This window comes from Cornus florida, unplaced genomic scaffold (assembly GCF_030987335.1).
Source record: "Cornus florida cultivar Cherokee Brave unplaced genomic scaffold, ASM3098733v1 CherokeeBrave_3.0.0_Hap2_Chr02, whole genome shotgun sequence".
NCBI classification, from domain to species: domain Eukaryota; kingdom Viridiplantae; phylum Streptophyta; class Magnoliopsida; order Cornales; family Cornaceae; genus Cornus; species Cornus florida.
This window is the reverse complement of record NW_026775572.1, coordinates 93,925,078-93,997,166: the sequence shown is the minus strand read 5'-3', so window position 1 is coordinate 93,997,166 and position 72,089 is coordinate 93,925,078. Positions and strand designations below refer to the sequence as shown.

At 37.5% G+C, this 72,089-nt stretch overlaps 2 protein-coding genes and 1 non-coding gene across 5 annotated transcripts; 1 reads left to right on the top strand and 2 right to left on the bottom strand.

The window, feature by feature from the left end:
• The first annotated feature begins 17,405 nt into the window (after positions 1 to 17,405).
• Positions 17,406 to 20,963, top strand: LOC132295481 (D-galacturonate reductase-like). The gene is made up of 4 exons (XM_059793769.1): positions 17,406 to 17,816; positions 18,966 to 19,209; positions 19,658 to 19,837; positions 20,619 to 20,963. The coding sequence occupies exons 1-4, from the start codon at positions 17,500 to 17,502 to the stop codon at positions 20,829 to 20,831; spliced, it is 954 nt and encodes a 317-aa protein (XP_059649752.1). The 5' UTR covers positions 17,406 to 17,499; the 3' UTR covers positions 20,832 to 20,963.
• Positions 20,964 to 23,107: 2,144 nt separating this feature from the next.
• LOC132295480 (transmembrane 9 superfamily member 2-like) lies at positions 23,108 to 56,724 on the bottom strand. 3 transcript variants are annotated; one of them, XM_059793768.1, is made up of 8 exons: positions 56,542 to 56,724; positions 36,427 to 36,600; positions 35,644 to 35,684; positions 34,950 to 35,535; positions 34,711 to 34,848; positions 34,448 to 34,604; positions 33,869 to 34,353; positions 23,108 to 23,860 (listed from the first exon to the last, which is right to left on the bottom strand). In XM_059793768.1, the coding sequence occupies exons 2-8, from the start codon at positions 36,570 to 36,572 to the stop codon at positions 23,641 to 23,643; spliced, it is 1,773 nt and encodes a 590-aa protein (XP_059649751.1). In that variant the 5' UTR covers positions 36,573 to 36,600; positions 56,542 to 56,724; the 3' UTR covers positions 23,108 to 23,640. The 3 variants fall into 3 exon arrangements, with proteins under 3 accessions (XP_059649751.1, XP_059649749.1, XP_059649750.1); XM_059793766.1 differs by having other exon boundaries at positions 36,427 to 36,581; positions 56,542 to 56,682; XM_059793767.1 differs by having other exon boundaries at positions 35,079 to 35,535; positions 36,427 to 36,581; positions 56,542 to 56,682.
• Positions 56,725 to 61,638: 4,914 nt separating this feature from the next.
• LOC132297762 (small nucleolar RNA R71) lies at positions 61,639 to 61,745 on the bottom strand. Its single transcript, XR_009479399.1, has one exon. It is a non-coding gene; the product is annotated as a small nucleolar RNA R71 (small nucleolar RNA).
• Between the last annotated feature and the right edge of the window lie 10,344 nt (positions 61,746 to 72,089).

The following is a 72,089-nucleotide window of genomic DNA, read 5'->3' as shown; positions in this document are numbered from 1 at the left end:
GCAAAAAGTTGTGAACAAACCCCCCCCCCCCCCCCCTCCCCCAAAAAAAAAATCATGTTTTCTACATGACCATGTCAAGAGAAGATTTTATTTTATAAGTGAAATACCCGAAATGCCCCTTAGATCAGCACTTTTTCCGAAAAAACCTGAAACGACCAGATTTTCCAGATCTGCGAGTTTGTTTCGGCATCAAGATGATTTTTTTTTGTAAAAACACAAAGAAGAAACCCCCCCTAAAATCACGTTTTCTACCCAAAATGTGGACGAAACTGAAAATGAAACACTATGAAGTACCCAGAATACCCCTAGATCAGGAAAGGGCAAGAAGTTGAAAAAAAGCTGTTATAGCATAGCAGAAAAACCGAATTTTACACGGGATTTCCGGTACTAAGACGACATTTTCTGGAAAAACACGAAGAAAAAACCCCCCCCTAAAATCACATTTTCTAAGTGACTATGTTAAGAACGAAATTTATTTCCTGAAGGAAAATCCCAAAGTGCCCTAAAATTAGATTATACAACAAACTTTAAAATGAGTCCATAGGAAGCTCAAAACACAAACGATAAGGTTTTGCCCAGAAACGACCATGCACGCAAACGTAACTTACCTATTTAGACGTGCTACAATGATTCACGACTTAAAAATACCTCCGATACAAAATCCAACCCCCCAACGGGCAAAAAGGCAAAAATGGAACTTGGAATGAAAACTCAGAATCCAAAAATACAAAATATGATTTATAAGACCCTATGAAAGAATGAAAACGGAATTCCCACACCCGATGCAACCATAGTGAGACAATGACTTGGCATTTTTCAATATTTTCCTAATATTTCAAGAAGTTAGAAGTTACAAAAAAATTCAATATACTTGTCAATGGCCTCCAGCCTCATCTTATACATGTTGAATACATTGAAAGGAGTGCACTTAAGTATACATTACATACATGGAATCAAATTTACATATTTTGACATATAAAGCTATAAATGGCATTTCAAGCCAACATTTACATGAAATGAGAACTTCAAGTCTACAAATCATCCAAGCATGATGTGAATCCCAAATCTTGATCCCGGTACCTGAAAAATGTTCCCACTACGTAGGTGAGTAACATAAAGCTACTCGTAGGAGATGAGCATGCATCGACCTAGCATTTTACAATTATATCACCTTAAGGTGAAACATGTCAAAGGGGCACATGCCACCTATGTCTATATCAAAATGAGACTCAGGGAGCATCCTAAGCTACTCATGCAATTTAATATGAACAACGGCATACAAGTATACATGCTCAAGTATACTAAACAATGTTAAACACGTTATACAACATACAAGCATACATTTTCAAGTATACTAAACCACATTAAGACAAGTCATGCAATGTCTAAACATATTTACATAAGTATGCATTTTATATGAAAATCTCGTAAATCAAGTATACGAACACAAGTATACTGAGCTAAAAGAGATACGCCTAAAACAAGTATACACGGCACAAGCATACTAAATGAAATCTAAACTCACAGAGCAAGCATACAAGTTAGAGTACACTATATGAGATCTAAATGCACAAAACAAGTATACAGTTTCAAGTATACTAAGTAAGATTCAAATATCCAAAGCAAGCATTAATTCTCAAGCTATAAGTAATCCATGATTAACAACTTGAAATTGAATGTGAAATCAAAGTAGAAAAACTAGGACATGTGGTCACTAGACCAAGCAAGTGTTTCCGAGTAATTACGACCCACAAGGCACTACCTAGTGCGCACATGCATAAGTTATTCCGGGCAATTACGACCCACAAGGTACTACCTAGTGCGTACTTATGACTTAGAAGACTCTTGTCTCCGTACTAGAGCCAAACCCTAGCCATCGTGTAAAATATGTCCTTACAAGCTTTCCAAAATTAATAAGTTCAAAACTTATACAAAAATCAATAAGTTAGACCAAACTTATACCAAATCCACTAATGCATAAAGCCATCTTCCATACACAAATAAGGTTGAATCCATACAAACCATGTCCTAAAATTCCAGTCTAGATAGCATATGACATGTCAAGCCTCCAATATGCAATTTATATAACAAAACAAGAATATTTTACAACAATTGATCTACATTACCACACTAAGCCACAAGTACTAAATAAGTCCAAATTTTGGAACTAGCTTCCAAGGTAAACAATTGTAATATTCTAACAAGCTATGCAAGTCAATGATATTCTATATCATGCTAAGTCCAATTACCATTTCAAGATGCCTCAAGTACTAATTCTACATCAAATTTGTAATATGCTCACAAGGTGATTAAACGGACTACGTTTCAAGGGATTAATAACCTATTACCTCCGATATCAATTTAAGTGACCAACACACTTAAAATAAAATTAATTAAGCTCATTAATTAATTTTTCTCTAGATTTTCAAACATATCCAAATGTCCTCAATTTAATATATGTTAAAGAACTCACCAAGGCCTACTTTAATATCACATTACAAGTTGATTCCATGGTTGATACAACTTGGTAAATTAAACTTTCACAAAAGATAAATATTAAATAAAATTTGCAATTCTTATTCAAATAACCTCAATTTAATATATATCAACCACCATACCAAGGCCTAAATTTCTAGCATGCCACAATTTAATTCTAAGTTGCCTAGCATCATGAGAATTAAATCTTAAACAAAGAAAATAATTAAATTAAATTCTATAACTTGAACAAGGCATGCTCACAAGTTGTATATACTCATATAACAATCAATACAATATTAATATAACCCTAAAACATCCCCTATCTCAATTTGAGATGAAAATCCCAAATCCCCACCGAATTGAAACGGCTCCGAATCTGACGAAACTCCAAGGTTTTGTTAGGGACAACACGATCTATATGAATCCCCAAGAAGCCCCATGAAAATCCAAACTTGACCTCAATCCTGAACTCAAAATTTGGTCAGAAATGGTTTCTAATAAGGGGTAATGGTGCGCGTAGTCAACACGAACACAAAACGTAAAGGTACTTCAACTTTTTAACAAAGGAATGAAGTTCAAAGAGGAAAGAGGTGGTGGCAGCCTCCGTTGGGCTGCCATGGGAGCTCTGGTCGTGCAAGGTGAGTGAGGAAGATGAAAAATGAAATATTTCACCCCCCTTTTAAAGAAATCTCATAAAGTGCCCCGAACGAACCCCGCCAGGTCCGGAAAAGTAGAATTTGAGAAAACGAGCTCAAATGGCAAAACTCCATGAACAAAAAAGATTCAAAATGAGAAAATATGAACAACGGAATAAACGGCGCCAAAAACTGAGTTCCGAGCAGAGAGATATGCCCCGAACAAGTTCGGCAGCAACTAAGGCCAGAAACCCTAAAACTAAAGAAAAACGACCAGAAGGGAATTCCAAGAATTTACGAGTCGACGAAAAGTGAAAATGAATCCCGTATGAGGATCCAGGCTCCAAACGAAGTATTTTACAATAACTTTCATTAATTGCAAAATGGCCCCTCCAAAAAGGGTTAATTGTACTAATGCCCCAGAATGAAAATATCTTCCAAAAATATTTTCTTAAAAACTCCTGAAATAAAATATCTTCAAAAGATATTTACAAAAAGAAAATAAAATAATTCGAAAGAACTTTGCATCCATGTCCCTATGGACACCGGGAGCAATCAGAGTACTTTCTTGCAAAAGTAAAGATACGTATTTCGTGGAAACCACTTAGAATGAAGATACGTGAAGTCAAAAACCAACTCCTAACACAAATAGTGTGGTTACGCCAACAAAGTGACAAATGGGGAAAAGACAAAATAGGGAAAAAGACAAAACAGGGAAAAGGACGAAAAGTGAATAGTGTCGAAAAACAAATAATATGGAAATAACTCGGTCCTCAAAGGAAGTTGTCAATCCAAAGGAAAGAGTCTCAAAAACCATTTCCGATCACTCGAGACAACACTAAGCGACGAGAAACCGAACTTAGAAAAGGAATTTCAACGAAAAAAATTCATCCGTAAAATTCTAAGGAAAAAGGAAATGAAGGAAATGACCGGGTCATTACTGTTAGTCTCTGCAATTAAGCTAAATTGACATCATGAAATTTAAATCGCTTAATTGTATGTTGTCCATGGAAGTGAAGGATTTAACTGTAGGTTACTGTTCTAGCAAGTATTACGGGTTGGTATGATTATACTCTAAATGTAATTTAGTATAATATGCTCTGTTAGGTATCGGATTTGTAATATATCAGTCCCTGGATTGTTAGTTATTTAATCGCATACTGTAACCGGATAGGGAATATTTAACTGCTTGTTGTGAGTCTAGCAAGTTAAAGGATTGGTATGATTGTACGCAAATATAATTGAATGTAATATGCGTGGTTGGTTTTCTAGTTTAAATTATATCATTCTCGAATTTATAAATTGACACTTTACTATTGATAATGTTGTCAACTGCTGGACTGTATTAGGGGTTAGTTGAACTTTAAGTTAGATAAATTAAAGTATCAATGACATGGATGGATTCTGGATTTCAACTTAATGAAACATTAAACTTTGTCTCGTTAATTACATGAACGGATTCTGGATTTTAACTTGACGAATTAGTAAACTTTGTCTTGTTTAATTACATGGATGGATTCTGGATTTTTAGTTGATGACTTGTTTAAATTTTGTGTTTATCAACTATATGGATACTGTGGACTTTATTTGATGTACTACTTATAATGTTGCATCATTAACGAATCATTTGTATGTATGCACCGGTATAGGACGGTGTCATACGGAGGGATGAATTAGGTCACAACGCTAATTCCTACCCATTCATACATATGGAATGGATTAACTAAAACAGTTAAATCCTACATGGTTTCATGTCCTGTCAACTAAAATAGTTGAACGACATACTGAATGGTTGTTTATATTTTCTGTTAATAGGAAGGGTAGGGATTTAATTAAAACACTTCAATCTTAATTTTATGTCGTGTCATGGCAACGAACTGTTGAGCAGCACTACATTGGTTTGGATGGGAATTTATATATATAAATTATGGTACCGCGATCTAAGCTTGAGTCTCATAGTCGACGGTTAGGGTGCGTATATGCAGTAGGATGCGTAGCTAGCTATGTTGGTTGAGATATACCCTGTTAGGCTTAGGTAGTCATGCCCACTCAGGTGCGTATTGCATGTTGCCTTCTATTCAGGTTGAAACCCTCAGCATAGTTTAGTGAGAATCCTGTAGTGTGGATATATATTTATCTATTTCGGACTATATAGATATGGTTAAGACATTTAGGATGTATCTGCGTATCGGGTCTCTATTTGGATTGTAATTAGGATAGAACTTGTTCGTGGGCCTAACCCACTATTATTTTTCAGGTAACAGACGGTTCCAGGTCTTAGATCTTGTTCGTGCTGAGCAGAGACGGCTTCTCATTCTTCCGACGACGTAGGAGCTTCTTCATGATTTAGCAGTGGAGTTCTTCAGTTGATGATTTCAGTGTTGGAGTTTTTAGAGGTCCACCAGATGGATTCCCGAGTTGTATTAGAAATGGAGAATTTGGATGTATCAGAATAATTCTTTATTAATTTAATTTTATTCTGAGGTTTCAGTATTTGGATTATTATTCTAGTTTCTTTTTCGCAAATTTTTATTCATTCCTGTTTCCTTAATTGTATTCTGTGTTCGTTTATTGCTAATTGGTTTAATATCCTCTGGTAATCGGGCGTGGGCCTGGCCAACCCGCATCCGGAAATCCGGGGGGTATCACATTTTTAAATTGCCTAAATTGAAAATGCAATCTTAAAATACACCCACAAAACCCTCGGAAGTTTTGGATCAGTCGTCACGCTTTTTAAGAAAAAGTCGATGAATAGTACCAAGTACACTTTATTAAAATTCAACAAAAACCTGGCAGCAATGATTTTTCGGAAAAAAAAAAAAAAAAATTTGGGTTTTTGAGGGCAAAGATGACGTTTTCTGGAAAAATACAAAGAAGAAACCCCCTCCGAAATCGAGTTTTCTAACCGATCACATGAGCGAAAATGAAAAAAAACACATTACGAAATACCCAAAATGCCCCTGGAACAAAATAGGGTAAAAACTCAAAAAAATGCAACCTTAAGTTTTTGTTTCATCAAGAAGGGTATTGTGTGCCAAAGTGAACATGCAAGCATATGTAATATAATAAAGTAGACGTAATACAATAGCCTACGGCCTCATGGCATATTGTATGTGAAATATGACCCTTCAATGCATGAAATCTCCTAACTTCCATAAATAACAATGAAGTTAAAAATTTGCATACATATCACATAAAGTGTCTTTGGCCCTTGGCCTCATTACATACAAGTCAAATACATTGCATAGAGTGTACTTATGTACACATTACATAAATGAAATTAAATATACACATTTTAACCTAAAAGACTACAAGTGGCATTTCAAGCCAACCTTTATAAGAATTAAAACCTTCAAGTCTACAATCATCCAAGCAATTATGAACATCACAAACCAAGTCTTCGTACCTGTACAAACCCCCCAGTAACTTCGTAGAGAATAAGCATGCATAGACTCGATTTCTTTAGAAATTTTTACATTAACTTGAAACAATTCAAAAGGGTCATGCCACCTAACATCTATGTCAAGGTGAGACTCAGGGAGCATCCTAAGCTACTCATGCATTTGAAATGAATTACGGCATATAAGTATACATGCTCAAATATACTAAACAATATCAAAACATGTTATGTGACATTCAAGCATACATTTTCAAGTATACTAAACCATATTAAAACAAGTTATGCAACGTCCAAGCATATCTACTTAAGCATACTTTTAATATAGAAAACTCGTAAATCAAGTACACGAACACAAGTATACTAAACTAAAAGGATTGCACATGTAACAAGTATACATAGCACAAGTATACTAAATAAAATTTAAACTCATGGAGCAAGTATACAAGTTCAAGTATACTAGATAGGATTCAAATACCCAAAGTAAGCATCGATTCTCAAGACATAAGTAATCCATGATTAACAACTTGAAATTAAATGCGAAAACAAATAGCGGAAAGACTAGGACATGCGGTCGCTAGACCAAATAAGTATTTTCGAGTAATTACGACCCACAAGGTACCACCTAGTGCGCACTTATGACTTAGAAGACTTTTGTCTCCGTACTAGAGCCAAACCCTAGCCATCAAATAAATTATGTCCTCACATGTTTTCCAAAATCAGTAAGTTCAAAACTTATACAAACTCAAATGCAAGTTACCACATTCTATGCACAAGTAAGGTTATATCCATACAAACCATGTCCTAGAATTCAAGTCTAAATAGCATATGACATGTCATGTCCTCAATATGCAATTTATACATAAAGCAAAAATATCTTATAACAATTGAGCCACACTACCATCCTAAGCCACAAGTACTAAATAAGTTACAATTTAGTAACTAGCTTTCAAGGTAAGCAATTGTAATATTCTAACAAGCTCTATACCTACACAAGATATATATTTAAACAAGCTTAACAAGTCAATGATATTTTATATCATGCTAAGTCCAATTACCATTTTAAGGAGCCACAAGTACTAATTCTACATCAAGTTAGTAGCATACTCACAAGGAAATAAAACATACTACATTTTAAGAGATTTTCAACCTAATCATGGAAAGTCTCTAGATTTCAAATCAATTCCAAATAACCTCAAATTAATATATGTTAAACAATATAGCATACTCATTACATATATCAAATCAAAAGAGCAAAATGAGCAAGACTCCATCATGTAGATTTTAATTAATTTAAATTAATTAAATCTCTAATTTTTCAAAAATTGTTCAAATGATCACAAATAAATATATAACAAGGATTAAGTCATGGTCATGCCATATATCAAGTCAAAAATGGAAAACAATCAATGTACAATTAAATAGAATTTAAATCAAATTAAATTCATTTAAATCTCTAAATTTGAAAACTCATTCAAATGACTCCAATTAATTATATAACAAGAATCAAGTGAAGGCCATGCCACATTCCAAGTCAAAAGTGAATTATATACATGTTACAACAATCTTTAATTTCTCAAATTAACATTAAAACATGCATATCACTTGTATTCCATTACAAAAGCAATCAAAATGACTTGGAAAATAAACTATAACACCCCCTACCTCACAAGAGGATTGTTCCCCTTGAATCCAAGGCAAATCAACACAAAATGGCAAACCCTTCAAGGGTTATGTAGTGAAGGATGAGGGGAACAAAAAGTGTTCCAAGCTTCATGGTCAAAGGTGAGTGGAAGGGCCTCAAAAATCAAAGTCAAAGCTTAAATATCATGCTCCTCTAATGGTGGCTAGGGTTTTTGGTGAGGGAAGAAATGAAACAATGAGATGAAATGTGAGTGAAGGAATTAGAAATCTTCCACTCACTATGTGATCTTACACCATGGTCAACACAAACAAGTCTTGGTCAATTACACAAAAATCCCTCTTTAAAACCATAATCCCAAAGTGGCCCAAAAATAATTGCAAGACTTAATTTGGAGCATACACTTGTCACTCATCCAAGCATCCATTGTGGGCTTAATCCTAAGCCTACACTTGTCAACCATCCAAGCCAACAAGTGCACCTATCCTAGGTCAACAAGTGGTTCAATCTCCACCCTCCACATGTCATCATCTAAGGCATCAAAGTGTCCCCACACAAATGCCTACAAGTGGACCAATGAGAATGTGACACTTATTACACTTTTCAAAAATTGCAAAAAGATCATTTTTAAAAATATCTTCCAAATTAAATTACAAAATGGTCCCTAAGACGAAAAATAAATATTTTACGTAATTACACTAAAACCCCACAAGTTAAGACTATTACAAAAAAAGTTATGCATCCATACCTTTTACAAGAAAAATAAACACTTAGCATGCTTTTCTAAGAAAATAGAAATACATATTTCTAAGAAATCATATATCATGAGTGCATGCAAAAATGGAAGCAAAACCGAACACGAAAAGCAAGGTTGTGCCAACAAAGTGATAAACGAGAAAAGGACAAAAAGTGAATAGTGTCGAAAAATAAAAAATGTGAAAATGACTCAGTCCTTAAAGGAAGTTATCAATCCAAAGGAAAGAGACTCAGAAACCATTTTTTAGCACTCGAGATGACACTAAGTAACGAGAAACTGAACTCAGACAAGAAATTTCAACGAAAAAAAATTCATCCGTGAAATTTTGAGGAAAAAGAAAAGGAAGGAAATGACCGGGTCACTACAATTACAATTCATTAGCTATGATTAATTCCATCTAGTTATGATGGACACATTAAACTAAAGGGAATTGAGGGCAAAGTGTGGGGGCAAAAATCTCCCCTTCTAATTAAGACAAGCCACGTCAGCTAGCAAGGGTCCCGCCCAATACAACAGCTTTGGATTAAGCAAACCAGGGTCCTTCCAAGGCCTAGAAATGAAGCTCAGCTCAAAAGAACCTTCGTCGGTACCTCAGCCCATTATAAGACCGATCGAAGTTATCTCTCCAGCCCAACATAGTTTGATCAAGCCCAAAAGAGTCATCATCAGCCCATGACAAGATCAGCTTAATCTGTTATCGATCAAACATACAGCCTAGACAAACATTATCCATGATTTGGATCAGATCAATCACTACATCAAAAAAACCTTATATGGAAGAATATATATGAAGAAAGAGCCCTGTATAGAAGAAAAGCTTCACATGGAAGAATATATATGAAGAAAGAACCCCGTATACAAGAAAAGCTTTACATGGAACAAAATGTAGAAGGATAATGATGAACAAAATCGTAGAGAACAAGCAAGACGAGTCTTATCCTAATCTGAATATATTTGTATAAATAGGGGCAAGGTCCCCCAATATAAAAGATACGCTACATTTGCACAATTACTATTTTTTTTCCTTGAATCTGTTATTTTATTTGAGTGTGTTGCTTTTATGTGTTTACTTTTCAAAGTTGATGGATTTTTGTACCTACACACTCGAAAGCAAAAACAGTTGGGATACGGATATAAAAAGAGTCTTAAATGGCGACTGCGCAGTCTGCCCATATCAAAACATTTAAAATCATTTTCATATACCTAGGGGCGGAGCCAGGATTGTAAAGTAGGGAGGGCTAAAAATAATTAAACATGATTGCTTAGTGTGTCATCCATACTCTAAATACAGAATTCTCATGCGTCAGTCATTCAATTAAACCTAATAATCTACAACCTTCTAACACATTTACATTTCCAAACTCTAATGTATTTTCAAAGTCAAGAATCCACTGAAATATGTTTCATACAAGTATTAAAACAAACGTTTGCAAGAATGCAAGATATATATATATATGTTCCTTATCAATAAATTCATATTAGAAAGTAAGACCTATATGTTTCGCCCCTAACTAGTTATTAATCCATTATATAGTAAATTACCCAATTTAATAAGAAACCATCAAGTCATCAACAAAGCTTCTTTTTTTTTTTTTTAACAAAAACAAAAATCAATATTTCGCTAGATTAACAATAATAAAACATTGAGTGTAGGTCTTTTTTTATAGACTAACAATGTGTTTGGTTTGTTGGATTGGACCTGCTATGTTTTATAATGGTTTCTTTTGTGATTGGCCTATCCATTGTTCGTGGACTTGCTCATATTTAAGGTTCGACCTTTATAAATTTTATAACTCCTTTTATTTATAGAAATACTATGGATTGGGCGATAGTAAAAGGAAGAATAATACATGAGTTTATAAGAATAATAGTACTAAATTTTTTTTTTCAATTGGACCTGAGCTATAGCCTAAGTTAGCCCATTACTAGTTCCTCCCTTGATATACCATATCATTGAAACCAAAAAGGCAAACCAAAGTATTTTTAAAAACATACATATATGTATATATATATAGATATATAATTCGTAAATCATATGCAAATTTACTAACTAGATTAAGTTATATTAGGTTTCTTTATTATATATAATTCGTAAATCATATGTGAATTTACTAACCAGATTAAGTTATATTAGGTTTCTTTATTTTATATATATATATATTATTTACGCATCATAATTGGCTCCCAGAATGGAGAGAAAAAGTACCTTGTATTAGTGTGGCTTGGTGCTCTAATTTTTTGTCCCAAGAGAGTAAAACTATAAAGAGAAAGAGACCCCTAATATAAGGGGAAGAGTAGAGAAAACATGGGAGAGAAAATTCGAGGCAATTTACACGTCAATTATAATGGATGCTTTTTATCTAATATTAACTCACTCACTTAAATTAGTTAATCAAATAATTTAATTTTAGTTAGCAAAGTTGAAAATGAATTTAGATATAAGTTATCAAATGAGCAAATCTACTTTCAACATTTTTTTTTCTTTTAGCTTCTTGTCGCAATAGCACCGTTTCAAACTCAAAAAGACCGACAGTTTCACATCCAACTGGGCTCATTGTGGCAGTGGTACGAGAGCTGACTTGGGGGGTATTAAAATGTTTGTTGGGAGTCCCAAACAGAGTTGTGAATTTTCTTCTTCTTTCTTTCTTTTCTTTTTTTTTTCTTTTTTTCCTAAATCATAGTTGTGAATTTTCATTGCGATGGCTGTTAAGAAAAAAAATTAGGATAATGTCCAATAAAACCCTTTCACCTATCTCCAACTAGTATAAAACCCTCTCAAATTTTAAAGTAGCAAGAAACTCCTTAAATTTGGTTTCAACTTACTCATTCCTGCAACGGCCGGTCACATGACAACCTAATTTTAATTAAATAACCATATAATTCTTGAAAGTTTAGAGACCATAATGCCCTTTTTATTACTGTAAACCCAAACCCAGCCAAACTTTGCCCTATTTTTCTTTCTCAAAAATTGGTCTCCCTTTCATACATTGTCGCTTGAGATCTGGACTCAACTTACATGATTCTCTCTCAATCGTTTCTCTCTCTCTCTCCCTCTATATATATATATATATATTGTATCGTTCAGTCCTTCAATTTTTGCGAAAGGTGTGCCGCATCTGACTGTCAATTGGTTTCCGAAAGAGGTGAAAAATTATGAAATTAGCAGGGGAGATGACGCACGCCGAAATTTGGTCGGAGATTGATTTCCCGTCAATTCCGGCACCAATCACTCCACCTTGTCACTGTGTTTTCACCAATTTTGATAACGGCCATGGTTGTAAGCGAAACTCAATGATATTTTTCGCATACACAAATTAAGATAATTATGAAATAAACCTTAATTAAATCATTGAGTATTGAAGATCTAGACTTTGATGTTCTCTCTCGGCACAGTAATTCATTGATTTTTGATTGACATTGCATGGGCTTATCCAACAGATGATAGTAAAGGAGGATTGATAAGGTGTCAGCGTGTCATCAATATAGAGGCTTTGCTAATTACACTGGGTACCACATTATTAATTTATTTCTTATTGTGATTGGGCACTGTCTTTTGAAAAAGGGTGAAATAGACTTTACCTATTTTAGATAACCTGAAAAACTTGACCAATTCCATAATTCAGGGGAAGTTAGTTGCACTTGGATATAGTTAAAGAGGGATTTTCGAGTATAATTGAAGGAGTTTATTGTACTTTATCTAAAAAGTTATTACTAATATATGCTCCGGAGTCTGGAATTATAGATTTGTGATTAGTGTGAATTTTCAATGCAAAGGCCTGAAAAAAATTATCATACGCTCCAGAATTATAGATTTGTGATTACTACATAAATACAAATAATAAATATGAATTAATTTCTTTTAGTTAGAGGAGCTTGTTACGGATGTAGATGCACTCTATTCCACATGAGTTGTTTATTGGGTATCTTGCATTGTTGTTGAAGACCAATCCATCCTTACATATATTTTAAGTGGATCCACATTAATTATTTAAAATATAAGAGATAAATATCATTTCACTGACCGTTTTAAGACGGCATTGTTAAGTAATGGATGAAAAAATATCCACAAGTGGACAATGATGTTTACCTACCGAATAAGCTTTCTTTAGGATATTTTCAATCGTGAGCAAAGGTACAGCCTGCAATAGGTCAGCCTTTTCTTCTTTGTCTAAAGGCAAGTGCAACATGTCAACCACAATGAATGAGAAAAGGAATTTTGTTTTGACCAAAATGCCATTCTTTAATCAAAAAATGACCAGAACACCACTATTTTTTTGATTTGAATTGGTGACAACTCTCTAATCGCCACTTGTAAATTGAATAGAATCTAATATTGAATGAAGTGGGTTCTCTTACGCCACTGAATTAGTCCATAGTCAAAATTTTGTAGCGTCATCTAGATGGTCTCAAATGCCTACCATCACATTCCCTGCCAAGCTCATCAAATTGAATGCGATGAGTTGAATTGGAAAATTGTGGTGTATACCAAAATATATATATATATATATATAAATCATAAAAGGGTAGACATTTACCCAACACATATTCAATCATGTATATTCATGTCTATATAGGGTTGAGTGCGAAAAATCTTTCCATAATATAAGTTTTGTGCATAAATAGTCATTTTTTAAAAATATATATATATATATATTTCAGTCCATAAAATTCAAAAAAATATATAAATAAATCACTCTGACCACTTTTTGGTCAAAATTGACATAAAATAAATTTTAAAATCTTAATTTGTCATTTTTTCTTTCTTTTTCTACCACTTTTTAAGGGACAGCTTCTCTCTTACGCCCCTCACCACAACCAATGGTGCATTTCAATCCATAAATTTTAAAACAAAATGTGCAAATAAACCCTCTGACCATTTTTTGGTCAAAATTGATATAAAGTAAATTTAAAAATCATAATTTGCCATTTTCTCTTCTTATTCTACCATTTTTTAAGACGACTTCTCTCCTACGCCCCTCACCACAACCAATGGTGCATTTCAGTCCATAAACTTCAAAAACAAAAAAATGTGCAAATAAGTTCCTTTAGCCACTTTTTGATCAAAATTGATATAAAGTAAATTTAAAAATCCTAATTTGCTCTTTTCTCTTCCTATTCTACCCTTTTCTAAGGGACGGCTTCTCTCCTACGCCCCTCACCACAACCAATGGTGTATCACAACCACCACCAAAATCAACGGTACCTGGCAACACCCATCTCTTAACAGTCACAATCATCGCCACCCCTCAACCACCAGCGGTGCCATAACCACCATCCCCAACCCCACCACCACCACCACCCTCCCCACAATAATCACCACCGCTATTATGTTTATTCGGGCCATTCAATTCAACCTCTTAATCAAAGTTCGGTTCCGATCTATTTAGTAAACTCAATGTGCCATCAAACAAAGATAATATTATAATTTACTTGACTCAAGACGGGGCTAGTCCATGCTAAGCTGATCTAATTGAATGTGATGGGTTGAATTGAAAAATTGTCCAAGTGTTATATATATATATATATCATAAAAAAGGTCGACATTTACACAACAAATATTCAATCATATATATTCATATTTATATATTATATTTTAGGTGACTCATGCATGACGGCTAAAGAATTAGTGGTACTCACAAGATGGGAAACTAATAATAATATTAATAATTGATGAGAATAAATTAATGCATTTCATTAAAGAATTGCACTATGAAGAATTAGGATTCTTTTGTTTATCATTTTTCTCTGTCATGATGAAAAAAAATATTCTGTCACTGCAATAATTTTAAATTGTAAATAGAATAATTTTAAATAAATAATGCAACTATTACATAAATATATTAAATTTTGATTTAATAATATTGTAATGTTGCAAACTTGCAATACGACGACTGTACAAGGCGAGTGCAAATATATATATATATATATATATATATATACACACACAAATTGAAAGCTTTTTATTTTTTTGGGCAAATTACTCGGACCACCCTTTAAGTTTAAACTAATCACTTCGAATGAAACTTGTTAGAAAAACGACCTGAGATGCGGACATTTATCCTCAAGTCTTTGTGTTTTTTTTTATTCTTTTAATAAATAAAATAGAAAGGAAAAAGACAAGTATACCCCTATTGAACTTTCTTATTTTCTCCTCCATACCCCACTTCTTCTCTCTCTGGAACTTGTTTATTGAACTCGCTTTCTTTCTGATACTCTCTCCGGCCTACAGCCTCACTTCACACCACCTCACACTCCCGCACTTGCATCCCTCTTCTGCCGTGACGCGAACACCACATGACTACCACCAAATCTCTCCCGCACATATCGTTGGCCTCGACGAGTTGGACGATTTTAAAACCAGTAAAACCCATGCGGTTTTGTTCTTAAAAGCAACATGTTTTGTGGATTCATAGATGTAAAGAGACATTAAGCCGTATAATTTACTGGCATTTTAATTAGAATGGACCACTAGCATGTTCCCCTTTGCTACTTCTCAGTTTTGCAATTACAGTCTTGAACAACAAGGATATATAAAGTAGGATATTAGTATCATGGGCAAATTACATTTAGGACCCGCATGGTTTACATATTGTGCACTTAAATAGAAGTATGGACAATATTACAATAAGGTCCAAATTGACTAATTGATTTTTGAATATGAAAGTAAATTTACATATATGACCTTAAGGCACTTAACCATTATTTAAAAAAAAAATTTGGACAGAAGTTGATGAGGTAACTTACGTTTTTATCTCTCTTCGTATGCAACTCAATTTGGCGGTAAACAATAGAGCAGTTTGGAAGATGAATGCTTGTTGACACAAGTACTTGAGAACTTATATGATGAATATTTATGACTTTTTTTATTTTTTTGAAAGATAATATTTATGACTTGTTAATTTGTATATGTTGGTGAATTAGTAAAGATAATATAATATATTCTACCACACTTCAAAAAATATCTAAAAATACCTTTGAATTATTTTCTATTCTTTTCTTGCTTGGTCTGATTTGGTTGTTTTCAAGAAACAACCAAATATATTGATAGAATATATTTTTTTGAACTGTGATAGAATATATTATATTATCCTTACTAATTCACCAACATGTACAAATTAACAAGTCATAAATATTATCTTTTTTTAAATAAAAAAAAAAAAGAAAAAAAAAGTCATAAATATTCATCATATAAATTCTCAAGTACCAGTGCCAACAAACATTCATGTTCCAAATTGCTCTATTGTTTACCGCCAAATTGAGTTGCATACGATGAGGGGTAAAAACATAAGTTATCTCATCAACTTCCTTTCAGATTTTTCTTTTAAATAATGGTCAAGTGTCTTAAGGCGTAAAAACGTAAGTTATCTCATCAACTTTCTTCCAGATTTTTCTTTTAAATAATGGTTGAGTACTTTAAGGTCATATATATAAATTTACTTTCATATTCAATTTGTACCTTATTGTAATATTGTTCATACTTCTATTTTAGTGCACAATATGTAAATCCCGTGGCTCCTAGATGTAATTTGTCCTAGTATCAAATATTGAGTAGGGATATATTTAAAATTTTAACAAAAGTTATAGATAATTTTGTATATATATATAAAGTTGGGGGCTGCCCCCACCATCAATGCGGAGCATTTAAATTTTCAGAGAAAAAAAAAAAAAAAAAATTGAAGATTGGTGGACTATAATATTATATAAAAGGTCAAATTAAATGTAATATTTTTATAATTATCTTTCTAACATTTTTAAAATCTTTCAACTTGAAGTTTTATATATTTAAAGTTTAAAGAATAACTTAATAATTTAAAAAGACGACAATTCTTCCAACTCGTTCTCTTAAATATGGGGGAGAAAGTATTTGACAGACCTAACAAAATGCCAGATATCGAAAAGCCAACAAAACCTCGGTGGTGGTGATATCAGAATTTTTTTAAATATTACATAATTCACCGTGTATACAACTCCTCATCAGAATTTTTTAAATATTACATAATTCACCATTAGATATATCATCATATGTGCAACTCCCCATTCCAAAAAAATTTGTCAAACTCTATTAATAATACAATAATAAGTTGAGATCGGCTACAAATTTCATGTTTTTATTTTGTTCTATTTAAAATTATAGTGTCAGTTAATTTAATCCAACCGCTATTTTTCTTCCTTTGGTCCTCCTCTTTTTTCTCCAAGGATAAGTATTTTTTTTCAGCACAAAAAAAGTTCAACGCAATATTTAGTGGTAGAAAATAAATTGATAAATGAGATCCATTAATAATATTGTAATTTTTGTATCGTACCTCTCCACGGAGGGAATCCATGTTCCTTCTCCAATCATATCACTTTTCCTAGTCCCAATCGTACATGTTTGAAAAGTCTTGGATAATCAATTTTGGTCATAATGACCAAGTCCAACTTTTGCTTACATTGAACCACGTAACCAATTACAATTCAACAACCCAAACCAATAGTCTATATAAAAACAACTACACATTAGATACTTGTTGAAGGGTGTCATCATCAAGACCAAAGAGTACGTTTCTCTACTAGTTTGATTCGAAGCTGCAAAAAAAAAAAAATCACATACATGGCAATGAAAATTCCAGAGGTGAGTTTGGGGTCTTGTGGAGTGAGCATGCCCGTGATAGGAATGGGCACATCCTCATACCCTCCTGTTGATCCTGAAACCACGAAAGCTGCAGTTATCGAAGCCATTAAGGCCGGCTATCGCCACTTCGACACTGCCTTCACTTACGGCTCCGAGAAGCCTTTGGGCGAAGCAGTAGCTGAAGCTCTGCGTCTTGGTCTCGTCAAGTCTCGCGACGAGCTCTTCATCACAACCAAGCTCTTTAGCACCTTTGCTGAACGTGACCTCGTCGTCCCCAACATCAAAATGAGCCTCCAGTAAGTCCTCTAAACACACACAGTACATATATCTGTATAAATTGAATGTATCCACTTGGATTTTCATATAACAAAATTACTCCTGCAAACTGGATGGATCTAGAAATTCATATGAGGGCGGAATTTATATAGAAGGGTTTTTTCATAATTTTAGTGGGAGTAACTTAAAAAATTTATAAATATAAATATAAAAAAGTTTAAATTTAAGGGTGTAAAGTGTAAGAACAAAAAATTTCAGTGAGAACAGATGTCTCCATTGAGCCTACAATGCATCCGTGCCTGCTTACAAAGTGGAGTGCAAGAGGGTTTTTTTTTTTTTTTTTAAATAAAAAATAAAAAATAAAAACAAAAACTGTGGAGTGTGATGTTATTCGAATGGGAGTGAAGTGTATCATTTTCTTCTGCCTGCGGCTGGGTGGGGGTAGAAAGGGAATTTTGAATGTTATCCATGGAGGGAGCTGAGAATTGTAGACCTGATAAAAACAAACATGAGGTTTTAGACAGGATAAATACTTAAAAGTTTTGGATTTTATTTCATTTTTTAACATTTGGGTGAATTTTTGACCTCATGTAATGTGCTAGTACATACTAAATACTTGATACTAACAAAACATTGATATAATTTTAGTTAATTTATAAACTTTGCAAATTAAATTTTAATGTAAGTAAAATAATGTATGCATCTATCTATAATTTTAAATCTTGTAAATTAAAATTGTTATGGCTTGAGGGCATTTTCAGCATACCATTGCGGGGTATATCAGACATTCAAATTACTTAATTTTGTAATTAAATTACACATTAGGGTCATATTGGTATTTCACTTTGAATATTTTAACGCCTTTAACGGCCCCTTGACAGTAAAGGGAAATTTTTTATTTTTGCCAAAAAGACAAAGAGAGGCCGTCCACATTTTTGTCCAAAAAAGTAAGGAATTTATGATTTTTGCCAAACTGCATAGGTTGATCACATTTTGCCCAAAATTTTATCGATGGGTAAAAAGTAAAAACTGCCGAGAGGTCAGAAACAAATAATTGTAAGATTAATAGGGTAGAAACACTACAAGTCTTATCCTTTATTATTCGGACAATACCAATATTTATTTTGGCATAGCTAATTTATTTATTTATATTTCCTTATCTTATGTAGGAACCTTCAGTTGGATTATGTTGATATGTATCTGATACATTGGCCAATTAAATTGAGCCAAAACATCAAACAAACCCCAGTTCCAAAAGAATGCATACAACCTTTGGATATCAAGTCAGTGTGGGAAGGCATGGAAGAATGTCAAAAATTGGGCCTCACCAAGGGCATTGGGGTCAGTAATTTCTGTGTCTGGAGGCTTGAGGAGCTTCTCTCAATTGCCAAAATCCCTCCTGCACTCAATCAAGTGAGTCACATCTCAAAAGCTTGTTCAAATTTTCACGAAAAATGATATAAATGTATATCACGATTTTGTATTGATAAACGTGAGAAATATTAAAAATATAATAGAGAGTTCATTCTTATCTTTTACTGACAAATAGTCATTCTATCACAACAAAAGCCGAATAACTTTATTTAGTGGAATCACAGCAAAACCCTGTTCGATCAGGGTATTGTATCGATTAATGTGACAAATACTTAAAAGATGAGAGAGAGTTTATTTTTATCTTTTACTGACAAAAAGTCACTCTATTTATTGAAATTGCAACAAAATTCAAGTAACTCTATTTGTTGAAGTCGCAACAAAATCCGATCGATTTTCATATCATTAGTCATTTCACATAGTGTATATGTGTGCACATTAAGTAATTGGTACATATATTTATGATGGGTTATTGGCTATATATGAATAGCTGGAGATGAACCCAGTTTGGCATCAAAAGCAAATCAGGGAGTTCTGTATCGCAAAGGGTATCCATGTCACTGCATACTCACCTTTGGGTGCAAATGGGACCAAGTGGGGAGACAACAGAGTTGTTGAGTGCAATGTCATAGAGGAGATCGCCAAGGCTAGAGGGAAGACCACTGCTCAGGTTTGTATAACTTTCTTAATTTGTTTCCTACCACATTGTATATACTATATAACATGAGCAATGTTGTATATAGTTCAAAATGTTTCTTTGATTAAATGAAAAAAAAAAAAAATGCATAGAAATAGATAACATAAGAAAGAAAAGAGATTTGGTCTGAGATAGCGAAATTATTAGATCGCCTTGTGCTCCCAGTTAATCACAAACTGTTACAGAGTATCTGGAACCGTGGGAGGAGAAAAACTTTATTGTGTGTGCAACGGGTGCACCTAACCGTTCATAGAAGGCGTGTGTAATAAACGCATGGACATATGCATTACACAAATGGTTCGGATATGTCCGTTACAAGCCCAATAAAGTATTTCTCCTGTGAGAGCTGTGTTTTTACCTAAAAGGGCAAAATGAAAAGTGACATTTTCATCAAGTTGTTTCAAAATCCATCTTTTATCATACCAATTTTTACTTTTACTTATTATAATGAATGTGTCATTACCATTATTAACAGAGATGCTTACACATTAGTTCATTCCTTGACATAATATTCAACTAGCTCACTCATAGGGTCATAGCTACAAATAGCTGCAACTAGAAGTCATGAATAAAACCAGAAGAACAAACAAAAAATAAAACATGTCCCAAGTGCCTTGGTACCTCCCCACTTGTATAACTTTTACACATATTTCTTGGAGGACTCCCATAGAAAATTACATATGTTGTCTTGAAATACAACTTGTGTGTGTGTGAACATGCAATGAAGCAACTGATCATTGCTTATACCTTGCAGGTTTCTTTGAGATGGGTGTATGAACAGGGGGTGAGTTTGGTAACAAAGAGCTTCAACAAGGAGAGGATGAGGCAAAACCTTGAAATTTTCGACTGGTCGTTAACCGAGGAAGAGTTGGAGAAGATCTCTCAGCTTCCTCAGATCAAAGGCTTTCACTTTGCCTCCATTTTTGGACCCCATGAGTTGTTGCTGGAGATTGATGCTGAGATATAAGCCTCTCATTCTTAGATCCTACTTTTCTTCCTATACACATGAGCCAACTCTTAAATATTGTATATTGTTTCAATATGTTGAAAAATTAGAATCATCTATTTTTGCTATAAAAATGAATACCCTCTTCTATCATATTCACACAATTCCCCTCTCTGCAACTGATTTCTCTTGGAGCAAGACTAATCCCTACGGTCGTCATACAAAGCCACCCCCAATCCCCATCATGGGTAAATCCATTTTGCAAGAGTCTCGTACCAATTATTTCATCTTCCCTTTACACATACCACACCGATTGACTAGTACCAAATGGGCAATAGCCCAGCTGGTACAAGCCCATCTCTCCAAAGGGAAGGTTCAAGCCTCAGTGGGACTAGTCAAAGCCTAAATCTGCGAAGTTGAAGGACTGAAGCAGGCCAGTCCATTATTAGGCTCGGATCTGCCCTTTCTGGGCGGGTTGTGGACCTCAGACCAAATGAAGAGTGCTAACCCTAACTGCAAGCACATTTTTGTCACCTTTAGATGGTTCGCCTAAGCCAGGTACCAACCATTTCCTCATTCATCTTAACACATACAACAACAATTGATTGTTGTCTCCCCTTCAGCCGGTTATAGATGGCCAAAATCTTCCCAGACACTGCCATCCACCCAAAGAAAGGCCACTGATGGCAGTCCTCCAACAGGAATACAATGCTAAAATTAACCCTACACAATTGGCAGAACCATTTTCATTTGGCCTTCAAAAACAAAATCCAATACAATGGCCACAAAGGCCCCTCACTACACATTTGAATTTGTGCCATTCTCAAGATGAACTATTGGCATGGAACCGTCACGCACGTTCTTCATGATCCCTCTCTGGTCATTCTTTCCCCCCCTCAAGTTCAAGTTAAAGCATGTCTAGCATTCACCATGTTAAATGGTACACACCACTTCCAATTTCAAACACACTTTGCATACCACCTACTCAGAATTCATATAGTCACACTCAACTCCATATCCAACAATGTAACATATAATTCATGAACGATACAATAATAGTATAACAAGTTTCATGTCCCCAACCCCCTCAAACAACTAGCAACCATAACATTTAAACCAGTAGCAACAATCATAGAATGAAATTGATATTATCTATTCATTACATCTCCACAAAAGGAAAAGAAAAAAAAAATTATCATTCTCTGCAAAAAAAAAAAAAAAAAAAAGAGCCGGGCAAAGGAAAAGTGCCAGTTAAATTCACAAAGTCTGTCTTTCAAACCAGATATGGCATACCCTCATATTAGAACTAATGGTTAGATAAACGATATAACTTAGAAGCTAAAAACATACAAACTTTCATCACTCCGTCATCAAGAAATGGAAATTCATATTGTAAATATAAGAAACTTCTGTGTTTTTGTGTGTGTGGAAAGGTTAAGTAGAAGGGTTCTCAACTCAATTTTCGTCGATCAAGGTCAAGTAGAAGGGTTCCTGACAATTTTCCTGGATCAATCAAATGTGGAATAGAGATTTATCATTAATTCAGTATATCCAACAAGAGATTGCATAGTGGATAACTTAAAGGTTGTGCCTTTTAAGAAATAAGTTTTTCTCCAGTAAATGAAGCTATATGTGACAATACAAGCTTCTTCTTGATCTAAATCCATAAGGCATAACCTTTAAGGAGGTTCAAAGCAGATCGCAATTCATATAGTCATAATTAAAGTTGAATTATTCTTCGGGGTCCATGTTTTCAATATAGAGTGGCTATAGTTCAATCGGTTATTCGTTCACCCGCTTGCTGCTTTTCAAGGAAAAAGAGAAACTTCCTTCGCCTCCCCTATTCCCAGACTAAGTTAGAAGAGAAGAAAATGACTTGTTAATTAGAATATGTAATTAGGGCATAGTTACGTCAAGGAAGAGAAGAGTGCGGCAAGGTGAACCACTTCTTTCTTCGTGGGTTTCCGGTAGGTCTGCTCCTTTACTTTAGGAAATGCTACAAGCCATTCTAGGGCTTCGATGGCATAACTATTATAGATCTGAGTCATACTCAACTCCATATCCAACAATGTAACATAATTCATGTACAATACAATACTAGTGTAACAAGTTTCATGTCCCCAACCCCCTTCAAACAAACTAAGAACCATAACATTTAGACCATTAGCAACAATCATAGAATGAAATTGCTATTATCTATTCATTGCATCTCCACATAAGGAAAAGAAAAGAAAAAATCTCATTCTCTGCAAAATAAAAAAATAATAATAATAATAATTTCAGAAGGAACAGAGTAATTTGACAATAAGAAAGGTTAAATAGAAGATTAAAAACCCAAACAGATGTGCAGATCATGTAGGAAAGTGAAAGCTTTTTTTCCTCCAGCATTTATGTGTTTGTAGAAATGTGTGAGCATATCATGTTTGCTCGGCCCTCTAAAATAATGCACGGAAGAAGTTAGAAAATTGTTCTTCTTTTTCTGGAAAAAGGGAGGACTTACTGCATTAAGACTAGTGACAAAATTTGCCAACTATAATTCACAAGAGTTCATTATGAGAGTGAAGATATGTTTAACTGTACAAGCTTTCCTCCCCCATAAAAATTCTCTCAGATTACAGATAGCACCCAAAATAAATTAAATAAACCTTGTAGTACAAGCAGCATAAAAAATCTTGAAAGACCCAATTTCCAGAAGGCATGTTTAGAACTTTGATTCTTTGGCTTTTGTAGTTTGGAGTACTCATAAAACTATCCTAACAATAAAATTGGTAGACCCATAGATGTCACGAACAAAAATAAGGGAAGAATATTCAGAAAAAGAACTAGTCGACTAGTCACACTTAATAGACCCATAGATCTGACGAACAAAGAGCAAAGCAGCATGGAAACCCACAGTCCCAAGCATGAGAAAGATGCCATAGCAGATGCAAGCCATGTAACCAAAGAAGAAGGAGATTTGCAAGAAACCATACATATGTGATACGGCATAGAAATAGTAGAACGAGTAGGCATAGATAAACAAGCCAGTTGATCCACCACAAAGAAAAGATCTGCATAAAATCAGACATTTAGATCAGTCTACACAATCTGGCACATCAAAACTCTCAAAGACGTTCATGTACAGTTTGTCCAACTTTAACAACAGGAAACACCCCTAAGAATCAAGTAATTAGAACATGTTACACTTAATATGGATAAAGAAACATCTCGGAACCTAGTTTGATGATATAATCACATCCCAAATCTAAACGGAGTTAACAAGTTTAACCATAAGAAAGTTAGCCTAATAAACAATCAAATATTTATGATGCACTAACAAGCTACTTAAAGGGGGTTCCTTGTGTTACGAAAATATTTTATGCATTGGCATATTCTCATCAAAACTATGATCAGTATGTCATTGTATTGTTTGAGTCACACAGAGCACTTTAGCAAAGACAAGGCAAACATGACATGTCAAGTATATCTGAGTATTGTAGAATCAAGAAAGAGATTTCAACAAAAAGACAAGGAGAGTATTGACAAATGTTTCAAGAGTATCTCAAGTTAAGTCAGAGATTACAACTATGACAAGACAGAGATGTTCTACATAGACAAATCAGACACAATGAGCAAAAAGGTGAAATCAACATATTCAATCAATTGAATAGGTTCCAAGTAATGACCTTAGGATTGATTATGGGCTGAGTGAGGAATCATTTTAAAGTTTTTCTAGACATGCATATAATGTTCCTAGAATCAAGTTTTAAGTTTTCTGTTCTAATTCATGAGAGAGAGAGAGAGAGAAAGAGTATTCTGTATCAATATATTGTGTATTACCCTTAAGCCAAATGAGGCTTATATAAAGGAAAAGAGTTATAACCTAATTACACAATGTTTCTTAATTACACAATAATCCTAACTACTATGGGTAATTACATAATGACCCAACATAAATATATATATATACATAAACATTCTAACACTCTCCCTCAAGCTGGAGAATATATATCAAATAACCCCAGCTTGGAAGAGATATTCCTTAACCAGTTATGACCCAGTGCTTTGGTTAACATATCAGCTAGTTGATCTTCAGACTTCACAAATGGAGTAAAAATGCTCCCACTTAATATTTTTTCTCGAATGAAGTGACAATCAACCTCAATATGCTTGATCCTCTCATGAAACATAGGATTTGATGCAATGTGAACAGCTACTTGATTATCACAGAACAATGGAGTAGAAGCTTCAACTGTCAACGCAAGTTCTTTTAGAAAATGTTGTATCCATGTCAACTCACTAGCGGTATGGGCCATTGCCCTGTACTCAGCTTCAGCACAAGATCGAGCTACCACCGTTTGTTTTTTACTTTTCCATGTAACAAGATTTCCTCCTATAAATGTATAGTAGCCTGTAATAGATCTCCTATCTGAAGGAGAACCAGCCCAGTCAGCATCTGTAAAACTTTCCACCCTGAGATGACCATTTGATTTGTATAGTAACCCAAAACCTGGAGCTTGCTTGAGATTTCGAATAATCCGAAGAATAGCAATCCAATGTGGCATTCTAGGAGCTCCCATAAACTGACTTACAACACTAACTGCATATGAAATATCAGGTCGAGTGATAGTGAGATAAATTAATTTCCCAACAAGGCGACGAAATCTACCCGGGTCATTAAATAGATCACCCTCATCAGACACAAGTTTTGTATTTGAATCCATAGAAGCATCAACCGGACGACCACCTAACATACCTGTTTCTTCTAGCAAGTCCAACACATATTTTCATTGAGATAAACTTATACCCTCCTTGGATCTAGCAACTTCAATACCCAAGAAGTACCTAAGTTTACCCAAGTCTTTAATGTGGAATCGATTTTGCAGAAACAATTTCAACTTAGCAATGCCTTCAGAATCATCACCTGTGATCACAATCATCTACATACACCACAAGAAAAATGAAGCCAACGTTAGGGCGCAGGTGAAATACTGAATGATCGGTCTGACATCTGTTAAGACCAAATTCTAATGCCGCCTCAGAGAATTTTCCAAACCAAGCCCGTGGAGATTGTTTCAATCCATACAGGGCCTTTTTAAGGAGACAAACAGTGTGACGATACTCCCCCTGAGCAACAAACCCAGGTGGTTGCTCCATATAAACTTCTTCAACCAAGTCACCATGTAAGAAGGCATTTTTGACATCCAATTGAAATAACAACCAGTTACAATTGGCAGCAATGGAAATAAGAACTCGAATAGAAGAAATCTTAGCAACAAGGGAAAAAGTGTCATCATAATCAACACCATAAGTCTGAGTGTACCCCTTTGCCACTAGACGAGCCTTCAACCACTCAATAGACCCATCGTGAAGGTATTTAACTGTGTAGACCCACTTACAACCAACTGTTTTAGAGCCCAGAGGTAAGGGAACAAGATCCCATGTTCGATTACGGTAAAGGGCATCCATTTCATCTATCATGGCTTGTCGCCAACCCGAATAAGAGAGAGTATCCAGCAAAGTCTTGGGAACAAAAGTAGCAGACACTTTGGATAAAAAACAAGATAAAGAGGATGAAATATGACGGTAGGAAACAAAGTTAGAAATGGGATGTGCAGTAACACACAACCGAATACCTTTACGGAGAGCAATAGGCAAATCATTACGTAAAGGCGTCGGATATGAAGACTCTGAAGGAGATGGAGGGAGCGAAGTAGGCAGTCGAGGTCATCGAGTATAAACCTGTAATGGGACACTAGAGTGAGGAGGTGCGAAAGCAGGAAATAGAGAGGGAACCGTTGGGATAGGTGGCTCAGAAGTAATATCGAGAGGAGTAGTAGAATCAGAAAAATATAAGAGAGACTCAGAAAATGAGACATCAGCACTAGTGAAATAGCGTTGAAAATGAGGATTGTAACAACGATAGCCCTTTTGAGGGCGAGAGTACCCAAGAAGAACACACTTAGTGGCACAAGGGTCGAGTTTATCAAGACTGGGTCCAAGGTTATGGACATAACACACACATCCACAAAAGTCACAAAATAACAAAATCCATTAATAGAAATATGTTTTATTGGTCCCTATACATCTGAATGAACTAACTGAAAAGGACTAGCAACACTATTAGCTCTCGGTTTGAAAGATACACGACAATGCTTACTAAGCTGACATGTTTCACAAGACATGGACTTAATACGACTAAGACCAGGGACTTGACGCTGCAAAACTGATAATGATGGGTGGCCGAGACGACAGTGCAACTGGAAAGACGACAAAGATGATTGAAGAGCCGTGGGAGATGGTGCAAGATCGAAGTAATACAAGCCACCTACTTCATGTCCTGTACCAATCCTCTTTTTCGTCTTGAGATCCTGAAAAAGACAACATGTGGGATAAAATGTAACGGAGCAGTTAAGAGATTTAGTAAGTTTACTAATGGACAACAAATTAAAAGGGAATTGAGGAACATATAACACAGAGGAAAGGGACATAGAAGAGGTAAGATGAATAGTTCCCAAACCCAAAACTTTAGTTGATGATCCATTAGCAAGAGTAACAGTTTGAGAGGAAGGAACAGACTGAAAATCAGATAAGAGATGAGAACTACCAGTCGTGATCGGATGCTCCAGAGTCAAGAATCCAAGGACTCTGACTAGAGGACAAAAGACATACAGGGGCACTACCTGATTGGGCAAAGGACCCCATGGAAGATGAGGTGGAAGGCCGTTGTTGAGACAGAAACTGAGCATACTCTTCACAGGGAATCGTGAGCATAGTAGTCTCAACAGCCACATGTGGAGCAGTGGGTGTGGCAAGAAGTCACTTGATGTGCATAGGAAGAAGGTGGTGGTTTCCCATGAAGATCCCAACAGTAATTGACAGTGTGATTAGTAAGACCGTAGTGAGTGCAAAGTTTTGAGTCTCTGCCTCTGCAACGACCACGACCACGAGTAAAACGACCACCACCGCCACGAGAAGACTGAAAGCCACCTTGGTTCACAACTAGGGCAGAACGTTCACTACAAGGAGGAGCAGTGACACCACTCGAAGCACCCCCTGAAACACCACTAGATAAAGTAGCACGCTAGAGTCTGGATAACATATCAGGAAGAGAGGGAAGTGCAGGGCTACCCAAAATCTGTGCTCGAACAGGTTTATACTCTTGTGACAATCCTGTGAGAACCCGAACAACATTAAAATCCTCACGTTGTTGTTACATGCTTTTCACATCAGAGGTGATGGGTTGATACAAGTTCATTTCTTCACAAAGTCCCATTGCCCGTGAGAGGTATTCTTCTAAACTGTGAGTCCCTTACTGGAGGTCAAAAAATTGTCTACACACCTCATAAATTCTGGTTATATTACCAGTACCTGAGTCTAATTGTTGGAGTCGGGTCCATATCTCCTTGGCAGCGTCCAGATATAACAAGTTGGAGCTAATATGGGGTTCAATACAATTCAGCATTAAGGAGATGATCTGAAATCAGCATCACTGGCTTTGGGTTTATCCTTGACCAAATGAGTGCCAAAGCCTTTGGCTTTCAGGAAAATGGCTACTGACTTGGCCCATAAAATGTAATTTTTGCCATTAAGCTTGACTGAAGTCATGGGAGGATTGAAGGAGGTAGAAGATAACAGGTCTGAACTGGCAGCCATAGAGAAGATAAAAAAAACGAACCTGAAAAAAAAAATTGCAGAATCTGTATCCGAGCCGGATCTGTAGTCTAGCCGAATCTACAGTCGGGGCGGATCTGTAGTCGGGTCGGATCTGGCAACCGGATCGAACCTGGGCGAACTGGTCTGGATCAAAACCAGGTCTCTGCTATCCTGGTTTTAGTAAACCAGGATTGGAATAGCATAACCACGTAGCCAAACATGGCTGTTCTTCTTCACAACCCCTTTTCCTATTCCACGCGTGTGAAAGATAAGTAAATTAGTCTCCCAACCAATCGCTGAAATTTTCCCACATCATCTAATGGGTCTCCATCTATATCATTAAGCTTATGGTTCTGCTCAATGGGAATATCAATCGGTCTAGCTCTAAGCTTGCCTGTTTCAGCCAACAAATCTAACACATACTTCCGTTGAGAAATGAACACCCCTTTCTTCGATCTACAAAACTTGATGCCAAGAAAGTATCTCAATGATCCGAGATCTTTAACCTCAAACTCTATCCCTAAGAATGACTTCATTCAACGAATCTCTTCTGGATCATTTCCAGTGATAACAATATCATCAACATATACAATAAGGGTAGTGGTGCAGCCCTGGTGCTTCTTGATGAAGAGAGTATGATCTGCCTGACTTTGTGTGTACCCTACTCTTTTCACAGCGGTGCTGAACCTCTCAAACCAAGCACGTGGCGACTGCTTTACCCCATACAAAGCGTTATTTATCTTGCACACTAAATTATGACCATTAGCAAGCTTAAACCTTGGTGGCATAGTCATATACACCTCTTCCTCCAAGTCACCATAAAGAAAAGCATTCTTTACATCCAGCTGATGTAAGGGCCAATTCAAAGTAGCTGCCAAAGAAAGAAGAACACGTATAGAGTTCATCTTGGCAACTGGAACAAATGTTTGCTGATAATCAATTCCATAGGTCTAAGTGAAGCCCTTTGCAACTAACCAAGCTTTATATCTCTCAATTGTTCCGTCTGCATGGTACTTTATTGTGTAGACCCATTTGCAGCCTACTGGTTTCTTACCCCTAGGTAATGGAACAGTATCCCAAGTACCATTCTTCTCAAGGGCTTTCATTTCTTCAAGCATAGCTTTCTTCCATGAAGTTTGACTAAGAGCATCTGAAACACTAGAAGGAACATATACAGAGGAGATACACGAAGTGAAAGCACAATATATTGGAGATAAGGCATCATAGGATACAAACTGAGATATAGAATGCTTTGTACAACTACGAACACCCTTACGATAGGCAATAGGGACATCAAGATCAACAGGAATGCTATTGGGAAAAGAATAAGGAATATCGATGTCAACTAAGGAATCACTTGGATCGAGGGAGACTTCTTAGTCCTTGGGTGAGTCAATAACTTGTTTTGCCCTCCTAGTGTAGACAATTGGCTGCTTTCCCTACTGCAAATCATTAGTGTTAGGAGGACTAGACATAGGCACCTCAGTAAGAAGCTCCCCCTAAATAGGAACAGGCAAAGGAAGGGGGCATTCCCTCTAAATGGACAACAGATTCTCTACCTGTATAGTAGTCTCCCCCTGTAGAGAATCCCGAGCGGTGAAAAAAAAAGGAACAGACTCAAAGAATGTAACATCAATGGAGGCAAAGCGAAGACGAGTGGTAGGGTTATAACACCGATGCCCTTTTTGAGTAGCGAAGTATCCAAGAAAGACACATCGGATTGCCTTAGGGTCCATTTTGTCCTTGCAACAATGAATGTGAACATAACAAACACAACCAAACACTTTCGGAGGGACAGTAAACAAGGCAGTGTCATGGTGTAAGACAGAGAAGGGGGCTTGATAACCAAGAACCATAGAAGTCATGCGATTAATAAGGTATGTAGCTGTTAAGGTTGCATCAGCCCAATAACTTTTAGGCACTCCCATCCCAATTAGAAGAGAACGGATTACCTCCGTAATATGACGGTGCTTTCTTTTAGCTACACCGTTCTGTTGTGGTGTATCGACACAAGAGGTTTGATGGACAATCCCGTTATCAGCAAAAAAGGAGGTAAGACCACCATACATAAACTCTCCTCCATAATCAAATCGAAGGATTTTGAGGGGACAACCAAACTGAGTACATACCATCCTATGAAAGGTTTTATAAATGAAATGAACTTCATCTTTGGTTTTCATAAGACAAAGCCAAGTATATCGACTAAAGTCATCAACAAATATAACAAAGTAACGAAAACCAAGTAATGAAGTAGTAAATTCAGGACCCCACACATCATATTGAACAAGCTGCAAAAGAGCTGTATTTTTATTAATACTAGTAGGATAAGAAACACGACATTGTTTGGCAAAACCACATGTTTCACAATTTAACTCAAAAGATTTAATAGAAGCAAATTGGGGAAGCACATGCTTCAAAACAGGAAGAGGTAAATGACCTAGTCTATTATGCCATCGCATTAACATATCTTTATTGACATTACTATTCCTAACATTAGATTGATTTACAACACAATAAGTTAGCCTTGCGTTCAGCAAATACAAGCCATTGTCCTCACTTCCACTTCCAATCGTCTTCCCCCGTGTCCAAGTCCTAAAACACACAGTGAGATGGAAAAAAGGTTACCCTACAATTCAAGCCTTTTGTAATGTGACTGACAGAAAGGAGGTTATTGGGAAACTTTGGGACATAAAGAAAAAAGGATAAGGTAAGATTAGGAGAGGCAGAAACAATGCCCTTCCCCGCAATGGAGGTGAAGGTGCCATCAGCCACTCTAACCTTATCCTTACCAGAACATAAACTATACGAAGAAAAATCAGATGCCATACCAGTCATGTGATCAGTGGCTCCTGAATCAATGATCCAGGGTGGTCCACCAGATAATGTGGAAACCTGATGTGCCGAATGAGAGGTACCTGTCTGAGCGAAGTTAGAGGTGGAAACAGCGGAATGTTTGGTAGTAGATGTCGGAGAGCATCAAGTTTAGCCCCTGACAAAGAACTCGGTGGCCCTGAGGAGGCATGACTAGTAGAAGCAGTCTCATGCTCTGCAGTATGTGCCGTAGAGAACCCCCTAAATGGACCAGGCCTTGGCCTAGCATTCGCATTAGCAAGAGCTGGAGTAGGGCGACCGTGTAGATTCCAGCATGTTTCCCTAGTGTGGCGCGTACACCCACAGTGATCACACCTCAACTTGCTTTTGTCATCCTGTTTCTCACCTTTTGGAGGATTGGGCTTGTTCCATTGTTGTGTGGAAAGAGTAGACCTCTCAAACAATAGTACTTCTAGATCAGGCTTAGTGTATGCAGGTTGAGACATAGCCTTCATTCTACTCTCCTCATCCTGGATATATGAAAACACATCTCTAACAGAAGTAAGGGCTGGATACCTGCCTAACACTTGTACCCTGGCATGCTTGTATCTCGGATGCAAACCACCCAAGAACTCATAGATTCGATTCCTTTCTACTATAGCATGAAATGCTTTAACATCAGCTGCACACACAGGTATGCGGTCTTGGTAGTGATCTAACTCTTCCCATTTACCACGTAGAGTGTGGTTATATGTAGCAAGAGCTTGGTCTTCCTGCTTGAATCTTGAAATTTGTTTTTAGAGTTCATACAGTTTTGCAAAATTACCAACTGAGGAATACGACTCTTCAACAGCCGTCCAAAGCTCTTTAGCTATTTTCACAAACAGAAACCCTTTGCTGATCTGTGGTTGCATGGACTGCAACAACCACGTCATAACTAGTGCATTATTTGCACTCCACTCTTTGAATGCAAGATCTCTTTTAGAGGGATACGTGACAGTCTCTTCGATATGGTCGATCATCCTATGACCAGTGATAAGCATACGAGCAGATTGAGCCCACTCCATATAGTTCGTCTCATCCAGCCTAACAGTCGTAATACAAAGGCCTGGATGGTGATCACTACTATCTCCCAATACTGGAGTCAGACTAGGAGAAGACCCAGCTTCTTTTGAAGTCACCTCTAGGCAGACATTTTATCAAACAATTTCTGGGTATACAATCCTCAGAAACAAAAACAACAACAAAATACGTAGAGAACCACCTCTCTAATACACAAACTTCAACTAAAAAGATTACCGTCTTCAGAGATGCATAAAAAAGCGACCACACAGTCACCACACAAACCTTAGAAAGCAAGAAAGTATAGAACGTACGAGAATCACGAACGACGAAGAAAAAGCTGTTGTTGCAGAACCCCGCGAACACAAAAAAAACACCGATCGAGACTGCAATCTCTAAAAAAACAAAAAAAAAACACCAATCGAGTTGGATCTGCGGTACGTGTGGATGTGATTAACACTACTTCTTTGCAAACAAATCCCATCTTGGAATCTCTTCAAAACCCTTCACACCCACTAGGGTTTACACAAACTTGCACTAGGGTTTCAACTACAAATCTAGAGCTTTACAAACCATGCTATGATACTATGTTGACTTTAAGATAAAATCAAATCAAAAGTAAGTGATAAGAAGAAGAAGAAGAAAAAGAGAAGAAAGCGAATGAGAGAAAAAGAGAAAGAGTTGGGGAAAGAGAGAAAGAATGAAAGAATACATTCATCCTTCTACCACATTCTATTTATAATAACAAGTTTCAAAAATTAAACATAAGCCCCAACATTATATAAGTAATAACAAATAAGCCCCTAACAACAAATATATCTTTCACACTGTGAATTTTGATCTAACTAGACTAGGGCTCTATTTGTTTTGGTGTAAAAAATTTACGGGGTAAAGCATTTTCCATGTAAAATGTTATTTTATTTTATTTTTTTTCATTGCATTTTCCTGTGTTTGGCATAGAGTGGATATTTCTTTGTTTTTTAGTTGGACATTTCATCTAATAGTGGATAGACAATTATGAAACAATCTGTTTCTAAGGCTTGAAAATTTACAGAACAAGCAGTATTAGATCACTCAGATCACAAAAATCATCAATCACTGGTTCTTAATTTTGATAGACAAAAGATATCCACTTGTATTATTTGACTCCCATGGTCAAAAATAAAATAGTTCCTAAAAAAGTATCTATTTCTATAAGTTAAACTTAAATCTTAAAAAAAAGAAAAGAAAAAAAAAAAAAGATAGTGTATTACAACAGAGCTGTCCTTATGTTTCTTGTTTTATAATGTGATTCCGTGAAGTTTATCTAATAACAGAATTAATGGAGCACAAGTGGATGAGTAATGTGTGCAGAATTGATCACCTTCTACTCATAACAAGCATCCAGCTAGTTAACCAAAAATTTTAAAATAATGGGCCTCCAGAAGAAACAATTTGCTAGAGTTGAAGCATATAATGTACCAGAGAAACTATAAATTAGATATAACATAAAAATGAACCAAAAAGTAAGCAACAATGAGCTAAAAAACACAAGAAAGAAACTACTGTACCTCCACCACCATTCATGATCTTCGGCAGCAAGCTGAAAGTACGTCAGAGAGATGGTCACAAAAGCAGTTACGATCAGAAGAACAATAAAGACAATCAACAGAATGACATATATGGTGAAAATCCTGTGACTCCATATGCTGGCAAATACATAGTAAAGCTCAATGTAGACGACACCAAAAGGCAGTATTCCCGCCATGGTCATCTGAGGAAGGATACCCCTGTACCAACAAGGTGGTGGAATCTCTCTGGGACACTTAGTAGTGCGGCAGGGAGCTTGGAATACAGACTTTCTATTTTTCCCAGCAATCCCACCCAACAAAAGCAATGGTGATGCTAGAAAGGCCCATATAAGGAATAATACCACAATTGTACCCATTGGTAGTGCTGTAGTTGCTCTGTATACGGTGGCAACAGTATGAAGGAAGCAGAATGTAAGGAACAGAGGCCCACAAAAAAGGCATCCCGTTAGCAAAAGATTCCTCATCTGTATAGCCAAGGAAAAAATAAATAAATTGATTATTCCACCCGGCTTATTTTAAGAAGCACCATATCCATAGCCAGAACCCATTAGCACATACCCAGTTGGTTCCTTCAAGCTTACAATAGAAAGAAACTGCTGTATATCCAGCAATTCCAGATGTAATTGCAAATATGACAAACAGTGCAGTGCACAAAGCCCCTCGGTTGTATGGATAAAATACTCCAACTAGCCCCAGTATCAAAATGGACAGTGTACTGCAAATGCAAGGAACAACAGAATTACAAATTAAGTATCAGATGATTTGCAACAGAATGAATTGGGCTTCACATTTAAGGACAACATTTCTGAAAAGATACTAACAGAATCAACAACTGGGTGCCAGAACCAAGGGCTGCAGCTAACAAGGACTTGTGTTTTGGGTACCGAAACACATCACCATGGATGTATTTCCATCCTGTCTCTTCTTGGCTATCAGCCAATTCCTGATCATGCACATACCTTTCAAGAATTTGAAAAAAAATAAATAACATATGAAGGCAAAATAAAATCAAAATATATTCAATGGATACTTTGGCCATATATTTACATGTTCTCCTTACTTAATAATATCCTTCCTCAGGACTCGCACATAAAATGTCACCAGACAACCAATTAGGATGAGAACCGTCGCACAAGAGTTCATAACCAAAAACCAATGGGTCTTTAAGTGATGTGGCAACGAAGAATACCGTAAGTACTTCTCCATTCTCTTCTCAAATGGACTGTTTGTTTCCCTCCATTTCACAGTATACATGAATTCGACATCAACTTCCTTGTCCTCTGTCAGGTCCACCATAAGCTGTGGTTCTGTTCGAACACTGATTTCAATCACATGGTCCTTATTGTAAAGTATCTCAAAAACAACATGCTTGTAAAGAAGATATCTGTAATTATTTGGTTCGGCTACACCATGCCGGTCAACTCTTCCAATGAAACCCCAAATTGGCAAGTCATCATAGTACATCTGAAAGTAGTACTCCTTTGCAACTGCAGTTCGGAACTGAGAAACTTCTTCCTTTGTCAGCTTCTTTCTACATACAACTTCAGAATCCTTCTCTACTCGGAAGTCAAGTTTGTATGGAGAAGAAACAAGACGATCTCCATTCAACACTTCACCTAAAGCTTCTTTCTTCTGTTTCACATGATCTATCAATAAATTGGTCCAACAATAATGAAAACAAGAAAGAAGAATTGAAGGAAAAACACATCAAGAGAAACCACTAAAATATTAAGAACATAAGTGAAGATGAAAACCTGGCGAACAGAAGGGAAGATCGGAATAAGCATATGTTTCACTGAAGTTAAAGAAAAAGAACAAAGGAACACGTGTTTAGCAATTTGATCCAAGAAGTCCAATCTATGCTAGTCATGAAATAAACTAAGATGCATGAAACACCCTAAGTCCTCGGCAACCAAATCCATTTAAAATTGAAACAAAAAGCAATTCAGTTCTTTGATTAAAATATAAAATTAAAAATTTTGCCACATGCCTCATGTTTTATCACTATAAAAATTTAACCACATCTGCAAATAAGACACAAATCATATTGTTAATGTGATTGCATTTAAATATAAATGCAAGCTCGAAACTTCCTTTATAACTCCCAGATCTTCTTCGTAGTGGCTCCATTCCATGCCTCATTTCATAGGGAACCTCAAAGTGACTATTTCATTATAGTCCATCTTCAATGGAATAGCCTCACATGGTATGTGAAGAAAAATGTCAATTTAATAAAAATTGATCCAAACATAATAAATTAAAATGTTGAATAATACAATATGCAACTCAGATAACAATTTAGATCCAAAATCAAAATCTGGAAACTAGAATAATTATAAAAATTAATATCCACAAAGTAGCAAATAAAGGCAAAAGTAACCAAAATCACGGTAACCCCAAAAACAGAAATCCTCCAAAAGAACGAAAGAACTCGTTCAAACAGATGCAAATGCATAACTAGTACTTCATATATGACAAAATTACTTAGAAAGGGAAGTAGCTAAAGCATCCATTAATGGAAAGATTTACAAATTTACCTAGGATTATGAAATGGGCCAACCTTGTTGGCATAGAGAGGGACTGGATCTCCAGCTTTATAGCGATGATCTGACACAGCTGATTGCACTTGACTTGCACAACACAAAAGAGCAGCAACCAGAAGAATTGCAAAAGATTCCACCATTTTCCGAAGCTTTTGACAAGAAAGAGAGCTTCAATCAAATCAAATACATGGGTTTAAAGAACTGATACAAAGACAATAATAGAGCAAATTGACTAATTTTTCAAGCATGATCTCATAGTGTGTGTGTGTGTGTGTGTGTGTGTGTGTGTGTGTATTTGATAATCTCACAAGGTTTACATATATATATATTATGATAAGTAAAATCTTTATAGAAAGGTGATCAAACGGGGAGCGGATCCCTTACAACTGCACAAAACCCAAAAGAACAGCTATAATTTCAAGCTATCAAAAAATACATGGGATCCTCCCCAGTTTTACAATGCCAACAATGAATCCAAAAGATTAAGGAACTAAGAATATAAAATTTGAGTGCCCAAATAGGAGTCTTGTAACGACCCGACCCCGGATGCTCCGAGTCGTTAACGGGTGATGAAAGCAAGTCCGGATCCTTATTCCCGAGGGCTCATTAAGGGTATTATAGTCATTTTACACAAGGAAGGGGATAATTTGACATTAACCAAGTCAAATGAGATCCATTCAATCTATTTTAATCATTTGGTAACATTCCAAGGGGTTCTAAGGAACTTAGACATGGTTTTCCACAATCGCCCACTCCCAGTTCAAAGGTTTTCCGACACTGTCTCACTAAAACGTAAAAATCTCCTAGTAGGATAGGAATCTGAAAATGGGATTGAAATCATTGAAAAGCTAACTCAAATCATTCAATTTGGGCTCAAGAATGACCCCATTTGGATTTAAAATGAATAAGTTATGACTGTTGCAAGTTCGGATGACAAAGCTGGCTAGTGCATGAATAGTAGCTGCGACCGATCGTAGGGGAAGGGGGACCAGTCGTCCAGAAGCCAACATTCTGCCCAAAAAATGAAATTAAGCCTCAACTTTCAATTCCCATGGGTCCGGTCAATCGTGGGATGTCCAAATACACCCAAATGATCCTGAAATGTCCCGTAATGGATGGTTTGGTTATTAGAAGTTACAAATGAGCTGGGGAGATCCTTCTAAGGTTCAACCTTGCACCAAAACCTTCCCAAAACATAAGTATATGGATGGATACAACATACATAAACATTTATATCATGGAAATACATATAATCAAGTATATTTCTTTACATTCCATGCACATAACATCTTTTACAACAAGAGTATAGCCAAGGTGTATACATTCCCCAAAGAATACGATTTCATTACAAAATAGATCTCCTAGCCTCATTGTCTCCCTATACACGGAGTACCACATAGATCAGCTTTACAAAATTACAATGGATGACCTATACAAAATGCTAAGCGCAACGAAACACGTTCCAAGAACCAAGTTCATCTTCCCTTAGCCATTTATGATAAATTCAACTCCACCACTCAGCTATCACCTGAAAAATGTTTATAATAATGGAGTGAGCACGATAGCTCAGTAGAGTATGCCTAAGGTATGGCTTCTAAAGTCAAGTGAGCAAGCACCCAATGAATGGGGAAATAGTTTGCACGGGGAAATAAAAAAGTTATCAACCAATAGCATCATTAACCATGAATCGGTGATACCATATATATATACACACCACAAGTCCAGCACAAATTATTCAATGCAAGCAATGTCCATGCTTATGCCAAAATGCCATGACCTCTCTTCTAGGAGTGCGGTTGCATCCATATCAATGCAAGCAATGCCCATGTTTATGCCAAAATGCCATGACCTCTCTTCTAACCAAGCCTATGACACCGATATGGATGCAACCGCACTCCTCCAACCAGTCTAACCCACCCACACATACGCACACCGAAAAACCTTTTCACAAACCTTGGAAATTCAACCTTGAATCTCACACCATTCTTTTCACCCCCACAACTAACCTCCATCTCCTCACATCAATACTATGCATGTGATGGATGAATATACCATGCCCCAATTCACAATGATAGTTATCAATTTACAACTCTAATCCATCATACATAGCCTTTATGACGTAGCGGAAGCAATAAGACGTACAAAAGGAACGGGAGTTATCTTGAATCCACAAGATAGAGAACCTTGAATCCACAAGGAAGAGAAAATTCATATAGAATTCTGAAATATTATTGATAAAATTGATTGATTTTCTGCTATTGCAGTACATGTTTTTATAATAAATAAAACCCTAAAACTATAAAGGAAACTAATGCTTAAGTAAACTAAGAATATAAAGAAACTAATGGTAGAAGGAAATTAAAAACCTAAAATTAAACTCCCTAAAAACTATAAAAAAAAATAAAAATAATATAAAATCTAATAAAATTTTCCTACATCAGTTTCCTTCACTTCAAAATAAGCTCATCCTCGAGTTTAGTCATACACAAGAATAAATAAAATTTTATTTTGAAACGTGTCGGACTCGTTGAAAACTACTCCCGCAAAGAGAGGATGATTGTAGTTGTCATGATGCCTTATTCTTGCTTGTGTAGATCCAACACTAAATCCAAGCTCTAGAAGATTACCTGCCATGTCACATGTCAGCAATGCAAGGTCATCCAAATATGTGGTTATAGAATTTCTCAAGATATCTTCAACAATATGAACTTGAAAGTCCACTGTCTCAAACAAAGGTACGGAAGACAATGGCTTATTAAGCTTAATAAATGAGAGCTTACACCCCATTGTAGTGGTGGATGATGAGAGTTGTTGTAGTATAGGAATGGAAGTAAAACAATTGATTTTGGGGTAAACCAAAAGACATGATTTGGAATTGCTGATGGGGACAATGGCAAGACTAGTAATAGCAGCACAAGAGTCAGTCAAACCAATCTTTGTCATGTTCTTAACATTTGTATTATTCCAACCTATCACTTCAATAACTTGCTGATGGTCTAACTCTTCTACTTGAATTGAATCTCCAACTCCCATCAAATTGTCAATGACACCTTCAAATCCTTCAGAGTGCTTATTGTTTAAAAATGGATCTATATCATTACTTTGGTTGCAACAGTGCCCAAACGTTAACGATTCATCGACCAACTCCTTGCCATCATCCGTTTCCTCTTGCTTTATATCTACTTCTCTCAAATCTATGGTTATGATATCAAAGTGGGTCTCAGTAGAAATATAAAAAGAAGAAAAGGAGAGAATTGTGTAAAGAATTGAATGAGATTTATAATATGTAAAGGCTTGAATGATTATTAATCACTCATTCACAGCTCTAGTATTTATAGATAAAATAAGAGCACATGCTCATATTACAAGAAAAGAAACTAAATCAAATCTAAATCAAATCTCTGCTAATATGGTAAGTCATTCTATAAATCATGGCTATCATATATGCTAACATATGCATAATCAAATCTCTGCTAATATGTTAAGTCATTCCATAAATCATAACTATCATATATGCTACCACTCCCTCTCAAGTTGGTGCGCGGATATCTGAAACTCCCAACTTGGACAACGCGTCTTCAAACACAGTCTTGCTAGCACCCTTCTTCAGAATCTACAAGTTGCAGAGTGCAAATTTGACTCGATTAAAAGTGTCGATTAACAAATCAAAAATGTCTCCTCAAACCATAAACAATTAATAATGTCTCAGTAGAAATTTATAAAAAGAAGATAATTGCGTAAAGGCTTGGATGAGATGAATTACCCATTCACAGCTCTAATATTTATAGATAAAATAAGCACATGCTCATATTACAAGAAAGGAAACTAAATCAAATCATTGCATATTCTATGCCTAGACATATGCGTAAATAAAGTCAAATACATGATTTGTGGCTATCATATCTCACAGATAATATGGTAAATCACATCCCATGATTTGGGCCTATCATATCTCGGCTATTATGGTAAGTTATACCATAAATCGTGGTATCATAAATGCTAACACTCCCCCTCAAGTTGGTGCGTGGATATCTGAAACGCCCAACTTGGACAATGCATTCTCAAACACAATCTTGCTGACGCCCTTTGTAAGAATGTCTGCAAGCTGCTGAGAGCTTATGACAAATGGAGTGCAAATTTGACCAGAAATGATCTTCTCTCGAATAAAGTGACGGTCCACCTCTATATGCTTAGTCCTGTCATGCTGCACGGGATTTGCTGCTATGCTAATGGCAAACTTGTTGTCGCAGTAGAGTGAGAATGGAAGCGACACTGGAAGGCACAAGTCTGCCATCAAGGTTTTCCACCAAAGCAACTCACCTACCCCAAGAGCCATAGCCCTATACCCTGCCTCTGCACTAGATCGAGAGACAACATCCTGCTTCTTACTGCGCTAAGTAACCAAGTTACCACCAACAGTGGTACAATAACCTGAAGTAGACCTCCTATCTGAAATTGATCATGCATAATCAGCATCTGTCCAAGCCTCAACACGTAAGTAACCATGATTAGCAAACAAAATACCACGGCCTGGACACCCTTTTAAGTAGCGAAGAATCCGAATAGCTGCATCAAGGTGTGGGGCACAAGGAGAGTGCATGAATTGACTCACGACACTCACGGCATAAGCAATGTCAGGTTGAGTTATGGATAAATAAATGAGCTTCCCCACAAGTCGTTGCTACTGACCAATATCTGACAACAACTCCCCCTCAGAATCAGCCAACCGATGATTCTGCTCAATCGGAATATCAGCAGGACGAGCGCCAAGTTGACCAGAAGCAGAAAGCAAGTCAAGAACATACTTGCGTTGAGAAATGAAAATGCCAGTCTTGGAGCAAGCCACCTCAATGCCCAAGAAGTACCGTAGGGGACCAAGATCCTTAATCTTAAACTGACGGCCAAGATAGCTCTTAACCTCATTAATTCCGGTAGTATCATCGACGGTAAGAATAATATCATCGACATACACAATGAGAGCAACTGTCTTATCGCCTGAATGACGTAAAAACAAGGTATGATCAGCTGCACTTTGATGGAAACCAAACTTGAGCATAGCAGTGCCAAAGCGATTAGACCAAGCTCGAGGAGACTGCTTGAGGCCATATAGAGAACGACGAAGACGACATACCATACCAGAATGAGCAGGAGAACGAAAGCCCGGAGGAGGAACCATGTACACCTCCTCCTGCAAATCACCATTAAGAAAGGCATTCTTGACATCTAACTGAAACAGAGGCCAAGATCGAATTGCAGCAATGGAAAATAATACACGGATGGTATTCATCTTGGCAACAGGGGCAAAAGTCTCATGATAATCTATGCCATAAGTCTGAGCATAACCCTTGGCAACCAATCGGGCCTCGTAACGAGCAACTGACCCATCTGGATTATGCTTGACTGTAAACACCCAACGAAAACCCACAACCTTTCGTCCAATAGGAAGCGGAACCATGTCCCAAGTCTGATTTTTCTCAAGTGCTTGTAGTTCTTCTGTCATAGCATCACGCCATTGAGGTTGTGCTAGCGCATCTGCAACACTGGAAGGAACAGGAACCGAGGCAACAGAAACAAGAAAACTCCGATAGGAGGGTGAGAGAGCATAATCAAAAACAAAATTAGAAATAGGGTAAGTACAAGAACATTTATCCTTTCGAAGAGCAATGGAGCGATCATCAAGCGAAACAATAGCTTGAGAAGGCGGAGCTGGTGCCGAAGGAACTGGGCAGTCGATCGTGGGAGCAGAAGCTTGAACCTGTTGTCTCCGATTATAAACCTGTGAAAAAGGAACAATTCCCCCTGCTCGAGGGGTATTACGAGGAAGAATTATAGAAGAAGAAACAGGTAATGGTAGAGGAGTTGTAGACGGAAGAAGGTGATCATCCATTATATTCAATGGGAACCATTCACTTTGAGAACCAACTGAACCACTATAGTATGGTGTATGCTCAAAGAAAGAAACATCCATGGATATAAACCGCCGACGACTGGGAGGATGGTAACACCTATAACCTTTTTGAGAGTGAGAATAGCCCAAAAACACACACTTCAAAGCCTTGGGGTCAAGCTTTGTACGAGTTTGCCCAACTGCTGAACAAAGCACACACACCCGAAGCCTCGTGGAGGAATCAAAAATAGAGATGAATTGGGATGTAAGATTGAGAGTGGGGCTGCAAAGTTAAGAATCCTAGAAGGAGTCCTATTAATGATGTAAACAGCGATAAGAACTGCATCTCCCCAAAATGACTGGGGAACATTCATGCCAATGCAGATTGTTCTGGCTAAGTCAAGGATGTGGCGATTCTTTCTCTCAGAACGACCATTCTGTTGAGGAGTTTTAACATTAGCCAGCTGATGCGCAATCCCAAATTTTGTACATAACCGTTGTACCTCCCCATAAGTGTACTCTGTACCCTGGTCAGATCGGAATTTTTTAATGGTACGACCAAATTGAGTCTGAACCATTGTCATAAAATTTTTAAAAATGGTGTATACCTCATTTTTTGTTTTCATAAAATAAACCCAAGTAACACGACTATGATCATCAATGAACAACACGAAATATCGAAATCCAAGACTAGAAGTAACTGGGCAAGGACCCCACACATCTGAATGAACAAGATCAAAAGGTGTTAAAGCAGATTTATTACTACTAGCAGGATAATTGGAACAAACATGTTTAGCCATATGACATGTTTCACAGGATAAATCTGACACTGCCACGTTACAAAATAAGGAAGGAAATAAATGTTTCAAATAACTTAAAGAAATATGTCCTAAACGCATGTGCCAACGCATAAGCTGGGCTTTATTAGATGAAACAATATTAGAAAATGAAGCTGAATGTGCTTGCGGTGACAAAGGAGCATCCAACAGGTATAAACCGTCCATTTCACGCCCACTGCCAATCGTCCGTTTCGACACCAGATCCTGAAAAATACAATGAGAGGGAAAGAACGTTACACTACAATTTAATTGTTTGGTAACGCTACTAACAGAAATCAAATTTGTAGTCAACTTTGGAACATGAAGTGTATTTGACAAAGTTAATGAAGGAGTAACTGATATGTGACCCTTCCCAGCAATGGAAGATGGAGAGCCATCTGCAAGGTGGACCTTGCGTTGGCCAGAGCAGATACTATAAGATTAAAAGAGTGAGGACATACCAGTCATATTGTCTGAAGCACCAGAATCAATGATCCATGGTGTTGAAGATGTAGATACGCTATGTGTAGACACAATAGTACCTGAGTGGGCATAAGTGGAGGTTGGTTGAGATGATGCCTCCATTTGGTTGAAGAATTGCTTGAACTTGTCCAAATCAGCTTGAGTCAAGGTAACTGTGGCAGAAGATGTAGAGGCAGGGTTGTCAGGAGTTGACAACGAGACTGGTTGTGTAACAGAATGTGCAAAGGATCGAGGCTGTTGTTTCTGTTGCGATGGACGTCCATGTAGAGCATAACAACAAGATTTGATGTGACCAATTTTTCCGCAATGGTCACACTGTCCACGTTGTTGTCCCAGAGGAGGACCGGTGGTAGTGCTCTGAACTGACTGGGATGGTGAAGTTCCTGAAAGGTTGGGAATCCGAACTGCCATAGCAGAACGATCAACAGAAGCAACACCTAATGGATGAGTCCGGCGGCTCTCATCTGACAACACATAGGAATATGCATCCTCAAGAGTAGGGAATGAAGATAAGCCCAATAAATGAACACGAGCATACTCAAACTCGTCGTTTAACCTGGCAAGAAACTGAAACACTCGATTTTTCTCCACAATTCCTGCATATAAAACTGCATCATCTGGATACTTCCAAGAGTGGAAGGAATCATAATATGACATCTCCTCCCAAATAGCACGAAGCTTGGCGATGTAACCTGAAACTGTCAAGTCACCCTGAGAAATCCTGGTGATATCTCGCCCCAGCTAGAAAATTCATGCATTATTCTGCCTCTGAGAATAAGTGCGTTGAACTGAATCCCAAATCTGCTTAGCAATCTTCATAAACATATAGCCAACAGCTATGTTTGGTTGCATCGAATTGACTAGCCAAGACATAACCATAGCGTTATCTGCAAACCACTGTGGATATGCCTTCTCTGACTCAGCTGGCTCTTTCTCAGAACCAGTAATATAGCCAATCTTGCCTTTGCCACCAATGAACATCTTGGCAGACTGTGCCCAAATCAAATAGTTGGAACCATCCAACTTCACTGTGGTGATTTGAAATCCTGGATTTTCTGATGAGTTGGTGGGAAAAATGGCACCACCACCCACAGAACGTGAGCCAAGAGAATTTACAGTCGAGGACCATGAATCTGCCATAATCTGTCACACGACAATAAAAGAACTCCAAAAACACCACAAATTCTATTAATAAATCAAAGGATCTCCTCAGACCATTCCCGAAAAATCCAAATACCTACCTTTTTTAAGGAGCGTTGCCCGCTTATATATAGCCAGACAGCCTCCTTCTTAATATTCGGAACCTCTTTGTAAACTAATTTTTTTTACCCAAGCCCTTCTAGGTGTTGGAAACCAACTATCCCAATTTACCCAACCCTAGAAGAGTGAAAAAGAAATTGTAAAACTTAAAAATACCTGTTTTTTATCACAAAACAGCAACACAGAAAAACATGTGTAGGCAACGTCACACGATGTCACAAACAGCCTAAGATAGCTGTCGTACAAGTAGCAAGGCTGTTGAAAAGTGTGGAAAGGTGTTGGCTCTGATACGAAGTAGAAATATATAAAAAGAAGAGAAAAGAGAGAATTGCGTAAAGGCTTGAATGAGATGAATGACCCATTCACAGCTCTAGTATTTATAGATAAAATGAGCACATGCTCATATTACAAGAAAGGAAACTAAATCAAATCATTGCATATTCTATGCCTAGACATATGCGTAAATAAAGTCAAATACATGATTTGTGGCTATCATATCTCATAGATAATATGGTAAATCACATCCCATGATTTGGGCCTATCATATCTCGGCTATTATGGTAAGTTATCTATAAATCGTGATATCATAAATGCTAACAGTCTCCTTAGACCGTAAACAACCAATCACGTCTCCTCAGACCGTAAACAACCAACAATGTCTCCTTATAGACTATTTCCCTTCACATGTTTAAAACATGTAGATGGAAGAATCAACAGTGTCTCCTCAGACCATTCCCCTTCACATGTTTAAAACAATGTAGATGAAAGAATCAACAATGTCTCCTCAGACCATAAAAAAGAAACAACTATGTCTCCTCATACTGTTTTTGAATGGGTAGGTGGTGCCAAACTCGCAACGCCCTCATTGAGGTCGGACCGCCTTGCTTGCCCAACACCTCCGAGATGGGTATTAGAGGTGGTGCCGAACTCGCAATGCCCTCATTGCAGTCGGACCACCCTAGCTCTGATACCAAGTAAAAAATAAAAATAAAAATAATTAAAAAAAAGATTTATAATATGTAAAGGCTTGAATGATTATTAATCACCCATTCGCAACTCTAATATTTATAGATAAAATAAGAGCACATACTCATATTACAAGAAAAGAAACTAAATCAAATCTAAATCAAATCTCTGCTAATATGGTAAGTCATTCCATAAATCATGACTATCATATATGCTAACATATGCATAATCAAATCTCAGCTAATATAGTAAGTCATTTCATAAATCGTGGCTATCATATATGCTAACAATCTCTGATGTTGCCTCTGTTGCAACTAAAGCATGCATAAATTTATCATCTTCAACCACAAGAGATGAATTAACTGTTGGGATTTATATACCCTGGCATATCAAATTCCAATTTGGATTATACTGACATGTTCCTGACATATCTGAAATATTTATGATTTATATAATTGGTGAATTCAAGGTATTATGTTTCGACTCATTATAGAATTGATAGTGTCCACTTGATTACAAGAGATATTTATATATGTATGTGATGGCGATCAATACATAAATATAAATAGTAATCACAAATTGTTCATAGTCGGTAATTATAAATGGACTCATTATTAACTAAGACTTGAACTGGATCCGCGTTAGGTTGAGATATATTGCGAGAGCCGTCATATGCAATTGCTTCATGTCACCGTCATGGCATTTGACTCTAAGTATGAGACGAGTATAGACTCTTTTATTAATTAGTAATTATTTTGATTTGTTCGGCGGAATCTTCGAAACCCATAAACCGGCACTTTGGGTAATTATATAATTAATAGTTAGAGGGTTATATTTTCAATATTTGCATCGTTGCTACTTGTATTTATTTTGTATTGATTATGGTTGATCACAAAGTAAATTTGAAGGCCTTCGTGTGTTTTTAGACAAAATAATTTATTATATATTTATTTATTTAAATTATTATTTTTGTCAAACAAATGTTTTATTGTGATCAAGCTGGAAATAATCAAAGGTACCAAAATAAATATATTAATTAAGTAGTCAGATTGATGGCTTTATTTATCCGATAACTAATTATGCGTGTCAAAGTGCAACATTGACTTAGAGGTTATTTATTATTTAATTGGAGTTCAATTAATTTCTTTTAGTGGAGTAGAAATTAATTGATTAATTAATTTAATTGGATCCATGGAACGGGCCAATTATTAATTCATTGTAGCCAATAAAATAATAAGCCCAAAAGATTATCACTCATAGCCCAACTTGATATTGGAATCCTATTAGATTTGAGATATCACATTAGTTTTAGAGATTGAGAAAAATATAATGTCTTTAATTATTATTTTTATGTTGCCTATATATACATGGAGTCCATGTATATTTTAGGTTATGTTTTGTAAAATAATTTTAGAGGACAATAAAATATTTTCTCTCTCTAGAGTTTTAGGGTTAGTGTTCTCATCTAATGGAGGCTCCCACAAGCTTAGTTTTCCAAGGTCATTCATGGAGGCTTATGGGTGATTCCTAAAGGCAAGACCATTACCAAGAAGATGGAGATTCAAGGAGAAGGCATCTAGCAAAGGGATCTACAATAAGTGAGAACATTCACTTTAGAGGAAAGATCTAAGGTTTACTCAAACCTTGATGTAAGTTTTCTATCTCTAATTGAATGTATCATCATGTTCTTTATACATAAAACTTGTCTCTACACATGAATCAACATCTTTATTTGAAAATCCCTCATAAAGTTTTAAAAACTTCCGTTTCCCCAACATTAACAAAATTTTGCTTACAATCAAAATTCATCTCCAAAAAAAATCATCTCCATTCTCCTTCTTGTAGATAAATTAAGTCTCTTTCTTGCAATCTTGATGTCGGTTGTACAACATATGCTGATAACTTGGTGGTAAAAATTTAGCAATTAACAACCTTTTTATCTTTGACCATGATTGTACACGCTGTTTTCATTGCCTCCTACGATTAGTCTTTACCTGTTCCCACCAAGCTGAAGCACCCTTTTTAAGCATGACTGCTACAACAGGAACTTGATTGTGTTTGCGCTGCTGATGTGTCTTGTAGCCAACTGAGCATGAATTATGTTCCTGTTTATCCACGTAAGCCTCCAGCTTATGTGGATTCTTTCGATGATGAGAGGATCAAATTTAGAGAAGTTGCAGTTGATCGAGGCGATAGAAATTATAGATATCCGAACAATCGTAAGTTTCAAAAAAAAAACTCGATTTACTTACTTTTACTTCTAGTTACCATCTAATGTAGCGGGAAGTGATTAGACGTTCACAAGGAACGAGAGTTATCTTGAATCCACAAGATAGGATAGTTTGAATCCACAAACTGGAAGAAAATTAACGGGAAATTCTAATATATTATTGATAAAATTGAATGAATTTCTGCCATCACGTCTTACACGTTTTTTTAATAAATAAATTCCTAAAACTATAAAGGAAACTAATGCTTAAGTAAACTAAAAATATAAAAAAAAAAACTAATGGTTAAAGGAAATTAAAAACCTAAAATTAAACTTCCTAAAAATTATGAAAAGAAACAAATAAATAAAAATAATATAAAATCTAATAAAATTGTCCTACATCAATCTCCTCTACTTCAAAAAAACTCGTCCTCGAGATTGGCTTCAAATAACATGAAATCTCACCTACTACAAAATCATACTTTCCATTGCCATGAGGAGTTTCATTCCAAAATAAATGATTCTTCATTAACAATCTGCTCAAATAATGATACTTCACCAATTTGAAGACTAATTTCTTCCATACCGTCTTGGGCATCTGATTTGGAAAATTTATTAACTCGCTGATCATCAATTAATTCTTGTTACTCAATTTCAACATAAAACTCCTTGTCACCATCTTCTTCTTTTGTTCAGCTAAAGCGCTTTTCTACATCAATCAACTCTTGCAAAGGAATTAATGTTTTCACATCCTTGACTTCATCTTTTCAACTACAATAGGTGAAGCAACATAATTTTGCTCTTGATCAACCTTAATAATATCAGTCGTTGCCTTAACAAAATTATTATTATCCTTGATGCCGCTATCTTTCTTGTAAATTTTCTTTGTATACTTTTTGACAGATGGACTCTCTTTCCGACAATTCCGATATTTTTGATACATTATTTCCTCATAATTTGGTGTAGAAATTTAGCCATGAACAATCATTTCATGTTGTACCATAACTGCACATGTTATTTTCCTTGCCTCATCCGGTTAGTGCGTATTTGTTCCCACCAAGCTGAAGCCCATCCTTTCAATTTAAAGGGCAACAAGCAAAACTTGCTTATTTTCAGGTATCTCAAAATACTCAAAAAATTCTTCAACTTCTTCAAGCCAATCTAAGACATCTTCAAAAACCAATACTTCCATGGAAAGTAAGTAAATCAACTTTTACTTGAAATTCATGATTATTCGGATATCTACACTTTCTATCATGTCTACCTCGATCACTGAATCCGAACTCCTCATCATTGGAATAATCCACATAGGCTGGAGGCCTACGTGGATAAAGAGGAACATAATTCATATTCAGTTGGCTGCGAAACACATCATCAGCACGAACTTGAACTGAACCACGAACCTGGTTACCGCCAATTCCAAAACCAATTGCTACGAACCGATCTTAGGTATGCATAGCTGCCCAAGGGGCCTTCACTTTGCGATCATCATCGACAAAGTTGGTGCTACCAAAACGAGCAATCGTTGTCAGCCTAAGGTAAATCAAGGCTCCGATACAAACTAACGTAGCGGAAGCGAAAAGACGTTCACAAGTAACGGGAGTTATCAAGAATCCACAAGATAGGGTACCTTGAATCCACAAGGAAAAGAAAATTCATATAGAATTCTGAAATATTGTTGATAGAATTTTCTGCTAGCGCAGTACATGTTTTTATAATAAATAAAACCCTACAACTATAAAGGAAACTAATGCTCAAGTAAACTAAAAATATAAAGAAACTAATGGTACAAGGAAATTAAAAACCTAAAATTAAACTCCCTAAAATTTATAAAAAAAATAAAAATAATATAAAATCTAATAAAATTGTCCTACATCACTTTACGATTTTATCTTCAACACATAGTCTCAAAGAGGCAATTCATCAAACATATAGCATGCTTCCCCATATCAACACAATCATATAGTCCATACTAGCATGTTATCAACCAAAATATCAAGATAGCGTGTAATATTAACATTTATAGCTTAGCTCAATAACATCATCATAACTAAAAATAACTTAAGTAGGGAAACTTAGACAATTAGACATGTTATAGCAACAAGACATGCAAATTTACATGCTAGCATAATTCATCCATAAATTCATCGTTTATCGTTAAGAGAATCACCAATCCATCAAGTAAACAAACTATACAAGATATCATAACTTGACATAATCCATACTAGCATGCTACTACACAACATAGGGCCATAGGCAAGGAAAAACTCACAAATAACCAATGGGCTAGTAGCCTAGCGGTATCAGGCTCCTACTTCTCAAAGAGAGGTAAGGGGTTCGAGCCTCACTGGAAGCATGAGTGTGTGAGTACCACCAACTAAGTAAGAAAAAAAAACTCACAAATAACCCAAGACTCCATGAATTAGACATCCCTACCGCAAATTAGGATGAAAATCCTATTTCCACCAAACCCGAAATGCCTCTCTTGCGAAGCTAGCTTTGTAGGATGAAAGAGGAGGTGAAGGAAAGTAAAAATCCTCTTAGAGCTGCCCCAAAATCCAATCTCTTGGCTAGACCCAAAATCCCAATGTCTGCCAAATCAAAAATAAAAACCATGGCAAGATAGCTCTCATCATGCTCGTTCTCTCTCTCTTAAGGCATAATCAAATTCCCAAGGGAACTAGATCAAAACCCAAGCTCAAGTATGTAAAAATGGTGAAAGATGAAGAAGGAAGGAGGATGAGGGAGAGATAGAAAGGCACGACTAGAGAGAGAAGGAAAATCTGAAAAATGTGGCCTACAATGCACTAAGTCTTCCTTATATACTCATGGTCAACGTGCGGGTCCCGCTTCCCACTTCAACATGAAAATGGTCCACTAAAGTCCCGAACACCCGGAAATAATGAAATGCAGTGTAAAACGCGTGTCCAAAAATAAAATAAGATAAATGAACGATATCTGGAAAATTCCTGAACACCAAATTCCAAGTTGGGCTCACACGGGACCTCACAAGCACAAAATCGAAAAAGCCCGAAATGAACTCAAATGAGTTTCTAAAGGTCCCAAACACGAAGAAACGACCCAAAAAAACTCCTGGTACTTCATGGCACGCGTCCCCATGCATTGAAAAATAGAACTGGTCATTACAAGTGTCGTCCCCTTCAAAGCTCCTATTTCTCTCCTGCCATAACCCCCACCATAAACAAAAGGGTGCAGCCCTCCAAGCATCTCGAGCTTGCCTCCCCACTATACACACTGTCCAAGCTTCAAGCATGCTTCTCTTGGAAACTAGCATGACCCAACTAACTTCAAACAACATGACCCAACTAACTCCAAACAAGGCAAGAAGTAGATCCCATCCTTCCCTAGCCTAGTTAATGAAGAAGGAGATGATTCACTGACTCCCCGTCCCTATTATACATGAAGCACCAGTTGACGATAATCTGCCTCCTCCTCAATTTATCAATTGCCGGTATCCTCTCCGCGACTATAGTCCATCCGAAGAAAGCCACCTTCAATGGGCCTTTAGTGAGCCAAACAGCCTTCCAAGGAAAAGAAAGGCCCTGCACCACCACCAATCTCCTATAGAAAGAGAAAACCTCCATTCTCCCAAGAGAAGCAGCCACCCAAATCCACTCATCCTCCCCTCTCCACCTAATTGTTGGCTATACAAGAAGGCCAAGAGACACACAAGATCCTTCACCTCCAAATCTTGAGTCTCATAAACTGTATGTCCTAAACCAATCTATTGCTATAAAAGCGATAGCTATCTGCCACTTTAGAGAACCTGTTCGACGCAATTCAAAAGAGACTCAAGAGAGCATCTGAAATCGGTCTTCCTCCACCCCCCCCCCCCCCCCCCCTCCAACCCCAAAAAAAAAAAAAAAAAAAAAAAAAAAAAAAAAAAAAAAAAAAAAAAACCTAACTGAATAAGCCTTCCATTCTTCACTCTAAATCAAATGTGTTTGGAATATCCATCCCCATTCCAGATAGAACTCAGGAGTCTCACTTCCAAGGAACACCAACCACCTCTGTCTTTCCCAAACTTGCAACAAATAAAAGTGCTCCAGAAATTTTGCCTCTCCACCCCAAACCTCCATAACCACTTGGCCTTTTTAAACATATATGTGTTCGGTATGTGAGTTTTGACTTGTGGCGTGGCCTTATGGTCACTTTTCTTTGTGCTGAATTCCCAAACACCCTAGCTAAATCAGCCCAACTTCTCTAATTGACTAGGTGATACTTAAACTCCTCCCCTACACCACTCCATAAGAAATTTCTCTGCAACTTCTCAATCCTCTTTGGTACGGAAATTGGTATATAGAAGAAAGAAAGAAAGTAGGTTGGAAGATTCGAAAGAGTACTTTCAAGAGTGTAATTTGCCCCCTTTTCGATAAATAATGCTTCTTGCAACATGCAAATCTCCTCTCAAACTGATTAACAACTAGGCCCTATATAGAACCCTCCTTGATGTGGCACCCAATGGTAAAACCAAATATGTCAAAGGAAAGGCTCCAACCCCGAACCCTAGTATATCGGACATGGAATCTATCTCCCCCACCTCCCCTACAAAAATAATCACGCTCTTCCCAAGGTTGATCATCAAGCCAGACAAAGCCTAAAAACAAATCAAAACACTCTGAAGGAATCTTAGATGAGCCTCGTTCACCTCACAGAAAACAATTGTGTTGTCAATGAAGAAAGATGGGAGTTCTCCATCTGACTAGAGGGATCCTTCCCACTCTAAAGCCTCTGATATGGCCCAAATCCATGGCCCGCCTCACCAATCTGTTAAACCTCCATCGCAATAATATCAGTAGGGGGGACAATGGGTCCTTCTGTCTCAATCCCCTCAAGCTGCCAACCCCTGCCACCAAATCCCAAGTCTCATAAACTGTATGTCCCAAACCAATCTATCGCTATCAAGGCAATAGCTATCTGCCACTTTAGAGAACCTATTCAACGCAATCTGAAAGAGACTCAAGAGAGCATCTGAAATCGGTCTTCCTCCACACTACCTCATCCCAAACCAACCAACAACACCCCAACCCCCACCCCCCAAAAAAAAAAAAAAAAAAACTTAATAAGACTTCCATTCTTCACTCTAAATCAAATGTGTTTGGAAAATCCATCCCCATTCCAGATAGAATTCTAGAGTCTCACTTCCAAGGAACACCAACCACCTCTGTCTTTCCCAAATTTGTAACAATAACCCTCCTCTAGAAAATTTGCCTCCACCCCAAACCTCCATAACCACTTGGCCTTGTTAAACATATCAAGGTGCTGAATCCCCAAACACCCTAGCTAAATCAGCCCCACTTCTCCTAAAAAAAAAAAAAAAAAACAACTTAATAAGCCTTCCATTCTTCATTCTAAATCAAATGTGTTTGGACAATCCATCCCCATTCCAGATAGAATTCTAGAGTCTCACTTCCAAGGAACACCAACCACCTCTGTCTTTCCCAAATTTGTAACAATAACCCTCCTCTAGAAAATTTGCCTCTCCACCCCAAACCTCCATAACCACTTGGCCTTGTTAAACATATCAAGGTGTTGAATCCCCAAACACCCTAGCTAAATCAGCCCAACTTCTCCAATTGACTAGGTGATACTTTTAACTCCTTCCCCACACCACTCCATAAGAAATTTCTCTGCAACTTCTCAATACTCTTTGATACAGAAATTGGTATATAGAAGAAAGAAAGAATTTAGGGTTGGACGATTCGAAAGAGTACTCTTCAAAAGAGTAATTTGCCCCCTTTTCGATAAATAATGCTTCTTCCAACCTGCAAAACCCCTCTCAAACTGATTAACAACTAGGCCCTATATAGAACCCTCCTTGATGTGGCACCCAATGGTAATACAAAATATGTCAAAGGAAAGGCTCCAACCCCGAACCCTAGTATATCGGAAATAAAATCTATCTCCCCCACCTCCCCTACAAAAATAATCACACTCTTCCCAAGGTTGATCATCAAGCTAGACACAGCCTCAAAACAAACCAAAATACTCTGAAGGAATCTCAGATGAGCCTCGTTCACCTCACAAAAAACAATGGTGTTGTCAATAAAGAAAGATGGGAGTTCTCCATCTGACCAGAGGGATCCTTCCCACTCTGAAGCCTCTGAAATAGCCCAAATCCATGGCCCACCTCTTTAATCTGTTAAACCTCCATCACAATAATGTCAGTAGGGGGGACAATGGGTCCTTCTGTCTCAATCCCCTCAAGCTGCCAACCCCCACCACCACAATTCCCCCCCCCCCCCCCCCCCCCGGGGCGGTGCCCTCGCATTCACCAAAACTGAGAGATCAGATCTACCTCCTCCATCTCTCGCCACAGCCCATCCTCTCCAGCATGTATAATAATAAGTTCACATGTTCGTAAGCCTTCTCGATGTCAAGCACCACACCTGGCACCCAACTACTTAATCTCAAGTCCACACACTCACTGGCTATCACAACCGAATCCAGGAGTTGACATCCGCCAAAAAATGCATTTTTGGCCTCCGAGATTACTCCATCTATCATTCCCTTCAATCTCAAAGCAAGGACTTTAGCTATTAATTTGTATATACTACCCACCAAACAAATAGGTCTAGAGTCATTTGAGAATCAGGCAATGCTCTATTTGTCCGCAACTATTACATTCTTCTTCCACTGCGAGGGTAAAGATTGTCTTATCATTGTTTGATAAACCTGCTCAAACTAACAGCCTATAATTCTCATCCAATTAAGTTCTTTCTTTCATTCCTCAAAGAATTACAAGTTATTTGCTGCATTTAAGCAGAGAGATAACTACATGAAAGTACACTCCTAAAAACAACAAAATACATGTATCCAATTACACATGTGACACGATTTTGAGAATAATTAAAACATTTTACATACATTCAAAATTTAATGGCAATGGCCAAGGATTAATAATGTATTGGTTACGAAAAAGAGGTGAATGTAGATCAAATGATTCAGTAAACCATAACAGATGAAAAAAGGAAGCAAATAGAAAATTTTACTCTGTAAGCAAATCAAACTTGGTTCTCGAAATTGCTATTCACATTCCTACTGACATGGACCAAATATTCAACCTACATTTCCACAATGCACATTTGTCAATTGCAGGAAATATACAGTTTCCAGACTTCCACCATAGAATAAATTAACTCTTTCTGACACTGACCACCACTTTTTACAAGTTTGCACTAAGAAGTTATTTTTTAGACCATTATAGAGTCTCAATCAGAAAATCAGCCAGACTGTTCCTGGCCAAACTTGGGGTTCACTCGGTCATAATTACACTTCTAGTAAATTACATAAATTGCTCAATAAGGCATGCATTTTGATGGGTTGGTTTCCTCCAATAATCCTATTCTATCCCTAGCTTGCATACAAGTTCAACAAACAGAATCAAAACACAGAACCACAACATTGCCCAAAGAATATCACCACTTAACTACCATAAGAAAGTCTAGAATCTTCCAAAATGGACCATAATGCAGGTATTACTATTGCTTTTCAACACCAAAGTACTACCCAGTACCCACTACTATTAGTATTTTATATATATATATATATCGTACGACTATTGGTATTGAGCTATCAGTGAATGTTGTTGTAAGCCTATGAGTGGTTGCAGAAAATTAATCACAGGGAAGGTTCGTGGATATGGAAGATAATCGAAGCCTACTTGCTTTTGGAGTAAACCAATATATGAATAAATGAAAGCTACTTGAGATGTTAATTAACTACATATTCTAATTATTCAGTAGCTAACATGCTCTCTGTTCATGATTTAAGTGGCAAAATTATTTTATCTACTCCAACATTTGTCTAGGCTGAATGCTCTTTTACTTATTAACAACAATCCAAGTTCACCAAATTGGACTGACTTTTTGTGTGTCAAAATGTCACTTAATGAATAAAATAAACAAGACCAGCCAATTTTATGAGTTGTAACTGAACTCCTTAAATTAAAGGCAAATGTTTGCTACCCAAATTTTGCCTAATTGGACTCAGGTTACACAACTACCAATCATGATCCGAGTTTCTAAGAATTTAAATAAATAAAGGGAATGAATGGCTAAAATTAATTAATCATTTATAAATTTATTAGCACGGCTAATAATATCATACATTGCAAACAGATTATATTAGCATCACAGTTGAGGTAAGATGATCCAAAGAAAGAATCGAGCATCAAGTAATTGGCAAAGACTATTCATATACTAACCATTATAGTAATGGCAAAACTGATTGATTTAAAACTTGAACTTCAAATTTTCTCTTACTACTCATCACAAAAGAAAACAATCGAAGCAATATCCTTCAAATTTGGTTAATGTATCTCAAATCTCAAAGTAATCTGTAAACGCATTTCAGGTTTTTTTTTTTTTAACAAAAAAAAAAAAAAAAAAAATCAATATTTTTCAAGAAAGAAAGCCAAACAAGTCCTTTAACAGAAGAGAGAGTAGAGAGAGAGGGAAAGAAACCTTTGGAATTGCTTCTTGGGGAGAGAAAGACATGAATGACTCAAAAGGGTTTGTGAGACTTGCCAATCCAACGTTCTATTCTCGTTGATGGAGAGTTTGAAGACTGCGTTGCACTGTGTTAACTTCACAGTAGTTTCTACTCTCTTCCTCGCCCCGGTCGAAAAAACATAAGTAAAACACAGATATTCATTATTGCCACTGATCAGTCAGTGTCGGTCACAAATCTCAAATTAAAGCGTAAATTAGTGAAGTTCAAATTACCCTACTGTTTAACTTTTGAATAAATAACTCTGACACTACTGTTTAACTTAATTTACTTAATAGAAACTATTAATTACCATTTTGCCATCACTATAAATTGTTAAAGATGTTGGGTAGCCATATGGAGCGAAGGTCCCGTATGCATTTCTCCCTAGTGCAGTTGGTACATGTACTGTTACGAGTCATGTGGGAGCCTAAGGCTATGTTTGGTATAGAAGCAAAGGATAATTTTAATACCCTATCGAATTTGGTTGATTAATGAAAGAAAAAAATAATAATAATAATCATATTTGGAAAAAGAAAGAAAATAAAAATATTTTAATAAATTTACTATTATGCCTTTCTATATTTTAAAAAATAAATTTATGAGACCTCAAAATTCATAGGCCCAGAAAAAAAAAATATATATATATATATATATATATATATATTATATATTTAGGATAAATCATTTTAGCCTCCCCAATCACCTCCATCTCTATTATCGTTCTCAACTCTGAACTTGCCTTTCTTTCCCTCTCTCTCCAACTGCAAACTACAAAATCTACAAGAATCTGAAGTTCAAAACCCATATATTTCAGTTTATCTATCTGTCTGCAAGAATCAAAAGTTCAAAAACCTATTACCTATATCGGCATATCATTTCAGATTGTTCAAAAAATCAAAACCCATATCTTTCAGTCTCCATCGCCCACTGCTCTAGTTCAGGTTCACCATTCGCAAGCTTCAGCCGCTGGCCCGCCTTCTTTCAACTCTCTTACCCCCCTCTCTCAGCAACTGCTAACTTGTATGTATATATGCCCTAAAATCAAGTGTAATCTTGAGGGTAAAATTGGCATCACAAATTATACAATGGTGCTTAATTGATATAGTTGCAATTGATTTGATAGTCCATACTTAGATTTGATGAGTTGTGTTATGTTGTGTATGAAAACAAAGATAATATATTTACCACTCGCAATAGAACGAATCCTTTGCAGGATAGGGCTACTTACAGGGTGTTGAACCTCAGGGACTATGGTGGATTATCAAGTGTTCAATTAATACTATTTTAATTCAAAGATAAAGATTGTTTGATTTAGTGTGTATCACTAGCATAAATAAACTTAAGCTAAATAAAGATTGAGATCAGAGAGAGAAGATCTTAGGGATTGACTTTACTATGAACCTTATACTATAGTCAACTGTTCAATCTTGGGATTTCAACAATTATATGTGACTTGGTCATTTTCTTCCTTTTCTTTTTTCTTAAATTTTGCAGATAAATTTTTTCCGTTGTCTTTTCTATTCTGTGTTTAGTTTTTCATCACTTAGTGTCTTTTCGAGTACTTGGAAATGGTTTCTGAGACTCTTTCCTTTGAATTGACAACTTCTTTTAAGGACCGAGTCATTTTCACATTTTTCTTTTTTTGACACTATTCACTTTTCGTCCTTTTCCCTATTTTGTCTTTTCCCCGTTTGTCACTTTTTGGCACAACCTCACTTTTCGTGCTCAGAGTTGGTTTTTGATTTCAAATATCTTCATTCTAAGTGATTTCCACGAAATACGTATATTTAGTTTTGCAGTAAAGTATTCTGGTTGCTCCCGGTGTCTATAGGGGCATGGATGCATAGTTTTTCAGAATCTTTTTCTTTTCTTGGGGTGTTTTTCATAAATATCTTTTGAAGATATTTTATTTCAGGGATTTTAAGAAAATATTTTAGGAAGATATTTTCATTCTGGGTCATTAGTGCAGTTTTCAATTTTTAGAAGGGCCATTGTGCAATTAATGAAAGTTATTGCAAAAATGTCTCGTTTTGAGCCTGAATCCTCGTATGGGATTCATTTTCACTTTTCGTCGAGTCATGTAACTCTTAGAATTGTCTTTTGGTCATTTTTCCCCAGTTTCAAGGTTTTTAGCCCCGGTTACCGGCGAACTTGTTTGGGGCATATTTCTCTGCTCAGGACTCAGTTTTCGACGTCATTTCTTCCGTTGTTCATATTTTCTCATTTTGGTTCTTTTTTGTTCACGAAGTTTTTCCGTTTGAGCGCGTTTGCTCAAATTTCACTTTTCTGGACCCGACGGGGCCCTTTCGAGACACTTTTAGGGTTTTCCTATAAATAGGGGTTATAAAATTAAAAAGTGATATTCCCCTCTCTTCATGCACGACCAGAAGCTGCCATGACAGCCCAAGGGGGGCTGCCACCCTTCTTCTCTCAATTAAACCTCCTTCCTTTTGTTAAAAAGTCATAGTGCCTTTGCGTTATGTGTTTATCTTGACGACGCACATCTTTCCCCTTTATTAGAATCCGTTTTTTGGCCATTTTTTTGAGTTCAGGTTTGAGGTCAAGTTTGGATTTTGGTATGTCCTCTTTGAGTTTAATGTTCACCGTATTGTCCCCGACATAACCTAGGAGTATCGTCAGATTCGGAGCACTTTTCTTTCGGTGGGGATTTGAAATTTTCATCTCAAATTGAGGTAGGGGGTGTTATAATTTCATATATTTGTTGTCTTGCAGCTAATGATGCTTATACAACTTGTATGCATGCTTTTGTTCATAATTTAGAATTTAATTTAATTATTTTCTTTGTGTAAGATTTAATTCTTATAATGATATTCAACTTAGAATTAAATTGTGGCATGCTAGAAATTTAGGCTTTGGTATGGTGGTTGATATATATTAAATTGGGATTATTTAAATAAGAATTGCAAATTTTATTTAATATTTATCTTTGGTGAAAGTTTAATTCACATAATTGTATCAAGTATGAAATAAACTTGTAATGTGATATTAAAGTAGGCCTTGGTGAGTTCTTGAATATATGTTAATTTGAGAGCATTTGGAGTTGTTTAAAAATCTAGAAGAAATTAATTAATTAGCTTAATTAATTTTATTTTAAGTGTTTTAATCACTTAATTAGTTATTTGATATTATGTATGTGATGACTATGATATGTCCTTCAACATATATAAATTTGAGATTATTTGGAATTAATTTGGGATCTAGATAATTTAATTATTTTTATTTAATTAAATTCTATCTAATTGCTCCATGGATTTAATTGTGTTTTGGAAGTTGTTTTTATGTTTAAATCATGAACTTAGACTTGTTATATATTCACTTGGTTACATTTTGAGCATTGGATAATATAGTTGTTATATTTATATTCATGAGAATATGTTTTCCTTATTGAATATATCACTATCTCGTGTAATAAGTTGCAAATTTTGTATTTGACATCTTTCATGCCATAGTAGTTATGGACTTAGAACATGTATTGTATGTGTTTCCAATTTTGGTTGTGCATGGTAGATAGTTTATTATCTTGTATATACATGTTGATATATATGTTGTTGCACAACTTGTTGATTACTTAGTTTAATTTAATTGCTCTCTAGTCTAATCAACCAACCAACCAATTGCTTGATCACTCGACCTACTAACCCTAATAGCGATTCCATGATCAATTCCGACTCCAATCCCTTGGGACGATCCCTACTCGCCCTAGCTATAATTATAATGAAAGGTAGTAGTGGCTTTTATAAATGTAAAACTTGGCTCTCGCCTAAATTGCACGCTTCTCCAAGCTTGTTGTGGTGAAGGTGACACACGAGAAACAACCACGACCAGTTTTTGGCGCCGTTGCCGGGGATTAGGCAACGTTGTAGTTGTGGAATCGATTAGAAATTAGTACTCTTTTGATCGTGTCTTTACTTTATTTTTTTTTTCTTTTAGTTACTTATTGTGTTTGTTCATATTTGACAAGGTGCATTGAGCAAGAGGCAAGCAAAGAAGCATCCAAGCAAAAGAGCTAAGCAAAGAAAGGAAAAATGCTAAAAACTTAAAAAAAAATTTGCAAAGCTAAGCTTTAAATTTGGAGTTGAAGTGCTTAAGGACCTTTGTGAGACTTTCTTTACTCAATCCCTTAGTTAAATCGTCGGCCCGCGTGGAGGCCTGTAATTCAATTCTTAGATAAATCGTGAGCCCGCGTGGAGGCTATTTTATTGTTCTTTACATCATCTTTGTTAAAGCATAGGAATATGGGTCAAGTGTTTGTGGAGGAAGTTTAATTGCATTGTTGTGAAGGTGAAGTGTGTGTCATTCTTTGTGTTTGTTGTTTTGCATTGTGCATGCATGGACGTCATTCATTGAGACCAACTCTTGTCCCTCTTGATTTGCATCTTGAATCCATAATTAGAAATCCTAGGGGAAGAGGAAGTTCAAATAGAACTAATCTATCAGTGGATGACCATAATGATGACTATATTGAGGACCTTGGTCACATAGACCAACAAGGTATCCTTCATCCCAATGTGCACAATGAAAACATGCAAGTACCATTAGGCATGCCAAGGCCATTCATCCAACCACCACAACAACAAGGCCAAGTTCCATATGGAATGCCAAGGCCAATGTATGCTCCACAACCTCCCATCATTAATCAAGGAATTCAAAACCAAGGTGTTCATGTTGCACCTCAAGTAGCTAATCCACCACTTGCTTTGAGAGATCACTATATGCCTAATGAATATAATGCACCCACATGCATTCAATTGCCACCATTTAGAGCACATCATTATGAAATTAAAGCACAAATTATTCAAATGCTTCCTAACTTTCATGGACTTCCTAGTGAAGAACCTTACAAGCATTTGGATGAGTTTTTTGAAGTATGTTCCACTGTAAAATATACGGACATACCGAAAGAGGTCTTAAGACTCAAAAATTTTCCATTCACCTTAAAGGACAAAGCAAAATATTGGTTTAACAATCTTAGGCCTTTTTCAATCACTTCTTGGGCAGAAATGCAACAAGAGTTTTTGAAGAAGTACTATCCAGTTTCTAAGACCAATGCCATGAGAACCTCAATTTGAGAATTTTCACATGGGGATGGAGAAACATTTCATGAGGCATGGGAGCGCTTCAATGAATTGCTTAAGAAGTGTCCACATCATAACATGCCCAAATGGCAATTAGTTCAATATTTCTTTGAGAGCTTATCAGACAACTATAAGGGTATGGTTGATGCTTCCATAGGTGGCTCATACATTGATAGGCATGAGGATAACGTGTGGCGTTTTTATGAAAGTATGAGTGAAAATTCTTTGCATAGAACATTATCATCCAAGAATAGTAGAAATTCACAAGGTAGGAAGAGTGTTGGCTTACATCAAGTCGACTATTCAAATGAAATAGGTGCCGAAATGAAGTCTTTAGCTCAAAGGTTTGATCAATTCTTGATCAACCAACACTCGGCGAACCAAGTATCTTCATTTCCTAACCATTCTCATCGTGCATCAAATGAAACTTATATGACTTGTTCTAGTGTTCTTCATTCTACTTCTCATTGTCCTCGTGGACAAGTGCAAAATGAACCTAATGAACAAGTCAATGCAACTTTTGTGAACCAAGGGAGCAATCCTTATGGTACTCATTACAATCCAAGTTGGAGGAATCATCCTAATTTCTCTTGGAAAAACTAAGGAGAGGGCTCAAACCCTTCTCAAGGCAGTTTCCAAGGGAAATACATTCCACCTCCACTTCAAAACCAAGAATCCCAAGGTTATAGACCTTATCAATCACAAGTGAATCAATTTGCTAACTCTCATTTCCCCAACCAATCTTATTCTTAAGGAAATACTAGAAGTCTCGCCTTTGAAGAAAAAGTTTTGAATGCTTTGGGCACTCTTGAGGCAAACACACAATTACTTCATTCTCACTCTCAATCCATTGCTAAGCTAGAAACCCAAGTAAGGCAAATAGTAAGCACTCTTAATGCAAGAGAGAAGGGAAAGATGCCTATTAATGCCCCACCTAAGCAACAATGTGTTGTGGAAACCCATTCCTCATCGGAAGGGCATACCATTGAACATGTTAATGCGGTGACTACCTTGCGGAGTGGTAGAGTTGTGGACAATCAAGTTGAAATATCCAATGAAGAGAGTGAACCGGTGCAACCTCAAGTTCCCACCCGTCTCGTTTCACATCCCATTCCTCCTTCATTGCATACACATGATCTTGCAAATGAGAAAGTTTTAAAAAATGTGTTTGAAAAAGAAGTCTTGAAAAATGATGTTGAGAAAGAAGTTTTGTTGAAAAATGATTTGAAACAAAATGATTCGAAAACTTCTTGTGTTGAAGAGAGTTCAAAAGAAAATTTTGAAAAAGTGTTTGAACCAAAAATTCCATTTCCGGATGCCTTAAAAGGGTCCATTTCAAAAGACAAGCAAAAGGCAAAAACCAATGAAATCATGGAAATGTTTAGGCAAGTGAAAGTCAATCTTCCACTTTTGGATGCAATCAAGCAAATTCCGGCTTATACCAAATTCTTAAAAGACTTGTGCACCCAAAAGCGGAAGAACAAGAGCCAAGCACCAAGAAAAGTGGTTTTGACCGAGCAAGTATGCTCAATTTTGCAACATAACACTCTTCCAAAGTTTAAGGACCTCGGTTCACCCACTACATCATGCATCATTGGTGATCATATCATTAATCGGGCACTTCTTAACTTAGGAGCAAATGTTAACCTTCTTCCATATTCGGTCTATGTTAAATTGGGCATAGGTGAATTAAAACCAACGTCGGTAGTTTTGCAACTTGACCGATCCATTAAGAAACCTAAGGGTGTCATTGAGGATGTTTTGATTAAAATTGATAAATTCTTCTTCCCGGTTGATTTCATTGTCATTGACACGGAACCGGTTTCCAATCCTAAGAGCCAAATTCCCGTTATCCTTGGCCGTCCTTTCTTGGCAACCGCTAATGCCAACATCAATTGTAGGACGGGGGTAATGAAGATTTCATTTGGTCACATAAAGGTAAATATGAAGAAGAGGTCAATGTTGTAGAAAAATGTCATGATCTTCAATGTCAAGGAAATGAGCTTTTATGTAAAACCAAAACTTCCAAAGGATCGTCTTCAACCTTGCATTCTCAAAGTGTTGTTTCAAATTCTTGCTTTGAAAGGGCATGGAAGCCCAAAGGTTTTGATTGCATAGACAAAGGATCAAAAGCTTCTTTTGAGCTTGATCCAACAAGTTCTTCAAAGGACCATTTGTTGGGTGGAGTTCAAAGCATCTATCACCCCAACAAGGAGGGGATGCATTACAAGATCTTTGATCCGGGCTAAAAGAGCCCAATGTCTTGCTAGAGACGTAAAAGACTAGCAAAAAGGCATTCGTAGGGTGTCAAAACCCTCTTCCTCCCCCATTTCTATCTTTCATTTTGTTTCTTACGAAGTTTAGATACTTGTTTTAGGTTCACATGCATTGAAAGGAACTTTGGTAAGGATTGCATAAGCTTTTATGTCATAATTGAGCATTTGGCAAAGTTCGATCGATCTCACATTGGAGTTCGATCGATCGAACTGTGGATTACACTCAACACTTAGCCAAAATTTGAGCCTGCATTCACCTGCATCCAAAATCACCTCTCTGTCCCATCGTTCGAACTTATTCTTAGATTGATCAGAGATCTTCGATCAATCCAACCTCAAGTCTGATCGATCTGATGATCCAACACCTAGAAAAATTTTGGGCCTGCATAAACCTGCATATTTCAGCTCTCTGTCCCATCGTTCGAATTCAATTCAAGATCGATCTGAAAATATTCGATCGATCCAACCTTGAGGTTAGATCAATCTCAAGTTCCAGCACTTAGCCAATTTTGGAACCAAGAACCTGTATATTCTTACCTTTGTCTGATCGATTGAAGTCTTGTTTCGATCGATCTCATTTCTTTCATTTCACAATTTTGACTTTAATTTGACTTTTCAACTTTCCAAAAATAAAAATTAAAAAAAAAAGAAAAAAATAAAATCAAATCAAAAATATTTTATTTTACTTTATTTTCCAATTTTTAATTTTTAATTTTATTTTTGCAAATTTCAAAAAACCAAAAATCCAAAAATACTTTGAAAGGAGTTCATCAAAATTCGATCGATCACAACTCATCTTCGATCGATCGAACTAGTCGGGAAATGTTTTTAAAAACAGATCCAAGGGTCTTGAGATCAATCATTTGGATCGATCTCACTCACCAAACCCTAGCCTCTCGTCCCTCTTCACTGTGAATCATCTCTCCAAGCTCCGTCAACCCCTCCGGCGAGATCCAAGCATCTCGAATCTCAGTTCATCTCCATCCTCTTCATCTCAGTTCATCTCCGTTGTTCTCCACTTCTCTCACTCTCTTGAGGTAAGATCCGAGACATCCTCCCATAGATTTGAAACTCTCATGCATCAATATTTGTTTCAAATGTCATAATCATGTTGCTTTCATGTTGAATCTTCCATTCTCAAATCTTTAGCATCCATGTCTATATATATACATATATATGTATATGTGTGCATAGATTTTGAAGATTTTGTTAGATTTGGGTGTTTGGGCCACGTTTGGAGTGCATTTAGGCTTGATTTGTGTTGTTAGAGGGCCCACGAACTCATTCGTGTGGGCCCCACGCTTCAAAAGTCACAGATCTGTGACTGTAGGGTTTCATCGTCGCACTATTCGATCGATCGAACAAATTTATGATCGATCGAAGATTTGCGATCGATCCAACTAATTTTCGATCGATCCAAATTTTGTGATTGATCTAACTCAATCTTCGATCGATCCAACCCAACCTTTGATCGATCCAACTTTTGTGATCGATCTCATTTCTTTTTCTGATCGATCGAATTTCACAGATTTTATATACACACTTCATTCATCTTATCTTATGTTCATGTTGCCTTATATATGCCCAATGCCTGTGATAGTCCACATTGGATGCATTTTATACTTACATTGTTTAGCATGTTTCATATTCTGCCACTTGCATAGATTCATGCAATATTTTGTTTTGTCTATCTTAATTGACATACATGTTTCTATATTGTGCTTTATATTCTATATATGCTGGCACTAACTCTTGAATTTCTATTTGCAGACAATGGCTCGCGTCAAGACAGTAGCACTGAAGATACAAGAAATTCCTTCTCCCCCTCTCTCTCTAGAGTTCCTATATCTCAACCCAAAAAGATCCCCCTTTCTTTACCTTACTCCTCCTATTTATAGAGATTTACAAATGTCGATGGACTGCTGGATCTAGGCCCGTTCCTCCATGAGTCCCGGTCCTCTTTGATGGGCCTATGCGCGTTCGGCCCATATGGTAGTGCCTTTTTATGGGCTTGACCCACCTGTACGGACTAAATGCCGCGTTTGCAAGTCATATCCGGCCCATGTCCTATCGGGCCTCCTCAACTGCCTCCATAATTACCCCTTGTTTAATAAGGGGGTAATTATTGAAGGCGTCTCATCATGACGTTGACGGCTCGAGAAACCCACATGGGGGAACGGATGGTCAGATCCAGAATCAATGTTCCGGGGCTCGATGAATTTCTCACCTTCCTGACGCTTCGGCCCTCGGGTCCCCCTCGCCTTTATAAGGCTCTAGAATACCACTCCATGCCTTTTTACCGTCTCCATCATCAGTCAAATCTCTCTCTTTTTAGAACAGCGCTAAGCTTTTTCCGGTGAAATCCTTCAAGAGTCGTTCTTCCAGCGGTCTTGCAGTGCTCTTTGTTGCTTTCTACCTCAGAGGTTAGTTTTGTTCCTTTTTACTTTCGGCAGGCTTCTTTTTACCCCTTTTAGATCCTTCAAACACTTCCACCATGGTTGTAGATCTAGATGTTCTTCGTATGAGACTTAGACTTCCTGACAACATCGAAGTTAGGGTTTGCCCTAAGGATGTTAATATTATGACCGGTGCCGGCCTCCTGCCCGGCGAAGTTTTATTTACGAACCTTCAACTGAACGTCGTTAGGTTCCCTCTGCACCCCTTCTTTAGTTATGTCTTCAATAGACTGGGGATATCCCCCCTGCAGGTAAACCCCAATTTCTTTAAAATCATATCCGTTATGCTTCTGCTGATTCATGACAGAATTCTGGACCTTGACCTCATAGATCTTCTTCTGTGTTATAAGGTCAGTAAGATCCGAACTAACGAGCCCTTCTACCACCTCTACCCGTTCGAGAAGATGTCCATATGTACGGACACAATAAAATCTAAAAAGGGTTGGAGGGATAACATCGTGGGCATTAGTGGGGCTTGGTCTTTGCCGGCTGCAGAGGGTTACCCAATCCTGAGCGCTTTTGGCGTCTGTTCTGTTTCCTCATATAAGAAATTCAAATCCCACAAACATGATTGCCCCTGCGAAACATGTGTTCCCCGCTTTTGTACTTTCTTATGCCGCTCCTTAGGAATACCTTGTGATGACTTGAGCCACAGTGTTTGCAGGGATAAGAGTAATTACTTGAAGAAATACGTTCTGAACGATATTCCTTCCTGCTCAGACCTCCTCACTTCAGACAACCTCCTAGCGCTCTCATCCCTCGGCTACAACATGAGCAGGCTTCAGATTCCTTCTTTTGGCAGGAAGAAAAATACTCCCCCAGCCACTCCTGCTGCTGGGGCAACCTCCTCTCCTGCATCAGCCTCTTCCTCAGCCACCATCTCTGACACTATCCCGAGCACGGTGGCTATTGACTCTGTTGTCAGCACCCCTGCTGCCAACCCGAGCGCGTCTCCCCAAATTACCACAGCCCCTGCTGCCGCGGGGGGCGCTCGGGACAAAGAACGAGGCAAAAGGCCTCATCCTGACAGTGGAGTCGATCCTGAGGAGGAACCTCTCATAAGAAGAACCCGGGTCTCCGGGCCGGGTGCTCTCTTGCATCGCTCGGTCAGAGCTCCTGCCCCCTCCGGGCCTATTGCAGCTGGTGCCTCTGCTTCTGCTTCAGGCTCCCCTTCTCTTCCCACTTTACCACCATGGGCCCCTCGGTACACCCGAACGGATGGGACGTTCGTGAAACCGAACGAGACCATGCTGAAGGATGGCCAGACCGCCATGGCGTACTATAGGAGCATATGGACTCCGAAAGACCTTGAGGCGGCGAAAGGCCTATCCCAGAAGGATGTGTTCAGCCGCTTTCCCCAATCTGCCATGGATGTGACTTTTATTTTCCAACTCATGAATTCTCTCATATTATTTGGTCTTGCCTTCGCCCGACCTGACTATTGGCTTAACCGTTATTAATGTACATCTATGCAGACTTTATTCGGAATGATGGCTATGCAGAAGCAGGTAGAGATGGGGAACACCAGGGCTCGTAAGTTTTCTGATAGCCTGGAGGTGGCCAATAAAGAAAAAGACCTTCTCGCCAGCAAGAATACCGAGGTACTGGCTCGGCTTGAAAAAACTGAACAAGAAAGAGATGTCTAGAAGAAGGAGAACGACTCTCTTCAGGATGAGAAGGATGCCCTCCAGCTTGAAAAGAGCGTCTGGCAGACTGAGCGTGATTCAATCAGAGACGAAAAGGCAGAGCTCCAGCGCCTTCTAGCTGATGAACAGTCTGCTCGGATGGCTTTTGAGAAGAGAGCTCTGGACGAGCGTACCGCTCTGATTGATACAATCAGCAGAGTGAACGGTGGGATGCTGGCTCTTCATGCTCGGTTCTCAAGGGTCGGCACTCTTAGATATGCTCAAGGATTCCGAGAAGGTTTCTCCGACCGAGTTCCGGATGAGGGACAGACCAGCTCCACTCCAGATGAGGTCGACAAGGATTAAGGGATCGACCCTCTGGGGGTCTATGTTGACCCAGAACCCACCGAAGCGGAGCGCATATTTGATGAGTACCAGGACATTGCTTCCTCAAGGATCATTACAGCTCCTCCTACCGCTCTGCCTCTAACCGCTCCTCAATCGTCAACTGTGGTACCTCCCATAGCCACTGCAGACGTTGACCCCCAGCAGAATGATTCTGTCATTCATCTTGATTCCCCACCTCGTGAGGGTGAGACGGCTGATGGGACCGAGGAGGCGGGTCGGCACAACCAGGATGCTGTCGGTACTGAGGCAGCTAGCTAGGACTCCTCCGGACTCTTCGATTCCATACTTTTTTGTAACAATGTGACTTGAATATCTCATTTTTTGTAAACTCAATGCTTATTATGAATGAAATGACAGAACTCTTTTTCCCTTTTTCCTTTGTGTTGTGCTCTGTTCAACCTATTTTCAATACATATATACCTTTTCTCTCTTTTCTTTTATATTAACTTTGTCGTGTGCTTGTTTATGGCAAGTGCTTGGCGTTCGGCTTGCGGTGCCAGCTGTCACTCTTCTTGCTCAAGTGCCTAGCGCTCGGCTAGAATGCCACTTGCCACTTGGCTTTTCATTTTATATCAAGTGTCTGGCGTTCGGCTTATGGTGCCAGCTGCCACTTGTCTTGCTTAAATGCCTGGCGCTCGGCTAGAATGCCACTTGCCACTTGGCTTTAAATTTTTAGCAAGTGTCTGGCGTTCAGCTTATGGTGCCAGCTGCCACTGATCTTGCTTAAGTGCCTGGCACTCGGCTAGAATGCCACTTGCCACTTGGCTTTAAATTTTTAGCAAGTGTCTGGCGTTCGGCTTATGGTGCCAGCTGCCACTCTTCTTGCTTAAGTGCCTGGCGCTCGGCTAGAATGCCACTTGCCACTTAGCTTTAAATTTTTAGCAAGTGTCTGGCGTTCGGCTTATGGTGCCAGCTGCCACTTATCTTGCTTAAGTGCCTGGCGCTCGGCTAGAATGCCACTTGCCACTTGGCTTTAAATTTTTAGCAAGTGTCTGGCGTTCGGCTTATGGTGCCAGCTGCCACTTATCTTGCTTAAGTGCCTGGCGCTCGGCTAGAATGCCACTTGCCACTTGGCTTTAAATTTTTAGCAAGTGTCTGGCGTTCGGCTTATGGTGCCAGCTGCCACTTATCTTGCTTAAGTGCCTGGCGCTCGGCTAGAATGCCACTTGCCACTTGGCTTTAAATTTTTAGCAAGTGTCTGGCGTTCGGCTTATGGTGCCAGCTGCCACTTATCTTGCTTAAGTGCCTGGCGCTTGGCTAGAACGCCACTTGCCACTTGGCTTTAAATTTTTAGCAAGTGTCTGGCGTTCGGCTTGTGGTGTCAGCTGCCACTTATCTTGCTTAAGTGCCTGGCGCTCGGCTAGAATGCCACTTGCCACTTGGCTTTAAAAAAAAAATTCTTTTATTATTTTTTTTATTTTTTATTTTTAGCAACCCATTGAAGAGGAAAGTTACTTTTGTAAACTTCAGTAATTTGCACATTCATACGTACTTGATTGACAACAAACAACATCCAATTAAAGCCGAAACTTAGCTTTTATTGGTAGTACCTCTTCAGAGACGTGGCGTTCCAGGGCTTGCTGACCAACCTTCCCGCCATGGTTTCCAACGTATATGCTCCCTTGCCTATGGCTTCTGCAATTCTGTATGGGCCTTCCCAGGGTGGCATCATTTTTTTTTACTATCCCCACCTTTCTTTTCAGAACCAGATCGCCAGGGGCAAAATCCCTGTATTTCACTCTTTTGTTGTGACTATTCGCCAATACTTGCTGATATGATGCTAACCTTATAGCTGCAGCGTCCCTCCTTTCATCTATCATATCGAGGTTCAATCTTAACATCTTGTCGTTTGGATCTCGACTCCATGCTAAGCTTCTGATAGTTGGGACCAAGTGCTCAACCGGTATAACCGCCTCGGTACCATATGCCATTGCAAACGGGCTCTCCCCAGTCGGCCACCTTGGGGTGGTTCTGTAAGCCCATAGGACGTTTGGGAGTTCATCCAACCACTTCCCTTTATGGTCTTCCAGCTTCTTCTTAATGCAGGCGAAAATGGTTTTGTTTGTGATTTCTGCTTGTCCGTTGGCCTGAGGATAACTTACTGCAGCCAACTTCTGGTTGATTCCATACTCCTCCAGCAGCTCTCTTACTTACCTGCTGTCGAGGTTCGTGCCATTATCCATGACTATTGATCTTGGAACGCCGAAACGGCAGATAATATTGTTCCAAATAAATCGTCTCACATGAGTCTGAGTCACGCTAGGATATGGTTCTGCTTCCACCCACTTAGTGAAGTAATCCATGGCCAGTAACACATACTTATTCTGAGCTCTTGCAGTTGGCAGAGGACCGACCACATCCATCCCCCATTGCGCGAAAGGCCATGGCGAGGCCATTACGTGCAATTTCTCAGGTGGTTGGTGGATCAATGGTCCATATCGTTAGCATTTATCGCACCTTCGAGAGAACTCCTCCGCATCTCTTGACATGTTTGGCCAGAAATACCCTTGTGTCATTGCTTTATGCGCTAACGATCTTCCCCCAGAATGATTGCCACACACACCCTCATGAATAGCTCGCAATACCTGCTGCGACTCCGCGGGGGTGACACACTTCAAGTATGGGCCAGAGTAGGATCTTCTGTACAACTGGTTATGCATGATGGCGTACTTTGCAGCATTCTTTTCGAGTTTCCTAGCTTCATCCCTTTGCATAGGCAAAACGCCATCTCGAATATAAGTAATGATGGGGTCAATCCAACTCGGTTCATACGGTATGACGTTGACTTGCCAAGGGTCAGAGTCCAAGGGTTCTTCGAAAATAGATGGCTGGGTCAATATTCCTACTGGAATCACCCTCGCCAATGTTTCACCGGAACTCGAAGCACTACATGCTAACCGGTCCGCATCTGCATTCTGTTCCCTTGGTAACTGTATGAATTCAATCTTTGCAAAGTCCTTGGCTTTATGCAGAACGGCAGAACGATATGCCCCCATCGTGTCATCCTTGGTCGCGTACTCACCATTTACCTGCCGAACAATCAACTGCGAGTCATTATAAATAGTCAAACTTTTGACCTGTAGCTCTCTGGCCAACTTTAACCCATTCAGCAACGCCTCGTATTCCACTTCATTATTGGTGGCTCGGAACTCAAGTCTGAGTGCTTGACTCAAAGAAGTACCCTCTGGGGTTTGCAGTTTGACCCTAATTCCAGCCCCCATCTGGTTAGAGGAGCCATCCACAAAAAGTTTCCAAGAGCCGCATCTAAGGTCTTCTTCCGTATCCTCGGAATCACATTCTAGCAGGAAATCGGCTACCGCTTGCCCTTTGATAGCTGTTCTCGGCTCATACGTTATGTCAAACGAACTTAACTTTATGGCCCACTTTGTCATTCTGCCCGAGAGCTCTGGCTTGTGCATAAGCGTTCTGATTGGAAAAGTTGTTAGAACAGCTATAGGGTGGGATTCGAAATAATGCCTCAACTTTCTTTTTGCATTTACAAGTGCAAGTATCACCCGTTCGGCCTTTGAGTATCTTTGTTCTGCCTCTGTCATTGTTTTGCTTACATAAAATACCGGGTATTGCACCCCTTTCTTGCAACGAATCAGAACGGCACTTGTCGCGACACCAGATACTCCAAGATATAGAAATAACTTTTC

Coding starts and splice junctions, on each gene's coding strand:
- LOC132295481 (XM_059793769.1), top strand. CDS start 17,500: ATGGCAATGAAAATTCCAGAGGTGAGTTTGGGGTCTTGTGGAGTGAGC. Junction 17,817..18,965: donor AACATCAAAATGAGCCTCCA/GTAAGTCCTCTA, acceptor TATCTTATGTAG/GAACCTTCAGTTGGATTATG. Junction 19,838..20,618: donor GAGGGAAGACCACTGCTCAG/GTTTGTATAACT, acceptor TATACCTTGCAG/GTTTCTTTGAGATGGGTGTA.
- LOC132295480 (XM_059793766.1), bottom strand. CDS start 56,574: ATGTCTTTCTCTCCCCAAGAAGCAATTCCAAAG. Junction 35,536..35,643: donor TCTTCCCTTCTGTTCGCCAG/GTTTTCATCTTC, acceptor ATTTATTGATAG/ATCATGTGAAACAGAAGAAA. Junction 34,605..34,710: donor GGCACCCAGTTGTTGATTCT/GTTAGTATCTTT, acceptor TTGCATTTGCAG/TACACTGTCCATTTTGATAC.